Raw genomic sequence first — 71,309 nt, 5'->3', positions numbered from 1 at the left:
CCTGTGACAATATTTTGTGTATATTTTTTCTTTTCTTTTAGTTTATTAATTCTTAAAATCAATTCATCAAGTCCGAGCGAACGACAACTCTATTTACCACTATATAAAATTTGATCACTCATCACCTCTTCTAGCCTTCCTCCGCCTTGTCTGGTTTTTAGCTGCCTGATCTCAGCCATCATCTCATCACGCAGCTCTTCCATTGCGCGATGATGTCCCACGTTCTCATACTCAGTTGAGCGTTTTCTTCTTCGATCCTCACTGTCGTAATAATCTAAGCCTTCGGCGGCATAATCCGGATCAGATGCACTGCTTCCCCTAGCGGCGTTTGCTAGGATGATTCTTCGGTCTCGATTAGGTTCTGGTGCCTTTGAATTTGCTTCATCAAGTTGTTGGATGGTCTTCGTGCTTTGGGCAATCCGGTCTTTTAAGTCTTGATTTTCTCTGGCCAGCAGAGCTACGGCATCTGCGTAGACCTGCTGGCTCTTCTTCAATTCTTCGAGCTCAGCCATCAGTCGATGGGACTGGTTAGACCCCTGATTGGGAGTTCCTGCTTGTACCCCTACGGCCATAGTGCCTCCTTCATCTACTGTGTGTATTAAGGGTGGTAGAGGATCAGCTTCGATTGTTGGTATCTCCAAGTTTGGTCCCGCGGGTTGAGTATCCACCCGCAGTGTTAGAGCCGCTGGTATAGTTTGATTCTGATCGTACGTTGACGGCATTCCGAAGGCTGGCGGGTGTGCGGGCTGATGTGTCATAGATTTTGCCACCCTTTCTCTTTGTTTATGGACTTGGTTCGTAGCCAAAGTTTTGTTAGCTTCTGTAGCCTTGAGGGCCGCAGCAGCCGTACTGCTCTTTGCTGCTGCTGCTTCGAGAGTCGCGGCTGCAATGGAGTTAGTGTTCATAGGTGAGGTGATTTCCGCAGTATCCTGCCTCTGATTAGCTGTCTTAGCTTTGTCTCCTTTCTGCTTACTTCGGGTCATGACCGGGGTAGTCCTCGGTGTTTCCTTTGATGAGGCTTTGGTTTTTCCTACCTCTTGTGTCTTTTCCATCTTGGGTCCTCCGCATAGGGGAATTTCAAACAAAGAGAACCAGATATATCCGCGTGGATCGGGTTAATGTTATTCGTGTTCATAAAATGTATGGAATAAAAAATGTTTACTTTAAGAAAGAAGAGAGTTGCCCGAGGGCCACAATAAAATAAAAAATTCAACGGTCTTGTTTTCGAAGTACGGATCCTTTAATAAACGATCATGGATCTATATCCGTAGTGAAGATAAAAATAGGAAATCTATTGAAAATGCAGATCCGTAGTGAATACCCGTGGATCTGATTATTAAGTCTTTTAACCAGTTTAAAATACACCGAACGTGCAGATCTGTGATAGGTAGTCGTGGATTTGTCTGTTTTGAAATGGTGTCCTTGAAGATAAAGACGGTAAATCCAGAATAAAAAAGGTTTTGAAAGCACGCTGAAGCCTTAGTATTAATTGGCCAATAAACAGATAAGTGCTGCTAAAAGTAATAAAGCAAAGCCATAGTGCGCGTTTAAGGTGAAATCACAGGATAAGATAAATCTTTTACCGGGACAAAGTCCCTGTTTCTAGCGCCAGATTGTGAACACATAAATCACGAGGGAATCCACGTGTTCACAAACAATGTTCGCACACACAAAAACTCTTGAATTAAATGACACATGCATAGAAAGGATGATATTATCGATTCATCGACTCAAAGCCTTCGGGATCATCACTGCCTAGCCGAGTAATATCAGGAATTGATCGTATAAGGAGTAAGAACATAAATACGAACATAAATACGAAACATAAGGGATATACGATGAATGTAAAAGTGCTGAAATGTAAATAAGATGGAGATTTACGTGGTTCGGCACTAAGGCTTACATCCACGGGGGTTGGTGTTTCACTATGTATTGAATGTTTACAAAGATAGTCGAATGATTTTTGAGTATACATTAGTCTGCGGAAGCAGGGGATTTACTTACTCTTCCTATTTCTCTCTTTTATGTTCTCCTCTAAGGATTGTGGATTGGTCGACCTCCTTCTCTCTTAGTGGAGAGGGGTATTTATAGGGTTGAAACGTGGGTCCTACTTCTGAGAAACCGTTGCAACCTTATCTTCTTGTGCTTTGTGTCCATCACGCAGAGGTCTTCGTTCGATCCTGCGATCTAAGCTTGAATACGAAGAGCTATCCTCGCTCGTTCCACGAGCTGATTGACGCATGTATATCTCTTGGTATTTAATGCGGGCAGTTGGACGTCCGCTCGTGTCAGACAAGTGTCTCTTAGTCTGGTCACATCCGTGTCAGTCAATCTCTCTCTCAGCCGTTGATCTTGGATCTTCCTCGGGATAGGATGTACTAAAACCCGAGGGGTATTATCTGGTGCTCCTCTTTGCCATCATACCTCGGTGCTCCTCAGTCCTTGACCGTCAGATCTGCTGACCGGTGGCATTTTCTGATGAGATGCTCCCCTAGGTTATGACTGCGTGTTATCATGTTTTGATGTCTCGCTTTGCATGCTTTCCACGTATCTCTTCCTGTACACGTGGCGGACGATGAAATGTGTACATACAAATGTCAACAGTGATGGTCATCAGAATAGTTGTAGTAAGCTTCATTTGAACATATTAAAGGACAAGGTAAAGCAAGTGTGGATCAAAGGGGAGACTTTTGATGTTCAAATTAAGGACGAGCCAGGTTTACCACCAAATCGCCTCACTTGTTACTCCATGATTGCTGCTGCTGCCCATCCACGTTTATTGACTTTGTATGATCAGGTAATGTTGTATTGGTTTGATGGGGAATGGTTTGCATTCTACAATTTGCAAACGAAGCATCTCGAGGTAGTATATGGCACCTACTCTCATCGCAGACATTTTCAAACTAAGAATGAATCCCTTGCAGCCCGCGATGTTCGTCGCTGTAGCGGAGAACATGCTTTCTATGACAACCTTCATTCCTGAAGGAGAAGTGAGTAAAACCAATTCTTTTGATGAATTCAAACAGCTTGTAAGGGACAAATCACCCGTGGGATGGATGGATAGCTACCGGAAAAACGTCACAGAACTTTTATGCTTTATTTGGTTGTGTTCTGTTATCTGACTTCAGTCATGTTTAACGGATGACCAAGTCCTGGGATGGTATCTCAGACTATCACATGGGTTCAAGTTCTGAGTCTTTCTTGCTTTTCTTACACGGGATAGAGATGGACACTGGTAATGGAGAACGGTCCAGAAACCTACCATTTTATATTGACAGATCACAGGAGATGCATCGTCATTGTTTTTTTCATGAACCACCCCACACCTAATAATGAATGAAGGAAAAAAAAAAGATAAGTCTTAACCGGGCTTTAACTATAACTTGTGATGTCATCCAAGAACAGAATGAGGAAGCTTCCATTGCATATATATACATGGTATACAACAAGATGGTTAAACATGTAACTGTAAGTGGTAACAAGCTCTGTCTTTTCACATTTTATAAAAGATCAAGCGAGTGTAAAACAATACAAATATAGAACAGCTTGCACATGTTTTTTCCTTTGGACTTGCATCTTAGCAGTTGTTTTCACAAAAACTTGATCCCTACATTGCCATTGTGACAGGGAAGAGCCTATCCAAGAAAGTGTAAATGCCTCCTCCCAACAGGAGTGCACCACTGCAAAACAGTTAGCTTAAACCGTGTTAGACTACCATCAACTTCAAAAAGCCACCATTATTTTAGGATCTAAATTTTTTCCTACCATGTGTGGAGAAAAAACAACTGCCAGTTTATGGACAATTTTGGTTTCCCAGTCGTTTTCACCAATAATATGGTGATATGCATAAGTGGGTTAGCAAAATCAGACTAAAAAGAAAGCAGTGGATCAAGAAAACTGGAGTCATAAATATAATGGTTAAGGTCAAGGCGTCATAGAGTGATGGATAAGGAATACATCTTTTTCCTGGTAACTGAATGCGCACAACTGGTACGGAATTGGTCTTGGTTTTTATCATCAATAATGAATAAAATACCCACCAATCACATGATGTGCCTCCTGTGAGTCTGTGACCCATGTTTAACGTTAACCGTGGAACCAAGCAAACACTTGAATTTTGAATGGAAGGCAGTTATAAAGTTGGGTGTGAAATATCCAAAACACAAATTTAACAAAGAATTACCTTGTAGGGTTAATCCATGCCGAGAATTTACGAAATGACAACAAGCTCCGCACATCAAATAAGACATGCATTTCAATGAATTGATTTAAATTATCCTTGTTGCTTTGATTAGATAGTGAAGAAAGAAAGAAAAAATCATCCAAGTAAAGTAAATGACGATATCCAGATAATGATATCACTAAGTTCTCTCAGATAGTTCTTTCTGGTTTATCAAAGTTGAGCAAAACTATACCTGCAACGCACCCGCAAAAGAAGCAGCAAGAAGAAGTGGAGCCACATAGCCGGTAGTGTATGTCAGCAGCAAGGTACCTCCTATAATGGGGTCCTGTTACATAATAAACCACAATCACTATTATGCTGGAGACGTGGCCCCAAGGAAATCTCAAAGCAAATTCTAGACCAGCACATACTACTACTAATGCTGGTCAAATGATGCTAAAATATTGTGTGAACGAAATGTAATCAGTCCCCTCATTATTCTTTTTGATAAAAGTAAATATGAAACAATCTGGTGGGTTTCAAATACAGATGAATTCAGTTGAATAACCACATCCTAGATTTTGCTGTGAGGAAGAAATCCTAAAGATAGCAAGGAATTCACGTAAAAAATTGCAGCAAATACCTTGGATGTTGCTACATATCCGAGCAGAGTGGCTAGCACAGGTGTACTGCAAGGTGAGGCAGCCAGCGCAAATGTAAGCCCAGCCAAATATGCTTGTACACCTAAAAAATCAAGCTTTTCAGGAATTCAGGGTATTACAGGTTGAGAACAGAGTGCTATCAGTCAGCTTTCGCTTAACTGATTATACTCGAGAAAGTGTTGAAAGTGGGCTAAGACAGATACTTGAAGGGAAATTAGCAGCCGCAGCACGTGGGTCGAAGTTGTCGAAAAATGAGGGGAGTCGCAACTCAATAACCTATAAGAAAGTAAATAAAAGATCAGTGTGATGGTAAGAACAAGGTCATACCGTGACATACATAAATAGACATTCCTCAAAAGATCAGAAAGATGGCGATAGCATGAGAAATGTCATAGACACTAGTATATTACGTGATTTAGCAACTGCTAAAAGTTATACGTCTAATTATTCGAGACTGGTTGCATTAAACATAATAACATTTTGACGAGAAAATTTGATCCTCTTAACTTTTCATGTATAGGTAACTAAGACAAACTGGTAGAAGGGGAGTTGTAGGAAAAGCCTTTGGAACAGCAGATAGAAAATCTCACCCGGTTAAATTAAGTCTTGCCTGGGGAAATCATATCCTCTAACAATTTCCAAATTCACTAAAGTCACAAATGGGTCTTTCAACATTTTTCAACCTTTACTTAAAAAAAAAAAAAAAAAAATCAATCTCTAAGAATGTGTTTATTTGGCGCAATATGATTCTATAGATAAGGGGATACGACATGCTATTTTTTCCATTCATTCCCTTTCAGGATCAGTCGTGGAGGGGATGCTTCAAAGGTTTCTTCTAGAATTCAAACTTTTCTTCTCCTATAGGATTAAACACGAGATGTCACACTGACAAAAGCACATGTGGGCCTAAAACTTTCATACAACAGTTAGACACCTTGAATAAGGGACACCTCCATTTGCGCACCTTGAGCAAATTTTTAAACATTGTACTAGTTAGTAGTGTCTAATCCAACGACTATGAACAGGGCGGAGCCACAAATTTGCCTATGGGGAGGCAAAAATAGTTGAGGGTAGGCAAAAGGCGAAAAATAGGCTTGGGATACGGAAAAAATGTCTTAGGACAGGCAAAGTCAGGCTTAGGAGCCAGCCTGGCAGGGTAGGCAACTGCCTACCCTTGCCATGGGTTGGCTCCGCCCCTTACACCATACATTTGCAGATAGGGAAACCAAATATAAAGAAATCAAAGTATTAATTTACAACGCCTAAGGTTTCATGATTTATTGTTTGTAGATTAGTTTGTTCACTGGAAAAGGTTTCTCAGTCCATAGTGTATTAGTTTTTTTCATGTTATACCCAGAAAACCCACATACGGCCATGTTCTTCCTTAACCATCGCTTCTACATAAAAAACAGAAGCACTCAGCCATGGCATCAAGTTTGATATTGTGATAAGTTACCTCCAACAGATTTAAACCCATAACCACAGCCAAGCCAGAAGCAAACACTGGTAGCCCCTGCCCTACTTGTCCGTAAGCCTTCCCAGCAACAGAGGCAGCCACACCTAGGATTGCTAATGTTGTTGCTAGTCCCAATGAGAAAGCAACTGAATCCCCCAGAATATAACCAGAAAAGAAAGACTGAGAAAAAAATTAAAAAGAAGAAAGTATAGCTCAAATTTCAAACAATGCAAGAGAAACGGGGGAACTGAAAAACAACGAGAGCTCATTTTTCAAGCATCATTACCTGTCCTCTGCTTTTCCCGGATCCAAATGCCCCTGATTGCCCAAACAAGTGCCGATCAGCACCAAACATGAAAACTTATGCAATCACCAGAGGATTACCAAAATATATAAAAAGTTGATACCAAGAGTTAAACGATGTTCTTGCTCACCAATGTAACCAAGAGTCAGTGGAAGGACACTAAGTGTACAAGGGGATAAGCTAGTTACAAGCCCTGCCCCAAAAATAACTGCTAAACTGGAACAAAGAAGAACTTGTCAAGGACAGACACAAAAAATGCTGAATAAAGCTGAACCAATTGTAAGTAAGCAGCTCAAAACCTAGTAAAACTCAGAGCTGCTAACTGGTCCTGAACTGCTTCATTAGCGTTCTGCCCAGCTGAAAATAATACGCCTCCAAACCAATCACCGAAGCCTATATCTGCCAAAGGAGGGATGTATGATGCTCCTTCCTGACTAGTACGAAAACAAGAGCAGATAATGAGATCACACAAGTAACTTCGGCAACTAAAAACTGTAAGGAGGTCAGAAACACGATTTGGCATTAACGGCAATACTAAGTACTGGTACATGCTACAAGGCCATCTCTTCCCCCAAAAAGATTTTTAGCATTTATGCCAATTGTTTTATTAGGTATGACGAACTAATAACTTATTCTGCCCTGGCTTAGAAGTTTGCATCGGGACACTGAATACTTATATTGCGAAGCTAGATCTGCTGACAAACTGAACGGATGAGGTGAGTGTACAAAAACTTACAATGCCACAAATCCAGATAATATGGAAACTGGGAATAAGTGAGTAAGATAAATCCATTAAGTTTTCTATTGCAAGATAGGTTTCCAAACTTTCCATATTATCATTAGCGAGAAATATGTTTGATACGGCTATTCTTTTGACATTGACATAGTTCGCATATTGAACCCCCAAGCGCACAACACAAAAAAATCCTACCAACACGAGTGCAAAGGTTTTTACCATAAGTCTTCCAGAGTCAAAGCCGTTGCTGGATCTATTGCAAACAAATTTGCAGCTGAAATCATTGCAGAAAATGATGAGTATTAAGGTTACATTAAAATAAAATAGCAGAAACTATTAAAGTAAAACCAAAAAGAAACACGTCAGGTCGCAAATGTGCAAATACAACATAGCAAGTTCATAGTATCCCCAACTCCAATCTAAAGAGAATTTCTAGTACTAAACAGTAATGTTAGGAGAACCTATGAAGAAAAATTTCTACCAAAACCTGTTATTGGGGAAAGAATAAATGATTATACTTGAAAAAAAAAATGAAGGATGACTTTGACAAACCTGCAACAGCAGTGACCAAAGCATTGACATGCAAGCTACTACTTCCACTGATGTCGGATGTGACAATAGCTCGTCCAGTATCATCATCATCTACGGAAGCTCTGACGAGCATCTTGGTCGTTGTTTTACATTGCCCTAATTAAGGAATTCAATCATGTAAGCAGAATTGAATATAAAACATTTAGAAAATCCGAGTATATGAAAGATTGAGAGTTTAATTACCAGATATATTTCTTTTCTGAAATTTATAGCTCGAGATTCTGGATGAATTGAGATTCAGACAACCACTAAGAACCAAACTCATCTGAAATAACAACCAAATATCAGAAATTTAAGATTAACAGGATAAAAACTGTGATACTGAAAAGATTTTTTTGAGTTCGAACTTTTTCTTAGATTTTTCTTGTCGTGAGAGAGTTCTCAAGTTCCTTCCTCCTTGAGACTGCAGTTCAACGTGCAACGATGATGATCAAGCGGGAGATTTTACACATTTCCTTGTCTAATATCTTCCGTGTAAATCTTGACTATGGAATTTAGTAGGTCCCACTTACAATCGATGGGCTCCAAAACCCGAAGCTGCTACATATCTACCGGATTCATACACGGCATAGATACACCCCTATGTGGCAGCGATTTCCACCGTTCATTACTTCCCCACCCAACCCCACCAGGAAAAACAGGGGTCCTTTTAAGGAATGGACCAACCAAAATTTGACACGTAAGCGGGATATAGTTTTGGTGTATAGTTTTGGTGTATAAGTAGCATTTTCGTCCAAAACCTAACGGTTCATCAAGTTGATATCTGAACCTGGAGGCCCTCGAGCTAGAGGCTCCAAGTAGATAAGGAGTTTACTCACCCTTCTTTTCTAGAACTACTAGTTCTTGATGGGTGTTATCTTGAACAAGTTATGATCAAGCTTGGATTTTCTTCAAAAGGTACAGTTTGATTCTTAAATGTATAAGTTCTTCTAAGGTACAGCTTGGATTTAGATATACACCAAAAATTAAGCAAACTTATTAATATTGACTGAATTGAGAAAGTTCTACAAGAAAGTATATATAACTTACCTATTTCCAGAAGTACCAGGATGTAAATAGGCAACAACTCCTACTCAAAAAACTAAAAGAAACATTATTGAAATATAGAAGTTAACAGAAACGTGAATAAATAAAGTAGTACTTTATTATTATTATATTATTATTATGATTGTTTTAGGGTTATTTATTTTTGCATGTGAACTATATCAGGAGGTGTTTCACTAACTCGTGTCCATGAGGTATATATATTCATATAATTGATAATCTTTTTTTTTTTCTTTTAGTATCCGTATTTGACCATTTTGATGATTGATAATGATATTCTTCTTTGTATCTCTACTGTTTTGCAGCGACCCAGAGAGTTATTACGTTGAAGATCCTGATTCCTGGTGTGACTCATTGGTCAAAAAATTTGATTCCAAGTGTTCTAAAAATGTATGTATCCTAATTTTATCATCTTATTAAGATTGAATGTTGTTGGTAACAGTGTAATTGGTATTCTTAACTAATATATTTTCTAACTGGTGCAACATCTCTACAAGATAGAAGACCCTCAATCCTACAATCGGACCCTAGAGAAGGAGATTAAAATCATAATTTGTGTTTGTTTTGTTAAGAAATATATGAATAACCTTGTTTAATATTATTGTACGGCCGGCCAAGAAGATTCTCATCCCATAGTGTACGCAACTTTATAATGGTTCGAGGAAGTTTGTTAGTGTTTATGACGTGTTTTGCGGCCTGTGAAAACTTACGTTCATGTTTTTTTGAGTTATCTTTTATTTTTAATTTTTGAAAAACTCGTGTTTGTGTTTTTTAAGTTATGTTTTGTTAAGCTTAGTAATCTAAGTAATTGTTTGCATTATGAAATGTTTGACCAATTAACATCTTTCTCGAGATCTATATATCCAGATCTTTCATCTTGTAGGATGCTTTTAGAATTTTTATAAGTGCATTATTAGTAATTCTGATATATATCACACCTTGATAATTCTATTATTTAGCATGTAAAACTGAAACCCTGTTTAGAATCTCATTTATCTTCTTAGGTGATCCTGCATGTAAGGTGTTTGATTAATGCTTACTCATTTTCCAACTCTTGTAGCTTTATTCACTTCTTTTTCATGCTATCTAATCATTCCTATGATCTTCTGTTTATGTGTTCTTTGAATGGGCATCATCCCCAGGCCAATAAACCTGTCAAGTCTCTTATTGATAGAGATGTTCTAATTTTTGATGTTAAACAATAATGCATGCTACTGGGATTGTATGTATTTTCCCTCATATTTTTGGTTACTTGCTTTGCCAAATATACTTAATCTAATAGAGCATATTAATCTTATATGTTTGGGTGTGTCTTCTATACTTTTTGTAGGCGAGATCTCAAACCAAACGCCTCATACGTGACGACAACATTGATCGGGTTTGAAAGAAATGTGATTTGGATTCGTTTATGATTATGATTATTCGAGGTAACATTGAATATCATAATAGTTATGGGTCATATTTATTTGTTAATGTTGCTGGATACTATAAGAAAAATGGAACTGGCAGTTGTGACCTTGGCATTGGGGTTCTAATTCGCAATTGGCAAGGTGCACCCATTGCTGCACATTCTTATTTCAATGCTAATGAAAGGCAAGATGTTTCAACATTTTATCAAGAGATGAGGGCATCAAGTAAATGTATAGATGTGGCCATTGGGTATGGGATTAAGTATATTAAATTGATTTGCACATTTGTCGATGTTTTTGTTACTTTTATAATTGTGATCATGGAAGACCTTGTGAAGATGAAGATAACATGGTTTACCAATTGTCTTGTAAAATCATGTGCAAGCTCTAAAAACGAAGAATAGCTTTTCAGAAAGATGATGAAAAATCGAAAGAAAAAACCTTTTTACTTTCCAAATTTTGCAGGTGGAAAAATGAATAATACTTCTGCGAAGTATCTTGCAAGACTCAAGAAAACTGTGGATATGAGTTCGGAAGAGCTAAGTAAGGATGATGCTTTATTGGATGTTATCTATAAAGATACAAAGGGCTTGTCTGGAGTAAATTTATTCTGGAGGGGAAATTGAGTTTATATGTTTGTTTGTTATTTGTCTTAAATTTTAAGTTTAAAACAATATCTTATCAATTCATGTGACCAATGTTTTTGTTATTTTTCTTAGATTCTAAGTTCCAAATAATATATTATTATTCCAAACAACAGTGTCCAAAGCATTGACATGTGGAATAGAGCCCTATTTAAGATTCCTTTTATCTTCTTAGGTGATCCTGCAAAGTGTTTGACTAGTTCTTACTCATTGTACAACTCTTTTTTATAAAATCTCTAGACCTCGTTTTGTATTTATTTATTTTTTATGACTTTTGTTGATGATAGAGCATGTTAATCTTATCTGTTTAGGGTATCTCTTGCACAAAGTAGTTAATATCATGTATTGAACTTGTATCGATGATGAGTGATACACCTGTACAAAAGATTATATCGGATATCATCGAGGTACACAACTAACCTTGTAATCTTATAAGTTACAGTTAATTATATTCTATTATTCAAAAAAATTAATATATGGTGTTTTGGATGAAAAAAATATACCAATCAAACAAGAGCATGTGTTATATATTATTGTCTTTTAAATACATGTATCTCTTATCGTTCGAAAGAAACAAATAAACTTAATATTTCAAAACAAAACAAGAAATTTGACTTCAAAGTTAGCAATATAAACATGTGACAAATTTTCAAACCAGCTAACTTCATAGGTTAATAGTCCTAAACATGGGGCTTATATAGAAAAGAAAAATAAAAATCGCATTTTCCTATTACTATAACAATTAAAAACTTTAAGAACATATTTTTATTTTATTATTGTTACAATAATATCCTTACCGATTTTATCGGCCGATACGACAATCGATATATTGGTCTAAAACGACCGGTACAATCGATATAATAGGTACATTCTTGTGCGGTAGATATTTCATGTATCGTCTCGATACAACCAATATTAACTATATTCTTGTATACGGATTTATGAGAGGTTCAGGGTAAGAATCGGAATTGAACCTTCAGCTGCCGTTTGGTTTCCCAAATGGAGTTTGAAAATGTTGACTATGACATTCTTTTTTGGCAAATATATAATGAATAAGTATAGTAAGTTGATATAATTTGTTTGTTCACAGTTCTTACTCATATACTTGCTTCTAGACTCAAGAAGAGCTTTCAGATAGTATGTGGCTCCTTACTTTCTTCCAAATATCATGTTTCAATATGTTATTCATGTTTTATGCAATTTTTCTCTTTTCTTTTCCTTTTATCTATGAATTTCTTGTATCATAATGTATAATTAGCATATTGGCATCACAAGGGTGGGTATCCATCCATGTACTATTGGAAGTTGATTTAGTGGCATCATTGGTTTAACTATCTTCTTTCACTTGTAGATATGAATATTCACCTGAGTTTAGTGATATGATGGATGATAATAACTTGTTTAATGTTGACGTTTTGGGAAGTAATTTTACTTGGGATAATGGGCAATTTGGAGTTCGTAGAATCATTAGCAAGTTGGATCGTTCTATAATAAATATTAATGTTTGGTTATATAAGTTTGATAATTACAGGCGTAAAGCTCTTATTGGTTAGTCTTTATGCTGTCAGGTTTACTCAAACGCTTAAAATGCTTGTTCAACTCCTAACCCGTTACCGGATTGCGGTGACAACTTTGTTCACTACCTTCTTCTTCTTATGGTACTATTATGAAGCATTTTTGAGTCTTACAACGATGTCCCGGTTTGTATTACTCATTGCATTTGTAGCATAGACCTTTAGAGCATCTTTGGTTCGGTTATTCTTGAGTAAGATGTAGATGAGTGGTATATAATTAAGTAGTTCTTGGTGAAGAAATTGAAGATGTGATGAAACTAGGATATTGTAATAAAGTGGAAGTAGGTGTAGGTGTAGTGGGTTTGATAAAAAAAAACGGGTGTTCGATTTAAGAATATATGAGGAGGTTGTTGGATTTATAGAAATATGAGGTTTTGATGGTGTTTGTTGATATGTTAGGGCATTTTCTTGTAGTCTTACTAAGAAAAATACTTGATAAAGAGTAGTGGATTTACGCAGTTCATCATTAAAGCCACTAATAAAACTTAGAATAAAATACTCCTCAGTTAGATGATGAAATCTACTGAGCATCAAAGCTTTTAGTTGTTAAAAATGTTCAAAACATTCCTCCGTCGTAGTGATTTGAGATAGTTTTTTGAAACATCCCACATAATTATCATTAGCAAGATTTTCAAAACGATTGCATATAGATTCAATAAAATCTGACCAAGAAATAGACGATTACCAGTGTAATATTCCAAATACCATGAGCCTGCTTTGACATCCTGGTGCATAGAAGAAAAAACTATCTTTTGTTGTTCATCAACATTATGGATCTGAAAGTATGCATCACATTTCTGAATCTAGCTACGAGTATTTTCACTGTCAAATTTAGAAAAATCTAGTTTTGTAGGGTTAACATGGGTGTTTTAAGAACCACCAAAATAATAGGTTGAGTATGAAGAGAATGTTTGAGTTGAAGAAGGAGGTGTAGAAATAGAAGGTGGTTGTGGGTTTAGTGTAGATTTAGATATATCTCGATAAACTTATCAAACTTGGATCTATTTTCTTCTGATATAGAAACAAGTTTCGTCAAGAGAGTACCATGTGCATTCTCATCGACAATACGAGCAACAACATCACATGAGTAATTTCCAGAGAGATTTTTGATTAACTGGCATTGTAGCATTAACATCCTTAATGTAAGGACCTATTTTCATGACAAAATATGCACAAGAACTAATGGATGATACCAAATGTCATGGACAATACTTGATGTAGTGAAGAAGATTATAAGAACTTTATACTCCAAGAGTACATCCAGATTCATTTTTTTAGTGACAGACCCTAATCTCAATTGCCACTCTACAGTAGGAGCATCCACGCTCTTTATATTAACGACTACTTATCAAATAAACTTAAAAATTAATTGTATTAATTCAAAATTAACTAACTTAACTACTTTTCAGTGCTCACCCACTTACTCTACTCTGGGCTACCTTTGGGTACATGAAAAAAAATCATGGTCATATATTAACGAGATACAAAACGAATACAACTTGAAATCGAAACTGACAATTACGTGGTCTTACTTAAACTACTGATTAATGTGACTCACTAATATTTACCAATAATTCTACAACTGTTGGTTCTTAAGAAAAGTAAGAGAAAGAAGAATAGTAATAAGAACAAGGTGGTGGTTGCTAATGATGATGGAAGTTGTGGTTTACTGCTCGTGGTGATCGGTGTAAGAAGGACGGAGTGGAGAAGAGAAATTCAATTTTTTAGCGTTAGGGTAAAAAGCTTAGTCATATATAGGATAAATGGATGACTAGAATCTAATTAAATCTAAGGCTCATATTAAGTCGGTTTCGGTCAGCTTTGTCGGTCCAGTCGATTTCATTTGCAACCCTAACAATTCCTCATTTATATTGTTGGTATTAATTGTAACTTCAATGAAATTATCCGGAACTGGTTACGAGGATTTTTTGAATCCAAAAAGTTTTAAGGATTTTTTTGAGCTTTGCTAAACAAAAAAGTCACATACAAAGGTATGGCTGAGTGCAGCTTGTGCAACCATGAGGGAGATATGATCCTAGAAGAATAAAAAAATACTTGAGAATTTAAGGCCTTGTATAAGAAAGTTTCATGCTAGAATTGTTCACTTAGTTTATGAAATTTCATGTTTTATTTGGTTGTCGCCGAGCTTCTTTTGAGAACCCGGATGTTGTTGGGTATGGAATCATTGCTAGAGATCAATTATATCAGATTTTGAGAGTGATTTTCTGGTGACGCGGATACTACAATAAATTATATAACTAAAGTTTTGCTTGTTATTAATGTTATTGAGTGGTGATTTTGATATAAGCATTTGTTTTGATCAAAAGGGTGTGATTGATGACTTTAACAGAGTGAATACGTAATGGTCTTTTTATGTTAGATAAAAAATTGTTATTCGAAGAATTGAAGATATTGTGTTCCCATTGCTACAAATAAATTAATATTTCTGCAAACTTGTTTACGAAACGCAGTATACGTTTATATGTTGATGGCGGGGAACTCAATTTTCTTTCTTTTTTCTAAAAAGGGGATTTTATTGACAGATGATATTACATTGTAGAGTTAAAGAAGTGAGAGAAATTTCCAAACCATTCTTCCGTGGTTCTAGACCTTCTACAAAATTTAGCTTTTATCAGCCATAGATGTGTAATTCCTATTCAAGAAATCAAATTTGACAAAATTAAAACTAGACGGGGAACTCCATCTTGGAAGACATGTTTTTTTTTAGTATAATACAGATGCATGATGCTTCATATTCTAGATTTAACGTGTAATTTGTCGTTTTTTTAGTTGTAATGCATGATAATTTTTTGTATTGTTGTAATTTGTCGTTTTTTTAGTTGTAATGCATGATAATTTTTTGTGTTGTTTCCAGAGAATGTCTTTGAATATGACAAGCAGAAATCAGTCCCAAAAATTAGAAACAAAGAAAATTTTACTTTTTAACTTCTAAAAATCAATTTCAAATTATACTGATAGTCTAACTTCTGACTTGATCGCTTCTAGAAGTCAACAATAAATTTTGTAAAATGAATACGTTATGATTTTTTTGGCTTCTACAAGTTGGAACAAACTCCCAAAGTGCATCAGAATGGGTCCAACCGCGGTCGGGCCAGATTTTGCCATCTCTACTTGACGAGACCTAGTCGTCTTCTGACAACACACGTAACCCCTCCATCCTTTTCCTCTTCTTCTTCGCTGCAATTTCATCATTACTTTCAAACGTAGTTAATATCTTTCTCACATTGACATCAAAACTTTTTCCAGGGTTTCCTTTTAGATCTACACCCCAATTCAGTAAGCTTTGTTATTCCAAAAATTCGATACATTTTTTTTCTATTCGATTTGGTCTTCAATCTAGTTAATTAGGGCAATCAAAAGAGATTATCTCTAATGGATGTAAAGCTATGGAATGACAAGAGAGAACGAGAGATGTATGATAATTTTGCTGATCTGTATGCAATTATTAAAGCTACAGAAAAGCTTGAAAAAGCTTATGTACGTGATTTAATCACATCATCGGTGTATGAACCCGAGTGTTTAAAATTGATTGCTCAATTCAAAACCCTAACTTCATCTCTTGTTGGTGCACTTCCTAGTATTGAGCGTTTTGCTGAAATCTATAAAATGGATTGTCCTGCTGCTCTTAATCGTTTAGTTTCTTCTGGGATTCCTGCCACATATGAGCATCGAGCTTCTGCTGCTGCATCTACTACTGGTTCAGCTGCAATTGTAGCAGAATGTGTGCAGCATTTCATTACAGCTATGGATACTTTGAAACTCAACATGGTTGCTGTTGATCAGGTATTTCCTTTTAAGACCTCTTTTTTACCTTTTATTAGTTCAATTTACATCATATGTATTCCACCACTAAAGCATCCACAGTTATTCCACTGTAAATTGATTCATAATGGACCAGTTATACCAAATTTAAGAGGTCTTGCCAGTTTCAAAAGAAACGGAGGTAAACCCTTTTTTGGCATCATAAGAACATCTAGAATTTATAGTCATGCCAAACTCATCAGCTCTTTCCAATACAATGAATAACTCGAAGTTTCAGAATTACCAAGTACCAAACAGCACTCCAAGTAATGCCTCATAACAGCAAATACATCCCCTTTTGTTCGAGGTCGTAGACTCTGCCTTTGGGCAACCTTTACATCCGTTTCGTCATGTTTTGCAGAACATGTGGAAAGTTGGTTAGGCCTAGATGTGGCTGTTGTATTCCCGTGATGGTCTGTATTTGTATTTATTTCCATTCAACGATGAAGAGAAAATGAAGTAATGTAAAACGCGTTTTAACTTGCTACTATGGAGTGTGGATGCTCTAAGGGAAATAGACCACATTCACCTAACCCTCCCTTTTAGTTAGTGCATCCTAAATGTTCCAACTACCAACCAGCAACTGCTTTTCACTTTTCATTTTATGCTTAGTACTACTGCAGTGTTTTGAAAGAGATTTTGATTCCATAAACCATGTTTGGTTTTTGTTCGTTTTTGGAAGTTATACCATAACAATGCCGTAGCATAATTAGACCTGTTAGAGTATAGGAGACGTAATCCAGTATGTAAGTCATAAGTATCTGGGGTCTAACTTGGTTAGCTGCATTCTTCAAACAGCTACACCCGATACTATATGACCTATCAGGGTCCCTCAACAAGCTCGGTATACTGCCACCTGATTTTGAGGGGAAAGTGAAAATGAAGGAGTGGATTTCAAGATTGGCAAACATGGGTGCTTCTGACGAACTGACTGAACAGCAATCTAGACAACTTCATTTTGACCTTGAATCATCCTACAACTTATTCATGGCTGCTCTACCCAATTCTGGCGCCTGATTCATTACTGTAAGATCCTGATTTTGTTCCCCTTTTTTTTCCTTCATCATAAATACTCTTCCCTTTGATTTGTTCATCCAAAAATATAAGCTTGTACTTTGGAGAAAAACCAGAGTTATTCAATACTTTTAATTTTTCTTTGAAAACCACTTGTATTTTACTAGAGAAAAAACTTGGTTACTTTTTGTAAAGATACAGATATATGAATTCCACAATACCAAGCATCTTCTAACATATGGAGAACTTTGAGATTTGCAATAAAGGGATAGTAGAAAGATGTGCTGTTTATTAAGCTTTCTGTTTGCAGTAAATGTTCTATTTGGAACGTGGCCTTATCCATGATCCTTGTAATATCATTTGTTTTGCGAAATTGAGTAGTCTGTGAGCAGGTTCCTATTTTTTCTGTTTGCAGTTTATGTGAAAACCCTGTAATTAGTAAATTTGACTACAAAGTTGTTCGCCAAAAAGTTTTGGAGCTAAATATCCAGATTAGATAGCATTTGAATTTTTGTGTTTGAATTGTGATTAGTGAGAAAATAAGTTTACCCAACTCTTTAGGGTCTGAGCAAATAATCCGGGCAGGAAAAGGTAAAGGTATATGAAAAAGAAGAAGAAATGGAAAGAGGGAAAATGAATCTTATTTTGACCTTGTGTTCTTTTAGAGGTGAAGATTGGTGACAAATGTCATTTTGACCTGAAGTTCCATTAGAAGTAGACAGTTCAACCAAAGCATTTTGAAGCGGTGTGAATAGGATCTATCCATGTTGATGTAGACTGTGATCTTGAGCCAGCGGAATGTGTCAAAAAAAAAAAAAAAAAAACTGTGATCTTGAGTATTATCAAACCCTGTTGGTGTACATGTGAGATGGAACATAATATTTGTTCATTCTAAAGCATGGGTCTAATAGATAGGACTTTCTTGAGCTCTTTTGATACTCTCGTGCTCCTTGAAGTTGTTCAGTCCCTCTTCTAACAAATGAACTACTACGTGTAACAACACTATGTTGTTGAGTTTTTGCCGTTGAGTTTCTACCTTTGAAGCCGTCTAGGAACACTTGATGTAGCTCAATCAGATTCTTCTCAATTTTCCTTTATATCATGTCCCTTGGTCTCAAATTGCTTTTTTGTAAGAAGTTCTAGCAGTCTCCACTTGAAACCAAGTTCTCGGTCAACTTCATCTAGTTTCTCTCCTGTTATTGTAAACATACCTTCTCCACAGTCTCTTTATATTCGGGATTTATCTTCCCTCCAAAAGTCTGGAAATCGTCCATCAAGTTCTTTCCCCATCCCGCTAAATCGAGTGTGATCAGCAGAATAACCTGGTCCAGAACCATGAAGGTTGGTCGGAATTTAGCTTAGCTTGTATTGATTCGCAGAATAAGCTGTGATAACATAAATCATACATGATCCCATGCAAGTTGGGTTTGGCCCATGAAGGTATGACCATGAAAGAGGCAAAATGTCCTCTTAGCTCTTACGCCGAGTACTTTCTTTTCTTCTCTACAACTCCTCAAGAGTCCCTGCCTTCAAGGATCATTCAGTTTTCACACCCTTTAGTAGAAGAAACTTCTGGACTAAGCAACAAGGCAATGCAGATGCATCTATGGAATTGCAAAACAACAATCAATCGGAGTTGTGTCCATGTGGTTGATTACTATTCCTTTTTGGATATCCAAACTTGAGTCGCCCAAAGTTGTAAGCTACAAACCTCTATCAACAGCCACATAATTCCTACATATTTAGGCTGCAAAGTATAGGTTTCGTTAACGCCTTTTATAGGCCACTCGTGAAAGTTGTATGTAGGTTCATGAATCATGAATTATATATCTTCACTTTGTTTATAGATATTGGATAAAATAAAAAAACGAAGACAGAAATCAAAAAAGAAGAAGGATTTGCACATTAAATACTACTAATTAAATGTCTAGGGATCCTTTCAGTCCGGCTTCCATGACCTCTACAAAGAGCACACAATCCACACATTTAGTTATAGAGATCGACTGACATTCAGAAATTAATGCTTGCTTCCGCCGTTGAACATGCGTGGACCTCATTATCAATCCATAAATTTGTGTGATCCAAGTATCCTTTTGAGAGGCGTATATGTCTTGGTATTCCGATTCAAGACCTTTGATGTGGTATTTGTGGGGTTTGCTTGTTTGCATTTTGGGTGTCAAGCCACTCCTTTTTGTTTATTTTTTTCCTTCTTACACGTATATCAGCTAAAGTACAGGACAAAGGCATGTCTTTCTTCGAGCATTAATTCATTTATATTTGTTGACCGAAACCGAAAACTATATAAAACTCTTTGTTCTCTTTTGTAGCCTTATACTTGTTTTAAGGGACGGGGGGGGGGGGGGGGTTTGAGTACTAATTCTAAGTTTGTGTGGCTTGCACTAATTGTGCTTTCTGTATGGGCACGTGGGGAGCGTAATTATTAATGCACATGCACCAAGAGTACATTAGTTGTTTTCTACTAAAAGCTCCAAATGATCCACTGCTGAACTTTTTATAAACTTACTGGCCGGTCAAGATGAATGAATTATCTCTTCTTAATTTTGGTTTCTTTGACCTTTAATTTCTGAATTAAATAAAAGCTTAAAATCAAGAGGAACATTCTGTGAATATTGGCAGGCACACCACTATGCGGCACTATCTTTAGTCAGACAACAGGAAGATGCTAATAAATGCCTGTAACAACAAGTTAAGGACCCATTAATGGAATCATAGCAAACCCATCTTAATACTAATAATTCAATCTCGCTTGTACCTCAATCCTCAGCCAAATAAGGAGAAAGAAAACAAAACAAGAAGAAGTTCCAAAAACGTTAAGTTGGATATTGCTTGCCGGTTGTTATTTTGTTGGCTTATCCAACAAATGTACTCTCTTTTCATCTTTAATGTCGTGTCCCTCCCACGTTACCACTGTCATTTTTTTTTGGTAAGGTCTGATTTCTTTTATTGATCTCCATTTTTGTAGTTAAATGTCCTATGTACCCTTTCCCTCTTTATTTCTTTGAAGAAAATATTTGAAAAAAGACAGAGATGGAGCGGATATATGAAAATGACGTTTAAACCGTCACAAATTTTAAAATTTAAAGGGTAACGAGTAACGACTAGTGATGAATAAATTTTCAAACCTTAACGGATATTTTTTTAATCAATAAAGTTTTGAAGTAGCACTAGTCTTCTTACCTAACTTCAGCCTCCCCCACCTTAAGTCAAAAGAGCCAAACCAAAAGTCAAATAAAAACCTTGAAACGAATTAGGGTCCTTAAGAGCAACTGCAGTGGTGCGAGTATAACCAAAGACCAAAGAGGAAAAAAAAGATCAAATTTTGGGTTTAATCTGGTGTGTTACCCTACGGTGGAAAAACTAAATTTGGTCAGACGGACATTATACCAACGCCTGGTGTGGGGCGTAGAATATATCAACGCCTGGTGTGGGGCGTAGAGTATACGTTCGCCCGAAGGAGAAAAAAAAAATAAAAAGAAAAAAGAAAAAAAGTGGGGCGGAGGTATTATGCCCGCCCCATGAATTTGAATTTTGTAAAGAGTGGGGCGGAGGTATTAAGCCCGCCCCACACAAAAGATTAAAAAAAAAAAAAGACGGGCGGACATTATACCAACGCCTGGTGTGGGGCGTAGAATATATCAACGCCTGGTGTGGGACGTAGAGTATACGTCCGTCTGGTTATGGGGCGTGGACTATATAAACGCCCGACTATATTTGGGTTTGGTCTTGGTCGCAGACCAAATTTGGTCTGGATTTTAGTCTTTGATCAAATTTTGATCGATGGTCCGTCCCACTACGCCTATCAACTGGACACTATATTTGGGTTTAGTCGTCCATTGTGGACGCTCTAATAACGGGAAATGAAAAGTGAAAAATGTCTCGATTTTCATTTTTACGGCAATGCCTCATGTGTCAGTCTTGGTTCCAAGATTTACTTAAAAGGATATGAAACTTGACTCTTTGTTTTTTTCCGTTTTCTGGATCTTGATGCTTAGATTTCTAAGACATTTCCACAATAAATATATTTATACATACGTGCAAAATCTAGAGAGGGAAAACGGAAAAAACGAATAAAACTGAATTTAATATAAATTACTTTTTATTTGGACATTACGTGACTCCAATTTTTTAGTTCCAGAATAAATTGCGTGACTTCGATCACGGTTACTTGTTTCTTTCGCTCTTTTCTACTTGCTTCTTGGTCAGTGGCCACCATCATTCCACATAGATCTAGACTTAGGAGCACGTAGACGTCTTGATTTTGCTCACTAAAATCTTGATATTTGAAGTTTAAGTCTTTCTAAATAAGGTTCATACACTTTTTTATCTGTTGTAGGAATACTATTTGTTGTTCAACAACCTCTACAGTTATCAACCGGCACCGAGAGTGGATTGGACGGTCCTGATGTGTCTCTCAACATTGGGATATGGAGTGGGCCCCACTCTCTCTCTCACAGGGTGCTCAGCTCGGTTGAATCTTTTTGGTGCATCCATCATTTTCAATCTTTTTTTTGTATTGCACTTGTGTGCTCAAGATCCCTTGAGTGCAAATCTTCGAATTGTACATACATCAATTGTTTGTGTACATGTGAATTACACCAGCGACAGATCGAGGATCCTCTATTGGGTAGGACCACTGTATAAAGTAATGTTTGCTCGCGACAATTTTTTTAAAAGGCCGTCAACTGTTTGTAGTGTGCAGATTATATGTAAAAAATATTGCATATGGGGTTTAAGAGAATAATCAAACATCCTCATTCAAATATGAATTAAAAAAAAAAAAAAAGATAAATTTTGTTTATTGTTAGTTAGTCCACATATACAGGACCGTGTACCAGTGACCTATACATATATGGAATGCACATGAACTCGAGTGCACATGAACTCGTAAATCATGCGATGAATCATACATTCAGTAAATGTATATGTATTTGTTAATCATAAGACGAATTATTCATACAATACATTGTGTTATATATACCTGTTAATTACGCATAAATTGAATATATATGAGATTATGTTTTTATTTTTATTTTTTGTATGCCACATACAACAAAAACAAAACTCAGTTGAGTTTTGAGAAAAAATCGCAATCCTACAAATTGATAATGTCTAACGAGAGATTTTTCCTTTATATAAGAGAAAATTTAAGACTAAAGAGGTAGGGAATACCCTGAAATCCTTATTTATGTTTACAATTATTATTATTACTAATACTACCCTCCTTATTTTTTATTTTCAAATTATTTGTTTTCGAGAAGTATCTTAATCCCGACTTAGACTTCCGATCAGGAAACTATTTCCCCTCTTTTTGATCGGACTCAAAATTTTGTATGAATTTTACATCGACATGTTAGATTTTTAAGGGAATGAATTGTTCCCTTATTGAACATGACCTTACAACTAAAGTATCTAGAAAAGAGGAGAATCATCCCTAACATTAAACTAGCAATAATTGATTCTAGCAAAATCTGTTTTACGGTTAGTTAGTCCATAAATTAAAAAAATATCACTATAGTAAAAAAAGGTAGGATTTATTGACATTGTAACAGTGATATTATTTTACAATTTCAACACTAAATTGTCTGTGGAGATCAATTGAAAACATATGCAGATGCTAGTTTTTTCTAGTATATTATTCTTTTCATTGAATATTGCACTTCAATAAAAAATGATTGCATTTCGCAATAGCAAAGGGTTATATATATATATATATATATCTCACAAGGAAATATGGTACGAGGATGAAGGGCACGTGTATAATCATACTCGTAATCTGCAGGTTCTAAAAACTTTTGAGATCAGTGGTATTCAGGCTAAAAGTACTGATAAAGGGGTGTTTTTGCTAATTTTAAGTCAAGTTTTGATTTGTTGTGAAGGGGCTCACGAAGAAAATTCTGGATGTGATGGTTTTGGTTTTATTGGTAGATATAGTATTGTTAACTGTTTCGTGCCACCTCTGGTGGTTTGGGTATGTCCACTAATTACTTGGCTGGGTAATTGATTTTATTATTGCAGGCAAATGGGCTATCAAACAAAATTTTCATGATGTTTATTTTAGTCTTGCTTTAAAAGCAATCGTAACTACTTTTAATTCTGACAGAATTCCTTGGTATGTTGAATCTCGTTTAGTAAGGATGGAGAGGAGATCAATATTATTTCCTTTAAGCATTGTTTTAAGGAGATTAACTTCTCAGCTGACAAGCTTGCCAAAAAGGGAAGCAATCTCAAGAGATGAGAAACCGTGAATTATGACCGTAAGTTGTCCTTTTTAGGTGCAATAGGGTCTGAATATGCAGCTTACTTTAGATTTTGTTCTTGAGTGTTTTTTTATAAATTTGGAAAGTGTATAGGTCTTTGTTGTCAAGCTTTATTTAGCTTTTGTTTCGGTTTTTTCTTAATTTGGTTTGTCCTTGTATTGTCTTGATTGAGATTTTGTTGTAATTTTGAGTTGTTGATGGAATTAAATTATGATTAAGCAAGAAATGTTACTCACTAATGCATGCTCATCTATACATGCTTATTATTCGAGTTTGAGAAGACGACTTAGTTTCCTTTGGTGTTAAGGTCGGGCACGGTTCCAAGTTGATTTGATGTGGTATGTGTGGTCTTGATGATTTGAATATGCGTGATGTTTCTAAAAGAAAAATTCGATACTGGAGAAAAATTATTATAATCTCAGAGGTACTAAAATTCCATAGTCCAATAATCTTATTATTTGACAATTGTGGGGAAATAATATTGTTCAATGGTTGATGCACCTTCCAGATGAAGTTTTGGTGGTCTTTTGTATTGTCATTTCTTTGATAGTAACTTTGAGTGGATGTTCATTGGTGTCGATGCCCCTTACAATTGAAAGTTTTTTTAGAAAGAGTTGGAAGAAGCTAATTAAGGCCTTAGGCAACTTTCTTGGGTGATTGGAAGTGAATCAAATGATATTTGTTTCTCCCATGAAATATATAATGATGTTGATTACCTTATTTCTACGGCTGGAATGTTCAGATTTAACAGGTTTATCTTTTCATATGAGCTTATTGGTTTTCCTCTTACTGGTGCAATTTAATTGCACTTGAAATAATAACCAAGTTAATAATATAAGAAGCCGAAGTGATAGGTTCCTCGTTTTTCTGAACGAGAGGTTTGATCACTGATTATTGGATTATTGCTTTGATGTGTGATGGAGTTTTCAAACGTTTCGTCCCCTTATTTTTTGAGGTATACTGGTTATTACCTCTCTTCTTTCATTCTCTTTACAACTTTGATTTTCTTTCCTTTTTTCTGGTAGTGCAGGTTTTATATTTAGTAAAAGTTTGCATATGTTGAAACAAAATCTAAGGATTTGGGGTAAAGAGGAGTATGGATATATTGATATGGAGCTAGAAGAGTTGAAAGATAAGTTTGTTCGGTTGGATTTATTTGAGGATAATGTATGTTCAAAGGATTAGTGCAAGACAAGATTTTTGTAAGTTGATTATTCTTCAAGACGAAAAGTGGATAAATAAAACAAATATTCAATCTTTCAAAAGCAACAACAACAATACTACATACTTTCACATGTTTACTACATACAAAATAAAAAAAGAATTATATTCGCAAGATAAAATTTAACTGGCCAATAACCAAAATTTTTACTGAAATTAAAGAAGGTATGATTAACTTTTCTCAAACAGATTTTTTAAGAGAATACAATTAGAGGCCAACGATGGATGACATGAACTTTAATACTATTTATGTTGATATTTGTTTTTGGATTGAAAGACCTTCCAATGAAGAGGAAGTCTTTCAAAGTTTATGAATAAACTCAATTCCATCGTATTTTGAATGGTTTTCATGCTGCTACTGCGTGTATTATATACATCACTCACAATTTGCAAATGATATATTAATCTTCTTAGATGTTAATGAGGAGCAAATTACGTTTTAAGGTTTTCACTATTATATCTTGAGTTAAATTTGGCCTTCAAATTAATTTTAAAAATTGACATATCTGTGGTGTTGGTGACGCGGGTGATATCAATGCTTTTTCATATTTACTAAGTTGTTATTACGGTATTCTTTCTTATAATCACTTAGGTCTTCCCTTAGGTTTTAAATATAAAAATGTAGTTAAATAGAAACCATTACTTTATAAAGGGTAGTTAAGCGATTGATAGTCTAATAAAAAACTTGCAGGATAGTAGAAACCATTACTTTCTAGGGTGGGCAACATCATTCTCATTAACATTGTACGTTCCCGTCTTCTGTTTTATTATATGTCCCATTTTGAGATGATTTTTTTCTGTCGCTAATAAGTTAGAAAGGCTTATGAGAATGTTTATGGAATGATAATAACAATAGCCAAAAGTTGCATTTGGTAAAGTGAAAGATTATTTGTAGGGAAAAAAGGACAACGACCTTGGTGTTAAGAAGCTTACAAATGATTGATCGGCAACTAAGTGCTTTGGATGTATGCTCAAGAAAACAATGTTATGTGGAAATCAATCGCAAAAGAGAAACATGAATAATATGTCAACTCATGGATCCCAAAAAATCTTCTTGGATCGTACGATAAGTTAGCGTGGAAAGCATAATGCAATAAAAAAAAATTTATTAATAATATTTGTTTCAAAGGTGAGTAATGGGCTCTCGGTTCGCTTTAGGCACAAGAGATGGATTCATAATGAACCTAATCGTGAGATGTCTCCCACTTTTTATATTATAACTAGATCAACAAATAATTAAGTTATCGATATTATTATTGATAATGTCAATTCTAATCTACAAAATATTTTGTTTCCGAGGAGATTAAGTGTTGTAATATTTGCTTACTGTTGTACTTGTTACTTTAGGAAGTGCTAACAACCCAACAACTATTAATTGGTTCTGCTCAATCAAGAAAAATTTGGAACTTTTTTGTCGTTGAGAATTATAAGGCTCTGACTCATTTGATAGATATGATGAAGTATATTGTTTTTATGGGCATTGGCGTTTGAGGATTTTGTGGATATTTATCATCATCAATCTAGTAATAAACCGGAAATTTTTGTACTTTATGCCTCATTGATCTTTAGGTTGCAGTTTTTTCCTTTGCTATGAAAAATATTTTTTACTTTTTTACTTTACATTTCACCTAAGATGGTATTCTTTTTGTATCCCTTTCATTTTTTTATATATTGCATTTGAAAATATATGCTATAAAAATGATGCATCTAACTGAAAACCATCTTTCTCTCTCTTCCTATTTCTCCTTTAAAATGCGTGATTTCAGGCGAGAGAGAAGCAAATTTCCGTTCATCGTTTAACTGCTTAGATATCCACGGATCTAAGTAGATACGAGCAGTATGATAGTTATATATGTTATTTCCTTTGTGTTTAGTTAAGTTCTATTATTCCTAGCTAAGGTTTTGACGTTGTTTTAGGGTTTTAAGATGTTTCATTCTCCATGTTTTGCGGCATGGTTTTGTGCTTTAACGATGTTGTTGTCTGCATCTTTATGACGTATCTGCATGACTTTGATAACAATTCATCATTGGATTAAAAAAGGTTTAAGTACACTGGAGAGATTTTCGGCCACCGGTTTCTTCACCGACATCAATAATTTTGGTAAAGTACTTCACTCTGATGGAGTTTATCTTTCTCTAGAAGAAAAATATAAAAATGGTTGGACTATGATCCAAAAAATAATTTTTCTTCAATTTATCAGTACTTTTATGGTCATGTTTCCTGTGTACCGCTATTCCTCTTGTTGGAATACTAGATTTTGTATTAAGATAAACTCCAATGGGAAGGTCAAAATGAGCTCATTTGCTCATTCCCGTCCCACGATGGAACATGAAATGAACAAAATAGATGGGAAAAGGCTCAAATATGAGAGTTTTCCCATCCCATATCAATTTGAGTCGATCGAATTAAACTGAGATGAGTCAAACAGATCCGTTCATCCAGGGGAAGGTCGAGGCTCAACACTGGTTGAGATAACCATCGTCTAAAATTGAGCCGTTGGCCTTATCTGAGCCGATAACTGTTAAATCATCCAACAGACCTAATTTTATTCCTTACAAATTCAACTATTTTAAACTTTAAAATCACACATTCTACACCCTATATCTCTTATAATTTCACTTTCACCGTAAACTTTCAATCCCTAAATCAGAAGATTTTTTTTTCTCCAAAAAATGGCCCGTTCATCACAAATATAAAATAATTCCACAAAAAATATTCATCAACAAAAGTTCACGGTCCAAAGTATAATTTGGATGAAGATAAGGCTATTCGCGTAACTTATGCATCATTTACCCTTGATTCTGTCAATGGTGCCCAACAACAACATAATACTCTTTGGGGAAATATTCATGCACTTTTTAGTCGGTAAAGTGAGAATATTCAAAATGTGATGTTGTTGGGTTTTCATCTTGTTTTGATACAATCGAGAAAGACATGAACCTATGGGTAGCTTTGGTGATCCAAACGAATAGGCAAATAACAAGCAACGATTGTGAAGTCGATGTAGCAAGTTGCATTTTAAGTGGTTTAATTGATTTGTAAAACATGTTATGTTTGTTGTATTAAATAATTTATAAACTTTCAAACTGCAACAACAAAAATCTAAAGAGAAATCACAAAGAAAAGAATCACCTAAATATCAAGTATCAAAAGAATCACCTAATGACTGTAATACCCCGATTTCGACAGTGGTTCGCCGAGTGGAATATATGTAATGATTTGTCATTTTCTAACACCGAGGCCTTTTCAGTATAATTAGCTCTAGAGTTGGCAGAAAACTATGTAGTTAAGCGTGCTCGCGCGGAAGTAATCCAGGGATGTGTGACCTCTTGGGAAGCTGCTACTGGATGGCCATAGCGGTACCCGTTTAAGACCCCACACTGTCGGATATCCGTTGTAGCTAAGTGGGGACAGTATCGGTGGGGGGTCGGGTCATTACAAATGATATCAGAGCCGATGGTGAGAAGGTACGCTGGACGGGGTTGGTCCAAGTGCTTGTCTCATGAAGGGTCAGGGAACGTCGGAGATCTGGGGTTGCAAATATATTCCGGAGTCGAGGACGGCTCCAATTTAAGGTGGTGCTATTGTAATACCCCGATTTCGGCAGTGGTTCGCCGAATGGAATATAGGTAATGGTTTGTCCATTCCTAACACTGAGGCCTGGTGGATACACTTGATTGAGTTGTGGGAAAAACTTATCAGATGGGTGACCTCTCGGGAAGCTGCTACTGGATGACCGCAGATATTTCCGTTAAAAACTCCACATTGCCGGATAACCGCAGTGGCTAAGTGGGGGACGATATTGGTGGAGGGTTGGGTCATTACAATGACTGCAAATGTTTCTCACCAACATGGGTCTCCTTATTCCTCACCAGAAACTAACTGAAACCCTTATCCCAACACTGGCGGATCCCACATGGTAATTCTAATCTTAATGTTAGTGGAAATAGAGAAAGTTATGATGGACCGGGTGTTAAAATAGCAAAAAGAAACAGAAAGGCGGCTCAAGATGCCTCACAATCACCAACTTCATAATTCAACCTTCAAGAATTTTTTGAAAACAATAAAAAACCAATATTATTAACATAGTATAGCCTAAGAAACTAGTTGCAAAAATGAGGAAAGTTTGTCAGGCGGTTGAACAAAATTTGTTTGATGCGCACATGAGAGGAATACTAGGAATGGACACGCCAAGGATGAATGATGCACAATTACGAGTCTGGCAATATGAATTTGAAGAAATTCAAGCACAGAAGGCACGACAACTCCCAACAGCAGTTGACACTGATTCTGATGAAGGGGACTTTGATGAGAATGAAACTAATTCCATTACATTTTTTTCGTTTTAGTTTTAAATTCAATCTAATCCTTAGTTCTAAATTCAATGTAACCTTTAGTTTCAGTTTCAATGTTTGTTTCATTTAAACTACATAATTCAAATTAAAAAAATCAAATTACATTAATATAAATAAAATAGTATAAATTTAAATGACAACTACAAAGTAAAAATAAACTAAATTTTTGAGGGTTTTTTTCTCCCGGTTTCAGTCCAATTGTGCGCAGTGAGGTCCTCCCTTAGTCTGAAATATAAACCTATTTTTTATTTTTCTCTTCTACCATTACTTTCTTGCAGGCACACCACTAAAGGGTTGAACTTCTTTCTTCAAATATTTATCTGAATAACTTGTCCAACTGGTTCATGTTGGGTCTCCTCGATTACCATATTATGCAAAATGATGCAGGTGAAACATATCCATGATCATTTATATTGGTTTAAACAAACGATATGGTCTATAAATTGTACGAAACTTCCTCTTTAAAATTCCAAATGCTTTCAACATCCTTCATACACCCCATATGCTTCTTGTTAAAATACCTTATGTCACGGTTCGACTTGTTTTCGGGTACCTGAGCCTAAGCTTGAACCAAAGTTGACCATACTAGATAAATTTCATCCGCCAGAAACCATGTTATAGTTGTTGTCGTTGACATTAAACTTTGAAGCTGGAGCATTTCCATACCTCGGTTCTTCAAACAAATACAATTTATGAAAAATATTGATATCGTTATTTGAACCTGGGAATTCAAAAAAAAATGCTATATCCAACAATCATAATAAGCCGCCACTTCCAGAACAACAATTGGTTTTTAGTAGTGGCTCTTATACTGACCTTTCCAAGCATAAGAACATCCATGCCCCACACAATGCATGCAATCAAGGCTGCCTAACATTCTGGGAAAGCCTCTCTTTGCATTTTCTACTAGTATTCTGTGGACATCATCTTGCATTGGTTGTCGTAAAAAATATGGACCAAAATGGTTGGTTACAACTTTCCAAAATATACTGAGATTTTCGTATGATGTTGTTGTTTCCGTACGAATGTACTCATCACAGGAATCTGCTGGGATAACATAACCTATAGTCCTTAGGTCTACACTAACCTTTTATTCTGGACTATATATGTCCTCGTACATTTCGTGCATCAAATTGATAGCTGAATTTAGGGTTTGCCCGGCAAAGCTCTCCAAGCCTAATAACCAAGTGTTGCGGCATATGTAAGCGACGTTAAAAATATTCATCAGACATTTCTTCTCAATCATAAAGTCTAAACCAAGCATTTCGTGAACCTAATTGTTAACAAGAGTACTTGGACGATCCCAAAAATCAATATCCAAGATCAATCTAGTCATATCCAAATAATCCAATCAGAATTCTGCCAAGTATGAAACCTGTTATCTATCTTTCAAGATACGAATTCTACAAGAACGAATCTCATAATCGGTCACAATTAATATGGACATATCTACTAAGATTGAATACGACTACTTGTGTAAATCCAATTATAAAGATAAACAATATAATGCGAAAAGGAAAAAACACAAGACACTAGAAGTTTTGTTAACGAGGAAACCGCAATAGGAGAAAAACCATGGGACCTCGTCCACATCTGAAAACCAAACTATATTAAGCCACTACAGAAGCCTATTATCAGACTTAAGATTGGAATGTAGTTGAGACCGAATCCACCCTCTAAACGACTCAGTTACAGTCGCGCTCCTTATGTCTCTTGAACCTCGCAAGGATCTAGGCAATTGATTCCCTTAGATAACGTACTTTGCATCCTAAGAGTTGCTTCAACCTAAGTGAAGATTTTTGATACCAATCTGCCTCTAACAAATAATCTTATCTGATATCCCTTTAGATCAATGATCAAGACTTGGAAATCTGTTTGTAATAGACAAAGCTACCAAACCTTATAAATCCGGAACACTTAGACTTACTTAGATGAGAATCCCAGATTCTTTACCACCTCTCAAGAAAAATCTTTAACTTATTAATTAAGAATGGTTTTCAGATATCTACCTTGAGGAATCACAAAGTCTGAGACCTCCCGAAAGGGATTACGAGAACCTCGATAATAGAAAAGCAAGATCAAAATATAAGAATCATCAAGGTAAAAGATAGTCGAACCTGGATTCACAAGTCCCCAAAGCGAAGACTTTTAGTCGTAGACCAATTTATGTTTTTCAGAGGAAAATAAAAGATGACTTTAGCTATCAATTAGGACACGAAGTGTCAAGGATAAAATTTTCCAGTTAAAAGAGCATATTTATTTATAGATGTTCAATACTGAGGGTTGCTTAGAATTCAAGCTAAGATAACCCGAGATTCAGGCAAACACTTTCTCTGTTTATATGAAACTCTAATTAGGGTTTTAAGTAAACATGCGAGAATAAGTCTTGAAATCACATAAAAGAATATCCACAGTGGTCTAGTTACGGAACAATGTATAATGAATGTTCTGGCAAATATGCCTTATGAATTGTAGAGCAATTTGAACACTTAGAATTTAATTATGATACACATACACAAGTGTTATAGTGATCAATGATGTATTAGAGGTGTTTATGAGCGTCATAGCAACGCTAAACATATTTAAAAAATAAGTCTTTAAGCATATGCAAAACTTTTAATGGGACTATTGCTGAAACGATTCGTGAACTGTATGGGAAATTCACGAGTCAGGGTGCAATAGTTCGTGAACCGGTTCGCCAACCCTACTCAGCTCGTAAAATCAGATGGACATGGTTCGTGAACCGCGTTCCCAACTGTTAGCCTTTTCCACCAACATAAAAACTTCAGATCACCACGGTTCGTGAACAGTCCCCTTCCGAACTGGTTCGCCAACCTTCATGTATTCCAGAAACTCAGATATCTATGGTTGGCGAGATGGTTCGCCAACCTACCATGAGTTCAAATAACATAAGTTTTGAATTTTTCTCTTTTGATGTTTGAAACATTCCCAAACGATAAAGTCATTGCTTTAGATATTTTAAATGATCCACAAATTAATTCTTGAATAATAAATTGTTTCGAAATTATATTATTAAGGACCTTTGAATATTCAATGCTTGAATTACATTTCGAGATGTTTAACAAGACAAGTTTGACTTGAAATTTCTTGTTTGCAATAAATATACTAGAAGTCACACAACATATTTTCATAAGATAGAATGGTAAGATAGCGAGTAAAATAGATCCAGTCTTCACATACTTTGTTGATGAAGTTGTCCAAATGTCTTCGTAAATCTTCATTCTTCGATGGTGATGTCTGATGCTCAACTACCAAATTCTAACCTAGTTTAAGACTTTACTTCGTAGACTAGAAATCAAGATATAGTTTTATTCAACTAACATTGACAACAAGTTTGAGATTGCAAAACAACTGAGCATTGCGCTAACAAGATGAATATATAGTCATTGTAAAACAACTAAAAATGTAGCTATTATCACCAAAGATTGAGACAATCAACTCTAGTTAATTCGACGCTCTATTTATGTCGCACTGAGGCTTGACTCAACCTGGGACGATCGTCTCAACTAAGGCCGATCGACTCCAATATCGCCTATATTCTCTTTTCCTACCGTGAGAAAATGAGTTTGTCATCCAAGTGAACAATCAAATATATTATTTTGCCAAGTCCTATTGGACTTGCTCTAATGTGTTTTTTTATAGCATCCCTAAACTACTTCCTAAATCCTTTATTTAAGAATTTTTAGGCAATTACAAGGTCTGAACGCCAACCTCCCCTATGGAAAGGAGCATGAGAACCATCAAACCGCTTGATGATTATTCTTGCTCCAATACTAATATATTATTTTTTTTCCCTTGATAATATGCTTAACCTACTGTATTTTGATGAAAACTAATAGAAATAGAGTTTATAAAAAAATAAAAAAAATTGTCTTTCAAGTTCAACAATACAGATGCACTTTCAAATAACAACATCACTCTTTAGAGATTTTCTCTCTCTTCTCTGAGGATCGGTCTCCTCTTATGAGTTAACTCATTTTCATTCTATTTTCATTCTTCGTCATTATGATCATCAACTAAACTCGATATTTTGATTTCTACTTTCCCTGACCTTCTTTTCTTATTATGTTTTTATATACGTTAATCTGTGTTTAAACTCTCTTCTTCCCTTTCCTCCATTTATTTACTTTTCTCAAGGTTTTGAATTTTTTAATTATGATGTCTAACTAACTTACTTCTTCTCTAATATGTGTTTACAGATCGAGTTATCTCTTATGGCGTTTGCCTTTGTTTGTGTTGTGATTATGACATTTGCTGAGCTTGTCATCTATCGTTTGGTTAAACAGGAATTCTGCGTGGGAATCATTTGTTCGTGGTGTTTGAAGAACAACGACCGTTTCGACTCGACGAGTTTTAATATTAATGACGCCCGCGTCTGCCTCAGTTCAAAATTTTTGAATTTAAAAAAAAACTTTTTCATGCTGAAAATTAGTTGCCTAATTTTACTCTAGTCAATAGACAACTGCTTTACTTACCATGAAAAACAGAATAATCCTTTAACAATTTTCATTGATTATAGCCAAAGATTACGGTATAATATCTGTCAAAATTATCTTCAAAACACTAATCCCCTACCGCATATAATCAACCCTTGCAGTCAGTTAAGCTACATCACTATCAAACATACAATATTCTTAGAGATGGAAGAAGACAACTCTAAACAAGTTGGCGATCTAGTCAATAAGTTCAAACATGTTGTTCTAGAATTGGGAGATACTTCTGATATTGTGGATTTTTCTTAAGCAGATGATAAGGAAGGAGAGGAAGATACAACTTGGGAAGCGAGTGCAATTGGAAAGATTATAACAGAAGGAATAATGAAAGCTGAAATAGTGGAAAAGTCATGACTCCTGAAGATCTAATAATTGTGGAGGCGGACAAAAACATAATGATTTTTCAAGTTTAGTAACTGGACTTTGTTGAACAGAGTCATAAATGAGCGCCCTTGGAGTATCAATAAGAAGCTTCTGGTGGTTCATGATTATATCCCTGACATGGTTTACACAGAAAAGCACTGGGGATTTCAGCAGTTTTGGATTCATCTATTGTCTCTATTACCTGAACACATGAATGTTGCTGCAGTCACAAAAATAGGAGAAATCATGGGAGAGGTTACCGCCATTGAACCTAAAGATGCCATCCCAGTCGGTAAGAATCCTGTTAAAGTTTGTGTTAATATTGATCTTACTAACCCACTGAGAAGAGGAGTTAAAGTTGTCTCTAATGCTGGAGTCTCTCGATGGATCAGATTCTTTTATGAGAGATAACCAAGTGGAATTTGCACTGAATGTTATGTAATCAAGCACTGTAAGATTGCTTGCAAACATGCTAAAATTTATCTGGATAAGGCCCATGAGAAACCATATTACTTTGGAAAGGTTTCTAACATAAGGAAGAATATCGTCCTCAACTCAATAAGCAATGCCCCTGCACTTAAGAAGACTAACAAAGCTTCAGTAAAGACTGTCGTCTTTGTTCCTATCAAAGATGGCGTTGCCATTAATCTGGACTTCTTATTGAAGAAATCTAATAGCATGGAAGATGAAGAGAACAACAGGCTTGGAAAAAGACATCGAATTGCTGAAGATTGTCCTGCAATTACAAATAATGTTGAGACTACAACCACCACTTCAAATAATGTTTCCCACATTGAACTCCAGACAGCTCAAAGGGTCACCACCAGAGATAACCGAAATGCAAACACGAAAAAAGAGAATCAGGTAAACTTGAAACTCATAATTTTTCACTTTTTAATTTATCTTAAAACCTTTCTTTTCATCTGTGTTTTGTGTTTTTATTTGCTTTCTCTCAAAAAATATACTGGTATTTACCTTTTGTTACTTCTCTTGTTCACTTTAAATATGAAGGTTCTCTCTTTGAACGTCCAAGGATTCAAAAATGCTACCACTAGAAATCATCTAAGTGATCTCATAAGAACCCAAAACCCAGACATTATCTTTCTATGTGAAACTAAGATAAATCAAAACAAATACAAATCTCTTTTAAAACAGTTTCATTATCCAAATAGTGTTTTCATTGATCCAGTAGGACTATCTAGAGGTTTAGTTTTTCTTTGGAAACAGGGTTTTACATGTGACATAGTGGATACCTATTGCAATATGTTTAATGTTGTGGTTCAATATGATCCTAGTAGCCAGAGTTCCTTTTAACATGTATGTATGGTTATTCTAATCATGCTAGGAAAAAAGAACAGTGGAATTTCATTCATAGGATTAATAAAGCTAATTCCAATCCTTGGATTGTTTTGGGAGATTTAAACTTCCATATTATAGATAAAGATGTTGGCACTTCTTCTCTAATGTCTGGGTTAACAATATTATTTCTGATTGTGGTTTACAAGATATATGTTTCATAGGAAAAGACTATACTTGGTGTAACAATAACATGGGTACTGACACTATAAAATCAAGGATAGATATGGCTTTAGGGAATGGGAATTGGTCCTTAAATTTTCCAAACTCTAGGTTGTTACACCTAGCTCATCTAGGTAGTGACCATAGCCCGATGATGTTAGATACTGACACTACTTTGCCACATTGTTGGAAACCTTTTAAATTTTTCTTGAATTGGTTAAATGATGCCTCTTGTTCAGTTTCTCAATAGACTACATGTTACAAGAAGGATATTATCATTATGGAACAAAAAACACTTTGGCAATATCAATCAAAAAGTGGATAATCTTCAACTGGAGTTACATAAAATTCAAGAACAACCTTCATCTTCAAGCATCAACAATGAGATTATCAACATCACCAAGGAACTCAGCAAGTGGCACAAATCAAAACTGAGTTTTATCAACAAAAGTCCCGAGATCACTTCATTAAGGATATGGATACAAATAACAAGTACTTCCACACTAAAGTCAACAGAAGGAAAACAAGAAACAAGAAACAACATAGACTCAATACAAGATTCTGACAACAACTGGTTACAGTCAAGGGATCAAATATCTTAACATCTCAGTCAGCACTTCAAAAATATCAGCACAACCAGCAATCCAGTCATAGAAGAGGGTTTGTATAGCATTCTGCCAACACTAATCTCAGAGGAAGACAATATATCTCTTACTAGAATTCCCACAGATAATGAGATACACTCTACTCTCAAAGGCATGGAGAATTGGAGTGCATCAGGTCCAGAGGGCTTTCAAGCTGGGTTATACAAAAGTCAGTGGAGCATAGATGGTGAATATGTTTGTCTTATGGTTAAAAAGTTTTTTGAAACTAAGCACATTCTTAAGAAGATAAATAAAACTTATATCTCTTTGATTCCAAAGAAGAAGAAGTGCACTAGTGCAGCTGATCACAGACCAATTGGTATGTGTAATACTTCATATAAGATTATTTCTAAGGTAATTGTAAACAGAATGAAGCCTCTTATGGATAAGATAATATCTCCTTTCCAAGCAACATATGTTTCAGGAAGATTGATCAGTGACAACACAGTAATAACTCAAGAAATTATTCACTCTATGAAGAAGAAAAGAGGAAAAACAGGTTGGCTGGCTCTAAAGTTAGACATGTCAAAAGCTTTTGACAGGTTAGAATGGTCTTTCTTGATTAAAGTTCTTTCTTATTTTGGATTCAGTGAAGACTTCTGTGACTTAATCTACCAATGCATCAGTACTACAACTTTATCAGTTATGCTCAATGGTTCACCATGTGATGATTTCTCACCATCTAGAGGTATCAGACAAGGTGATCCACTATCACCTTATTTATTCATTCTTGCCATGGAGTTTCTCTCAAGACAACTATCAGCTGCACAAATGGATAAAACTATAAAAGGTATTAAAGTGGCTGCAATATCACCAACCATTAATCATTTGCTTTTTGAAAATGACTGTTTGATCTTTACTCAAGCAAATCTCTCCTCAGTTAACAACTTACTTGAGCTACTGCAAAATTTTAGCGCATAGTCAGGACAAGTTATAAACTTTGAGAAAAGTTCAGTTCACTTCAGCAAGAAAACTAAGCCTGAAGTAGCAGAGACTCTCAAACAGATCCTTGGAGTTAAATCTATGAACTCAAAGGAAAAGTACTTGGGATCACCACTTATTCTTGGACACTCCAAACAAGAAGCTTTCAAAGATATAAAGGAGAACTTTGAAAACAGGTTTTCTACATGGTCTTCCATATCTCTTTCTCAAGCAGGTAGAGGCACAACGATAAAGCATGTGCTTAATTTTATTCCAATTATCAGATGAGAACTTTTAAACTTTCAGCCAATCTTCTTCAACAAATGACAAACATTGAAAGAAAATTCTTCTGGGGATACAACAACAACAGAGGCCACAACCCAACTGCCTGGTCAAATGTATGCAGACCTACTGAGATGGGGGGATAGCATTCAGAGATCTTGAGAAGCTCAACCTAGCATTACTTACTAAACTTGCATGGAGAATATGCAATGAACCAGATAATTTGATGTCTAAAGTTCTGGAAAGTAAATACTTTAAAACAGGTGACATTATTCATCAAAAAATATCATCTAAGAACTGCTCATATACATGGAATGGCCTTACTCAAAGCCTTCTAATCGTTCAACAAAATTACTTCATGGAAATAAACAATGGAAGAAAAACAAAAATATGGAAGGACAGATGGATCCCTGGTATGAATCATCCTCCCATTCCCATAAGTGAGCATTTTCGATTTTATGACAATATTGCAGAACTATTTCTTCCTGACTCAGCACAATGGAATGTTAGTTTACTAGCTGGTTTGTTTGATGTTGATACTGTAACCAAGATTCAAAATCTATTTACTTATAACAACAAGGATGATATAATGATTTGGATGCCATCCAAGGATGGCAAATTCTCAGTGAAGAGTACTTACAAGATGTTGGCTTACAATGATAGAGAAACGCAGGTTAATAGGATTGCTGTACACAAGAGAGTGTGGAAAGCTCTATGGAGCTGTAAGGTTGCACACCATATCAAACTTTTTGCTTGGAAATGCATAAGAGATATCCACACTACCAAGTGTAGTAGGTCTAGGTTCGATGATGATCTGGACACTGGATGTGATATTTGTGGAGTTGCTGACGAGAGAATTTAACACATTTTATGCGAATGTAGGCACACTAGATCTGTATGGCGAGGTATCAACATCAATATAGATGCTGTTAGAGCAAACTGTAACTCAGTTTCTGAATGGGTTATTAGCTGGTTCTCTGATATGAACTCTACTGAAGATGAAAAATGGTTGTATTCCCTTATGATAAGAGTCTGGGTAATATGGAAGGATAGATGCGACGCTGTTTTCCAGGGAGTCTCTCTAAACCCTCTCAAAATAATATGCATAAAATTTATTATCACCTTGCTTCACATATGCATGCTAATGATAACTGTTTTTTCCCTGAATCCAATAGTAGAATTGTGTCTAGATAGAAACCACCTTTAGAAGGTTTCATCAAGATTAATATTGATGGTTCTTTTATCCAGTGTACTAACCAGTTTAGAATTGGCATTGTAATGCGTGATTATGCAGGAAGCTGCCTTGGTGTCAAAAGAACTCATGGAAGTGGAGCACTAAACCCAGAAGTTGTACAGTGCATGGCTGTTCGTGAACCGCTGCAATGGGCCAAAAAAATGAAGTTCAAAAAGATTCAGGTAAAGGCGGATGCTAAATCGGTCATACAAACTATCAACAATGTTCACTCTTAGTACAGTGGGAGAATAGGAATCTAATAAAAGAAATCAAACATTTGATCTCTAATTTTATTTCATATACTTTTGATTTTGTCAGTCGGGATGATAACCAAGTTGCTGATGCTTTAGCTAAATCGGCCAGGGAATCAGGTCTATCTTTTAAGAGTTTTAACAACTATGAAACTACAATCTGTGGTCTCCTTGTAGGAGACCAAAATTTCACTTAATAATATTTTTTCAGTTATCAAAAAAAAGAAAAAAAAAAGAAAGAAAAGAAAACAAAAAAGAAAAAGAAAATGATACTTATGTCGAGTAAAAAACATCCTCAAAATTACTTTAATTAAAGGCCTGATTAAATGTGCACGGACGGCCATAACCACCGGCGTATAGAGCAAATGTTGTAGTCTTCGTTACACATATTTTCACAAATGAAAAACAAGTATTTGCGGTCGGATTTTAAAATCCGGAAAAATCAAATGTCTTCGTACTCGTGATAATGCTATTCTCCTTTGCGTTACAAATGATTTTTGTTTGTACAACGAATGACATAAAAATTCCCCCACAATAGTACACAAAAAAAAATTAATCATCCACTCTAACCAAAACAAAGACACACAACTGACAAGAAACAAAGCATCCCTTTCAAGAAAAAGAAAGCATCAAGCTAATCCTTTCACTCTTATGTTCATCTCCAATGGGATCTAACAAACTAGCTCAACCAACTGCCAATTTTGATAGTTTGTTGATCAATTTAACATGTCTAGCTACGTGATATGTTTGTTTGTGTTACTCTTCCCCCCGTCATTTACTACGTTATTATGAATCTGACAATTTGTTGAACCCCATTGAAAATGTCCGTACGAGAAGACTTTAATCCGCGAACCGATAAGAAAACGTATTTCATTTGGTTATTCTGCTGCACAAAACTGTCTGACCAAAATGGTAACTCATGCAAAGCTTACTACTCAAGAATCAAGATTGTAAGTACTACTTACCTAACTATCTTGTAATTAAGATTTGTCCAAAATTAGACTAATACTATGATGATAATGACCACTAAGGTCATAAACGTAATTTCCTAAAATTTTCAAAAAAATATCGGGTACAAATGTAAATATCATCAAATATAAAATATTAATTAATAAATTAATAAAAATCTAATATTTTCGACATTGTCCCGTTCCGTTCAGATTAACATTATCAAATCATCATCATGAGTTTAGTTTCAGAACCCAAACCCAAGTGTTACACACCTGTGACTTGTTCATTGTCAGGTCAGGTTTTGTTTTTTTAACCTTCTTTCTACATGGTTAATTTTCTGTTTTCAGATCTATATTTCAAAAATGAAGACGAAGAATTGAAAAAAAAAAGTAATTATTTCTAGGGCTGGGGCCTATACTTTGAATTTCTGACAAAGAAAAATAAAGGAGACAAGTTTTGAATTTCTTTTAATGGAACCTCAAAAGCTTCAATGGCGGAAGAAATGTTTTTTCATTTCATTATCAATCTATCTCAGAGGTTAGGGATTAGGGGTTAGGTTGTTGTCTTTTTTCTTGTTCAGGTCGAATTCGGTTTCTGAGTAACTGAATTCTACGAGGAAGAACGAGATTCCGAAAAAACAAAAGTATTTTTTTTTTTTTTTGGTTCTCGGGTTATGTGGTTTTAGAGAGATTGGTTTTGATAATTGGATTTGAAGATAGTTAGGGTTTTTGTTTGAAGATACAAAATGTTATCACCAGAATTAACTGCGAGTACTGCTCGTAGTTCATTAGAAGAAATGTTGGATTCATTGAGGAAAAGAGATGAGAAACCAAAAGATACGCCACCTGCATTACCTGTTCGTCCAACATCAAAAGCGAGATTACCATCTGCAAGAAGATCATTACCAATTAATTTCAAAATTGGTAATGGAGAAGCAGTTCCAGAGTATTTACCATTACCTAATGGTAATGGTTCATCTACTTCTTCTGTACAGAAGAAAAATGGTGGTAATATTGATAATAATAAATCTGATCATGGAAATGGTTATATTAAAAAGGAAGAAATAAGAGAATCTGTTGGATTTAAACATATTACTTTTGGGAGTAGCAAGAAATTGTCTAGAAAAGATACAGCAGAATCCGATGATTCTCCATATGCTAGGAAAAAAGAAACAGAAGAATTGAATTTCGATGATAATGAGAGGATGTTGAAAGAAAATGGAGATTCTGAACCTGCTTCTGCACCTTCTTCATTAGCAGTACCAACTGTAGACTTTGACTGTGGTGATAACATTGGTTATGTTCTTAAGAAGGTAAGCTTCTTTTTTTCACTGTTCATTGAAGATCACTGAATTTGATACACACAAATATTAATGAGTTTCTTTGGTTTCAGAAACTTCGGGTATGGTGTTTGCTCTCTGATGGACGATGGGAGCTAGGCAGTGTTCAATCAAATTCTGGGGATGATGCTATTGTTTTGCTTCCAGATGACAGTGTGAGTTTCTGACTTTTCTATGCTCTGGGTACAAACTTCCAATATGTATGTTGAGTTTCTTAGATTATATAAGACTTACTTTGTATAATACTTTTTTCAGATTGTAACAGTTTCTCTGGGGAATTTGTTACCTGCAAACCCAGATATCATTGAGGGTGTCAATGATCTTATACAACTTAGTTACTTGAATGAGCCATCAGTTCTCCATAATCTTCAGTACAGATATTCTAATAATATGATTTACGTAAATATATATCTCACTGCTTATTACTTGGAAATGCCTCTCCCGGTTAATACTCTGATTGCTGATTTTAGTTACTCCGTCACTGTAGACTAAAGCAGGGCCTGTTTTGGTTGCTGTCAATCCCTTTAAAGCTGTTCCGATATTTGGAAACGAATTTGTCTCAGCTTATAGGAAGAAAGCTTTAGAAGACCCTCATGTCTATGCTATTGCGGACACTGCATTCACAGGGATGATGAGAGGTGAAAGCAAGCATACTTATTTTGTGACAATTTGATTCTTTGGTAGACTAATTATTACCTGTAAGGAGTAAGCAGCCTTTACTTCTGAACCAAATGAATATGAATTTTTCCCTTTGATTTTGCAGATGAAGTAAATCAATCCATCATTATTAGGTAAGTGACCAGATGCAACCCCAGATTATATATTCATCTCAGCTATAGAACATTAACGAATCAACTTTCAATCTTTACTACTATAGTGGGGAGAGTGGAGCTGGGAAAACTGAAACAGCAAAGATAGCTATGCAGTACTTGTCTACACTTGGAGGTGCTGATGGAATAGAACATGAAATCCTTCAGACGAATTGTATACTGGAAGCATTTGGGAATGCAAAAACCTCCAGGAATGATAACTCTAGTCGATTTGTAAGTCTTTTTTATATATCTTCAAGATACAGGTAGTCTAATTGCTCAAGTTTGGAGTTTGAAGGGCCTTAATTTGTGAATCAGAAACACAAGTAGCACTATTAATAAACCTTTGTTGCTAGCATATTGTTTCCCATGATTAAAGTTTTACTGTCCGTTTAGAAATAGAATTTCATGCTCCTCTATGTTACAGGGGAAGCTGATTGAGATTCATTTTAGTGCTACTGGGAAAATCTGTGGCGCGAAGATTCAAACCTGTAAGCATTCTTATTGCAGTTCAGTTGTTTTTCCCTCATCTAGGTGCCTGTTCTGGTTTCATGACTAACTTTACTCGCTATTATGTGGTACGCCTTTAAATTTCAACTCAACTATGGACATTGGAAATAGTTCTTCTTGAGAAGGTAATGTGCAATCTGCTTTGAACTATTGTTTGTATCTATTTATTGGTTTATAGAAAGTCTAAAGGATGCAATATCTTTTGTGACAGTCAAGAGTTGTTCAGTTAGCTAAGGGAGAACGAACGTACCATATCTTTTATCAGCTTTGTGCTGGTGCTCCATCAGATCTTAAAGGTTTCTTCGTCTCGCTGATAAATTTTTATGACTTTTCGACTTATTTGTTATTCATTGCTGGGGCATCACACTTAGAGCAAATACTTTCATTGCGAGGCAGAAAAATTGAATCTGAAAATGGCCAGCGAGTATAACAATCTAAGGCAGAGTGATTGCTTGACAATAGATGATGTTGACGATGCTGGACGGTTCCATATTCTGATGGTAACTTAAAATCAAAGATTGTACTTTTCCTTGAAGTGCAAGGATATCACGTGCCATTTCTTTTGTGTTTTCCTACTGGTGCTCTGATTTTGAAATTGTATCTTTTCTACGAACAGGAAGCTTTGGACATTGTTCAAATTTGCAAAGATGATCAGGAAAACATATTCACTGTGCTTGCTGCACTGTTATGGCTAGGGAACATTTCATTTCAAGTGATTGACAATGAAAATCATGTTGAAGTTGTGGAAGATGAAGGTATTTTCTATGTATATGTTATGCGTGTCGATTTTCCTTGGATAGAATTTAGGGTGGAATGTACATTGGGAAACCAGGATATGCATGGTTTGATAATTGTCAATATGTCCGTGAAACACACTACAACTTCATTCAAATTATACTAAACAGTAGTTTGTATTAGAAGTGCTGGGGCACCGGAGACCCAAGAATAGTAGCTAAGAACATTGTTTGCAGAAGAGAACAAATTCCCAAGATCAAGACTAATTGGTCAACCTAGGTTGTGTGAACCCAAGAATGATTTTTATGCAAATAAACCTCCACTTCGGCAAAAAGTCATAACTTTTGCTTACTACTACTGATAGTGGAGTCCTATTGGCCTTTATATAATTGAACAAGTAACAAATGTAGAAGTTTCTTAGTAAAACTGTCACTGGAGCAATAATGAAGAGGGCTGGCATATAGGGTTCGCAAATGCTTAGGGTCCTTAGGCTCAATGTGCCCATCAGTGCACAGAAGCAATAGTTACATTTCTCTAATTTGTATTTTATATTGATTTTGACTTACACTGTCATTTTATTTGTCTTTTCTTTGGAACTTCCTTAGTAGTGGGTTATACCTATTTCATTTTGTCGACTATGACTATCATTAAAAAATAACATAAATTTCTTATTTTCTATTTTCTCAAATTTCAAAGTTCAAAACTGAATTTTCTTCTTGATTATTCTGTTAGGTGTTTTACTATTCATACACAATATATTGATTCGTGAAGTTACCTGTTTAAATTCTTGTGCTGGTAACTTGCTACAGAAAAAGAGGAAACCAGGTCATTGCTTTCTTAAAGCTTTTTAACTAAGTTGAGTAAATATTGCAGCTGTTACCAGTGTTGCCAGCTTGATGGGTTGTGATGCTCAGGATCTGCGGTTAGCGTTATCTACTCGCCAAATTCAAGCCGGGAAAGACACGATTGTGCAGAAGCTAACGTCACCACAGGTCTGAAAAGTGCTCATTCCCTCGGTTTTCTGTTATATGAAAGTTTAGCAGGAAAGATTATTTTTCTACTTCACCAGATCTATATTCCCTTGTCCGTGAATAGGAATGAACTTGACTTTCTTGTGAACCCCAGGCAATTGACACGAGGGATGCATTGGCCAAGTCCATCTATGCATGCTTGTTTGATTGGCTTGTACAACAAATTAACAAGTCCCTTGGAGTAGGCAAAAGTTGCACAGGGAGATCCATTAGTATCTTAGATATATATGGATTTGAATCGTTTAAGGTATGCCTTTGATGCTGATGTTCATCTATATGTGTTTCTAGTTGTTTTTTGTTTGATTGGTTTGAATATGTCCTTCCGTTGAGAAATTCCCCTACACTATTTTGGGACACTTAAAATGTTAACTAATTAATTTTTCACATTTTTCAGAAGAACAGCTTTGAACAATTTTGCATAAACTATGCAAATGAGAGGTTGCAACAACATTTCAACAGACATTTATTCAAACTCGAACAGGAGGTGAGCTCCCAAATCTAGTAATCAGAAAATGTAGCTGTCTTCTTAACTTGATTTCAAAGCCAGAACTGGAGGTTATTTGTGTACGACTTAATAGTGATTAATTGTTACAATCTTGTTAACTGAGTAGTAATGTTCTAGTGTATGGATATCAATTTCAGGAGTATACACAAGATGGGATTGATTGGACAAAAGTTGATTTTGAGGACAACCAAGATTGTTTAAATCTCTTTGAGAAGGTTTGTCATGATACTATTTCTCTATTTAAGGCTACCATGTATGGTTGTAATGCTCTGGACTCTGTTTTCTGCAGAAACCATTAGGGCTACTGTCTCTATTGGACGAGGAATCAAATTTTCCCAGAGCGACAGATTTGACGTTTGCCAATAAGCTTAAGCAGCACTTAAACAACAATCCATGTTTCAAAGGGGAGAGGGGTGGCGCTTTCAGTGTTTGCCATTATGCTGGAGAGGTGAGTTTTGGTTATTTAATTGGATAATAGCAAGCTGTGAACGTTGTGATATAAATAGCCCAATATGAAAACAAGAAGCAAAAAACAATAATAAGTAGCGTTGACCTGGAAATCTGGACTTGACTCATTACAGACCGCACGAAAAGCAGAGCTCACATGGAATGTACTGCTAGGCTGCCCTATATGAGCGATTGAGCGTACTTCACTATTATGAAGTAGTTTGAATCTTGACATATTTTCAGTTGATTGTTGTCTGAGCAAACTTGGTTTAATGCAAATTCGAAAATTCCATTAAACGTATGATTTTTTTCTTTATTCTGGGACTGAAATGAGGACTTCAATCAGGTATTATATCAGACAAATGGCTTCTTGGAGAAGAATAGGGATCCCCTGCACTCTGGTTCCATTCATCTTCTGTCATCATGTAGTTGTCAGTTACTTCATTTATTTGCCTCCAGCATGCAAAATCCATCACCAGTGAAGCCAGTGACTCCTTTGAGGCGGCTAAGTGCCTCTGACTCCCAGAAACAAAGTGTTGGGACAAAATTCAAGGTGGGTTACTGTTTAGTATTTCTGTTTATGTATGATGTAACTCAGGTTTTATGTAGGAAATGTTTAGCTGCACGATTCACAAACGTGTTTGCATCATTACCCAGCTACCACTTACCTGCCCACCAGCACTACACATACCACCAAACTTCTGTTGATGTTCTTGTTACCACCCACCACTACAGCTCAAGAAATAGTTATGGACTATTAAGAATGCCAAGAGACAAAAGCCAGGCCACAATCTTTGTCCAGCTTTGTGTGTGTGCGTGCGTTGGGGGGGGGGGGGGGGGGGGGGGGGGGGGGGAGGGGACTCAAGTAGATAAACTCTGAGATATTCACGGGGCAATAGTTCCCGTTGTTTCCTTCTTTGCTTGTTTCCCTGGGTTCAGCAAGCAATGATATCATGTAAGAGATTTTGAATAGTTCTTTGCTATGCTGTAGGGGCAACTTTTCAAACTGATGCAGCGGTTGGAAGACACAACACCTCACTTTATTCGTTGCATTAAGCCTAACAGTAGGCAACTTCCTGGAATGTACGAAAAGGATCTTGTGTTACAGCAGCTCAGGTGCTGCGGAGTCTTGGAGGTTGTCAGAATATCAAGATCTGGGTATCCAACTCGTATGACACACCAGCAGTTCGCAAGAAGGTTGTTAACGTAACCCAGTTTAGTTTCCTTTTATATATTCTGCTAAGATCAATAATCAGTAGTGAACCTCACAAAGTATCATTTTTTTTTCAGGTACGGCTTTCTTCTCGTGGAGAATGTTGCGTCACAAGATCCATTAAGTATATCTGTCTCCATTCTTCAGCAGTTTAACGTCCATCCAGAAATGTATCAAGTTGGTTATACAAAGCTATTCTTCAGAACAGGACAGGTATTTCTTTTCCATAAAGTTACTATATTGCAATGTGAAGTCGCTTATAATCTTCATGAGCAGTAACTCTAGGGTAGTGTACAAAATATAGTCAATAAATTTAATTTTGGACCCTGTGATGTCCTGTTTATGGGAGAGGAAGGAACGTGAAGATTTGAAATGTTAACTTTTAGGATTTTGCAACCTCAGTACAACGAAAATACTGCGTCTCCTTAAAGTTGGTCACAAAACAAAATAAATTAGAGAGTAGAATGCTTGGATTTGTTTTTGTTGATCGAAATGAATCAAAAGAAGATTTTGGCGCATAGTAAGCAAACACTAGAATCAGCTCAAAACTGCTATGCTAACAATATGAATAACTGTAACAATTTTTGCTTCTCTTTTTCTTTTCTTGTAGTATGCATTTACTTCTTTGGCTTAGAATCTTTTTCGTGCCTTTGTTGCAAGATATGAGCATCTCAACTGCTTAGTTAGGACAGTGAAACTCTTGAAATAGTATGCGGGTTTTAAATAAATAATATGGATGTAATCCTTCTTTCTTGGTAGTAAAAACAGAACAAGCATCTCCCAGATAACAATCAGATTTGTTATATGTTTAATCAATTGGTTGCGCTTAGCCTGACTTTCTAGTTGTTGCTATGTTGGGTTGTTTATAGATTGCTGTAATGGAAGATGCAAAAAAAAGAGTGCTGCAAGGTGCACTTATGCTTCAAAAGTGCTTCCGTCGGTACCAAGCTCTCCGTCAATTCCAAGAAACAAAGAGAGGATTAATAACACTGCAATCATGTATGCACATGTTTACTTGTTTATTGTTTACTTTAGGAGGACCAGTTTCAAGTTGGTCCAAGTCATTTGCACATTAAGAAGTTGGATTTTATATTGACACAGATGTTCGCGGTGCAAACATAAGAAAGCAGTATAGGCTATTGATAAAGCAGGAGCAAGCGGCTCTTATTATTCAGAAGCTTTGGAAGCGGAAGATTGCTAGAAAAATGTTCCTTCAAAGGCAGAGGGCAGTTATCTGCTTGCAGTCTGGTAAGTTTCTTTTTTCCTACTATTTAAGAAAATTTTCCCTGTGTACATAGCCTACACCTAATTTTTTTTTTCTGGTTCCTTTCTAAATTTCTCTGCAGCAACCCGTGGTTGGCTGGTCAGAAGGTATTTAGACCAGATGAAGAATCTTGAAACATCAAATGCTGACAGCTCTCAAGCCGAAGAACTAGATGGGGAATTCTCAGAGCCACAGCTGGATGAGGATGTATCAGAGCAAGAGGTACTCATTTCTAGAGTTTCTCGTATTTGTATGGAAGAGTCTTAATTGGGAATAAGATAAGTTGCAGTAGGTTCATTCGTAAATTGCATTCATACTGCTGATTTAGGAAAAAGGAACAGCTATGTGGTGTATGGTTCCTGCATTTATAATTGGAGTTTTAAGAAAAAGGAAAATAATTCAGCTTGCAAGCAGAAAACAGTAACATATTTTAAAGAAAAATTATTGTTGCCAGATTGGCTTGCATTAGTTGCATTCACAGTGCTGATTTAGGAAAAGGAACAGCTATTATGGTGTATGGTTCCTGCATTTATAACTGGCGTTTTAAGAAAAAGAAAATAATATATAAATTTTTTTGGGCAGGACTTGGAGCATAGTCATGCTCAGGTCGATTCTTCAGTATTGGCAGAGCTTGAAAGTCGTGTGCTGAAGGCCGAAGCGGCCTTGGCTCGAAAAGAAGAAGAAATTGCTCAGGTCGATGCTTCAGTTTTGGCAGAGCTTGAAAGTCGTGCGCTGAAGGCAGAAGCGGCATTGGCTCGAAAAGAAGAAGAAAATGCCATTTTGCAGCAGCATCTAACTAAACTTGAATCACGGTGGTCTGAATATGAGATAAAGATGAAATCCATGGAGGAAACCTGGCAAAGACAAATGACATCTCTTCAGGTAATTACTATCTTGCTTGCTTTTACTTTTCTGAGAAGCATCTAATTTTTCCACCACCCATGAAGCAAGAAGCTGCAGAAAGTATTTCCACTCTCTTCCAATTGACATTCACTTTTCTTTAGAAATGTCAAAAAGAGCTGGTAATCTTTTAGCCTAACTAATATAAAACAGTGGTCTTATAAGATTCTTTTCTGGGAAGCTATAGAAAGTTGGAAACTAACCTGACCGAAACTGCTTCCAGTTAATGATAAGCTTTCAACTAGTAGTTCCAGTGTTTTGGTTAAGCTGAAATTTTAGCATTTTTCCTTGGATTCCTAGCTAATCCTCATTCTTTGCTTTCGAATTTACGTAAAAGGTCTATCCCCACTCTTTCCCTGCATCAAACTGCAGTGGACCTAAGATTTTGTGGGTGGTGATGATATCTGCAGGTAAATTTAGCTGCAGCTAAGCGACGATTGGAAGCCGAAGACAGAACACCTCAAAATGGAAGATTTGATATTTCCCTTTCCCCTTCCCCATCTCCCTATTATGATTCTGATGATACACCAGGGACCCGAACTCCCGAAGGAAGCACTCCAGTAAAATTTCTTAATCACAATCCTGATGCAGAGCCAACACAAGAGTTTAATAATGTTATTAATACTGCAGTCAGCCCTCTGGAAAAAGAGTTTGAGCAGAGGAAGCAAGTTTTTGAAGATGATGCACAGTTCATTGTTGAGGTCAAAACGGGTCAAGTAGTTTCCTCTGTAAATCCTGTGGAAGAACTTCGCAAACTTAAACTCAGGTTCCAGACATGGAAAAAAGAATATAAAGTTAGGTTACGGGAAACAAAGGCAACTCTTCATAAGTTGGGAAGTTCAGAAGTAGATAGAAAAGGTAAGAAATGGTGGGGAAAGAGGAGTATGCGACTGACTTAAAGATACTGGGGTTCTGCAATTTTGGTTTAAGTCTCTTTATTGGCCAGTATATCTCTGGTCTGACCCCATCTGTACATTCACTAGAAAGCCAGACCAGAAACCTTCCTGGATGGAGAGAAATGGGTCAAATTATGGGGTGAGGTTCCAGAACGCGCATCTCCTTTTCGGTGCTTTACCAAGGTACCTGAGACACCACTGAGACTGAATTTCTGTCTCGTTATTGGTTAGTTGGCGAGGGACTGAGCTTGTCGCTTATGTAGACACATTTTTGTTTAGCTAAATGAGTGCGGCAGAAGAGTTGTTTCCTCACTGTTGTTTATAGCCAAAGAGGAATCTCAAGAGAGAAACATGTTAGTTTCTTTTCTTTTCCATTCCGAATATTGGGATTTATGTATGTATATAGGTTTGTGGTCATTGAATGTAATTCCCAAGTATAGTGTTCAGTCGAGGATACACCACCTCTCTTGCAAGTTAATGGTGTAAAATGTATATTGTAATCGCTTCATCCATCAGTTGTTGGATCCATTTTAGATAATTTCGCGTACGCAACTCTGCCTTTTTCCGAGTCTTTTTTTTTTCTTTTTTTTTTTTTTGCGTGCACTAGGTACTTATTTATACTGCGAAAGTTGGCCAAAAATAATTGGAGTCTAGCCAGGGTTTCGTACCAGCCTCAGCCATTAACACAGTTCAGGTATTCTTTTTCAATCTCCTAAAGAGTTTTCCAGGGTTTTTTCGTTCTAGGTTTAACCCAATGTATATATCAATGATAAAAAAAAGAAAGCTACCGGATAGAATCAGCATGTTACCGGATGAACTAATTCATTACATCCTGTCTTTCGTTGATACAAAATATGCAGTTCAAGCTTGTATTTTGTCAAAAAGATGGATTCATATTTGGAAATCTCTACCGTTTCTGAACTTCGATATTAGTGCTTACGCGGATGATCAACCATACAAATACAGAGTCAGAAACGTTGTACCGTTTTGTCGATAGAGTATTTCATCTGCGAGATGACTTCAGTCACGTTCAAAAGTTTACAGTGTCTTGGCATATATATTCCGACGACTTTGAGTGGATAAAAAGTCTCAACAGATGGATTGATGCTGCGGTTGAGCATCATCCGGAAGAAGTACATATAGATGTGCGTCAATATGAGCGTTTCACATATGAAATTTCACCTAGACTATTTAACTGTAAATCATTGAAAAAGTTGACACTGAGAGCTGGCTGCTATGGCTCATCTGGATATGCAGAAGTTGTTCTTCCCAACAAAATGAGTTTACCACAGCTTAAATTCATGTGTCTTAAAGGATTTCGAGTTTCCAGTGTAAATTCAACTAAGAGGCTCTTTTTAAGCTGCCCACTTCTTGAAACGTTGGATATAGATAATTGTGATATACAAACCGATAATCAAAGGAATTTGTTGGTAGAGTCTCTGTGCCTTAGCAGTTTGCATATACCCAATTATATTATGGTTGGGGAAATCCTATTCAGCCTACATTTATCAAGTTATCTGCTCCCAATCTCAACAGCTTCATCTTTAAAGCTGACTCGATACATGATTTTAATCTACAAAACTGCTCTGATCAACTATCACAAGTAATTCTTCACATATCATATAAACCACAACAACTAGAGAAAAAAGAAGATTGTGCTAGACGGATGGTGAAACATCTGGTATCAGTTGAGAAGGCCAAACGACTCGATTTATCACCTGGATTCCTTATGGTACGTACGTTTTAATTATGGTCAAAACATGTCATGTATATATGCCTTAGCTTCAATGTTTTTAATCAGAATTGTCTACTGTTTCTCAAGGTTCTCTCGGGAGCTACCAACTTGGTAAACTGTCAACTCCCTTGCTTATGTAATCTTCAATCTTTGAGGTTGGAAATGTGGTGGACTAGAGATAGCTTGCGCGGGATGGCCTACTTACTCACAACCTGTCCGAAAATAAAGACTCTGATCATTAAACCAATCAATAAGGTATGGTTTAACTAAGCTCCCTGTATTGTAATTCAGTAAGTTATGTCTTTTGAGCGGTCTAGGACAACGTCAATGGTAAACCAACATAAATTATGCATGGGGTGCAGCTAGTAGATCTTCTAGATGTTATGAAATATTATAAAAACGAGCAAAATAATTGAACTCATTAATTTTGTCGTTTTTTGTTTTGATATAGTCGAATTTAGAAGATATCGAAGGTGATTCGGAAGAAAGATTCTTATTGCCAGGCATGGTGTCTCATCTCAGCGCTTATCGGATTGAAAATGCAGAGCTAAAATTTCTGGACTTTTTGTTGAAAAATGCAAAGTGTTTGGAAGAAGTTGCTCTATACCCTTGTCCTACTGTTGAATCCCTTCCCGGCTTGAGAGATAAATATAAGGATAAGCTAAGAGCATATCCTCGCATCACAATGAGGTGGGGATTAAAAAGAATAATCTGCAGATAGCAAAACTAATAATAACAACAGTACTTTTTTACTCCAACGATGAAAATTCAAGACTTCCCTTGAGAAATCAAGTAGTGTTATTGCTATATCTTGCGTAGCGTCCAGTTCTTTGTTAGTAGTTTCCTGATCACAAGTTACAAGCAAGTATTGGTCTCTCTAGTCTCTACTGTCTTTCTCAATTTCAAGCACTGTGAGTGTTTGGAACTGCATTGGTTTTGCTTCTTCCGAGTACCAACTTTTACTACAGCATTAGCGTGCGTTACTGGCAATGGCCTTTGTTGTTGTTAAACCTGCGACCACGGTTGCAGTGGCGGATTTTAGTAATCACAGGTGTTATTACACCTTCACCACCAGGGAAAAATCACACAACAGTCATTGTTGTATGTGCTTCATTAGGAGGAGCTTTCTTGCTATTCCTTGCCCTTGGTGCTTTCTGTTTCGTCAAGAAGAAGAGACTTGCGGCAGAACACCACGGACGAGGAGCAGCAGCGGCTGCTGGCGGATATGGTGCTGCCCATGGTGGTGCTGGTGGTGGATATGGAGCTCATTAATAAATATAACTGATGAGTACTTGAGTTAGGGTGCTGGTTGTTGTTTATGTTATGATTCTACCAAATTCTTGTGAAGTTCATTTCTAGATTTTTTGTTACGTCCTGTTTGTTCATCATGTAAGATTGTCAGTGTTATTTATTGCAAGGAAAATTTTCAAAGACAACAAAAGTGGAAAAAATAACGTATAATTTTACCAGGCTAAATTGTAAATTGGGGCCTATGCCACTTAATTGGGCATATAATTACATGACAAAATAGGGTCATTAGGAAGTAATTTGTAGAAATCCCTTATCCACTATTTATGTTAATGTCTAATATGCCCTTATTAAATTAGTGATGATTAATTAAGTTAGTATTAATTAAATTAATTAGTGTTTGAGTTTGATTATAGTGTTAGGACTAGAGTAGTTCATTTCCTCTTTTAAGGTTCGGAGGGAAAGAAGAAGTAGAGGGGAAAAAAGAAAAAATTAGGGGTTGTGATTTTCTTAGCAAAAATGAAACTTTATAGTGATGATGAAGATTCTAGTAGTGATGAAGAAGTGGGTGCATCAGATTATCATGATTTCGATCCTACCGAATTGGATAATTTATTGAAAGAAGAAGAGGATGTTAACCAAAGAATGCTTGAGGATATTATTCAAGCACAAGAACAATTTCGTCGGGAAGAAGATGATAATGCTCTTAATAAACAGGTATGAGTTGTAACGATCTAGAAACATGTCCCAATCGCCCAAAAAGGGAAATTTTTTCAAAACTTTAACCCGGAATCGATTTATTCGATAACACTACATAAACCGATTCTGGGTAAAATCCCCAAATTGGGTACAAAAATCGGTCTTTGTTCATCACCATATGAACCGATTGTAGTAAAATTTTGGCGCGATGGGTACGTGACCAGAATCGGTTTTTGTTGGTGATATTCATAACCCGATTTCTTCACTTGAATAATCACATAAGTCGACAATCGGTTTATTTTCGTGTATATGTATCCGATTTTAAAGTTCCAGGAGAAATGTGAACAAAGATCGGATTATATGACACGAGACGTGAACCAATCGTGTACTTTGAAATTTTTTAGACAAATCTTAAATCGGTCTTTATATTTGCACATATATACCGATTGTGAGGAATCGGTTTAATCGACTGTAACATATAAACCGATTTTGGATCATCAACTTGTTGATATTTGTTGTAGATTGTTGTGGCATTTGATGAAGATCAATCCAAAGTTGTATCTCTGCTAGGTCCTGATACCTCTTCCCACTATTTCACCGATTTGGAATGGCAAGATAGAAACGGTGCAAAGCAATGGTTTATAGACAAGGGAATAGAGATCAAATGTGCCTTAGTTTTAGGCCGTCATTCAAGTCAAGATCGCTTGGAAATTGTTTGTGAGAGAGGTGGAAAGCAAGAAAGTCACTGGGCAAAGGAAAGACTGGACGTGAAGAAGACGACAATGAAATACATTACTAAATCAAAGAAGTATGGTTGCCCGTTTAAGATTATAGTTAATAGACCCAAGAGACCCGATGGTAGTAAGGTATACAAGTTCTCTAAAGTGATGAATGGTTGTCACAATCATGATGATCCGGAATCTCTTGTTGGACACGCGGCCGTTTGTGGGTTGAAACCACATCAATTGGAAACGGTGAGGTCGATGAAAGCCGTGTAAACCAAGTGACATCCTTAGGAAGATTGAGGAGGATGATAAGGATAACTTGTCCACTTTGAGGAAAATTCACACGGCAAGAGCAGCCTTTAGGAGGAGGTCATGGGATGGTAGAGCGGTTATGGAACAATCTCAATGGTTAGCCGATCAACACGGATACACAATGAGGAAGCAAGTATTGGAAGGCAAAGTGACTCGTATTTTCTTGGCGCATCCGGAGATGATTAATTTGGCACAATGCTTCTATCAAGTTTTGTTAATAGATTGTACATATAAGACCAACAAGTACAATATGTCGTTGTTAAAAATTGCTTGCCATACTTCCGACAAGCAAACTTTCACGGTAGCATGGGGGTTTATGAATCGGGAGAATGATGTGAGTTTTATTTGGATGCTAGAGACCTTGAAGGAGATATACCGTGGCGATCAAGCTCCGAGGATCATAGTAACGGATAAGGACCAAGCACTAATGAATGCCATTGGAGTGGTTTTTCCGGACGCTAAGCATTTTCTTTGCACATGGCACATACAATGAAATATTAGAAGTAATTGTAGGGGTCATATCCAAAATCCAAAGCCACAAAAAGGTACCGCTCGTGAAAAGGCCGAAGATGAGCATCTTCAAAAACTAACTCCGGAACAAAGAGAGAAGGACAAGAAGAAAAGGAAACCAGAGTATGAAGCGAATGGGTTACTATGGAAGGATTTTCAACATCATTGGGATTTAGTGGTACACTCAATGTACGTGGCCGAGTTCGAATCCTACTTGGAGAGTTTTATTGGGCTATGAAAGAAAGATTACGAGAAGTGTGTGGTTTATTGCTTGAAGGAATTGTTGGATCCGTACAAGGAAAAATTTGTGTATGCTTACACGTACCAACACATGCATTACAAGAATGAGGCGACAAGTATCGCGGAAGGATCTCATGGACGTTTGAAAAGCTTGCTCCGAGGGAGCCAAAACACCGTGGTTACATTACAAGAAACCATCCATGAATACACCATGGCCGATATCATCAAGATAACCGCTCGAATGGAAGAGAGTAGGATGAAAATCATCACAAGCTACAAGGAACACCATCGGTTGATTAAAAATTTAAATTATAGGGTGTCTCACTGGGCAATCATTTCTGTGATGAAGGGATGATTACAAATATTATGTGGATAAGGAGATGGGGAGAAGAATAATTGAATGCTCATGTATGACGATGATGGCCTTCGGATTTCCGTGTCGTCACATGATCGCGAAGTACCAACAAGGAATTCCTTTTGAAATCATTGATCCTTTTTGGAAGCAACTTACTTTCAAACCACCCCCAACCGAAGAACCACTTGAATCCTTTGTGGACACGGATATTGGAAGGGAAATCATCGAGAAATTCGCAAAAAAGGATGGCTTGGGAAGAAAAGTTTTGATGTACGACTTAAAACTAGCCGCGAACCCCCATATGGTACCGGTCTAAGAACCAACGGTGCTACCGCCGACGGGAAGACCACCTACCAACATGGAATGGAAGGAAGAAAGGAAAGAGTTTAAGGTTGCAATGAGTACCGACAAAAACCCGTTATTGAGTCATAAAAGAATCTTTTGTCAACATGAGCGTGAAGACGCTAAATATGAAGAGGCGAAGGTTCCAAAGAAAATGGGCCGACCAAAGAAGGGGGAAAGCGGGACAAGTAGCGCACAAGCCAAGACAAATGTTTCAAACGTTCCTTCACAAATTGAGAATGAAAGGCACCGGCTAAGAGGAAAAGGGGTCGACCAAAGAAGGGAGAAAGTGGGACAAGTAGCGCTCCTTCACAACATGTGGATCCAATCGATCCTTCTCAACAGAGTCAAGCGCCAAAAAATCTATTCGTTCCTTCTCAAAAGAGTCAAGCGAGTACAGCACGAGTATCAAAGTTACGTGCATGGAAGGGAGAAGCAAGACAAAAGGGTTTTATGGTGACTCTAAGGCCCGCTCTTGGTGATGGAAGCACTCCTAGGGATGAACGAGGTAGACCCTATCGAACTTGTTACACCATATTCGAGGAGTATTACTCGAAACTTCCTGAAATAATTAAGCCCTATGTGTTCTCCACCGACGACGTGGATGCGGATGGGAATTGTGGTTATCACGTTTCATCGGAACAAATAGGTCATATAAGTTTGGCGGGCGATGAGAACCTAACCCAATATCAATATTTTAGAAAGATGATGGCCTTGCGCTTACAAGAAGACAAGGAATTATACATATCGATGATGAAGGAAGGAAAAACAAGATAAGAGAAAGAAGTGATTTTTGAAAAAATGGTTGTTAGAGTATAAGTGCCAAAGGGGAATGGACCAATTACCCGAGAGCATTGGATGCAAATGCCTCTATGTGGTCATCTTTTGGAGGAAACGTGGAGTTGCGTTGTTCATCTATTAGGTAAGGGATCATGTTATACATACGCACCAAAATACACCATTTGGGATGAATCGCTTAAGGATCGGAGAATGTTTTATTCAACCATAACAACATACATTATATCTGTCTTAGAGTACGTGATGATTGTCCATTACCACCGGTAGATAAGTTAAATGAGGTCACGGAGGTCACCAAGAAGTGGCTAAAGAAATACGATCCCAACATGAGGCGATGGGAGGAATTGATCGAGCCGGATCAATTCAATGGTCTCCTTTCGTTGGAATGAGTATTTTCCTTATGTTAAAAACTTGATCTATCAGATGCTTATATTTTGTCGCTTTCTGTATTTTGCAAACTTGAACCAAGCTTAATGAATGAAAGTGGTTTTCTTTTTTTGGGTAACTTGGGCTCATTTATAGAAATTTGTAACAAAATCGGACTTCTTATTCATTTATAGAGTCCGATTCTGGAGTTAGTTTGTTGCAGCTTTTTCAGAATCGGTTTATATGGAGGATAATATAATCCGATTATTGGAAGAAAAGGGTACAGAGATTTTTAACTAAACAATCGGATTACATATGTCCAAAATGATCCGAACATGAATCCTGAATCGGTTTATATATGTATTAATGTAATCCGATTATAGTTGATGTTCATCACATCAACCCAGAATCGGTTTATGTAGGTTCACATTAAAATCCGATTAAGATTACTATCGGAATACTGTGCTGAACATATAAACCGATTCTGAGTGGATTTTCAGAAAACTTGATGAGTGAATTTTTAAGATTTAGAGGTAAATTATTGTAAAGTATCTCTTAGAAGGAATGGTGTAAAGGGATTTAACTCAATCACTTGAATTGTCTGTTTTTGGGTTTTCTTTTTACAAACAACAAAAGAAGATTTTAATTGTTGTTTGTGATTGATTAAGATTTAGTTTTGGTTTTAATGGAAATTGAAAAATAAATTGAGTTTTGATTAATGATTTTTGTATTTGTTAATTAAGTTATGATTTTGTATTTGTATTTGTGTTAGAATAATTAAGGTTTCTTTAAGGGTTAGTTTACAATATTTTAGACACCCCTTAACATTCTCTATTGGGTGGATGAAGAAATTCATAGGCCCCAATTAAGTGGCATGAGCCTCAATTTAGCCAGGTAATTTTAATTGGGCTTCCCAAATTGTAATGTGGTAAGAATAAAAGTATTTGGATATTTTCTTAAAGGTCATTTTTCTGTTCTCAAATTATTAGCCTCTAGTGACCCAAAATTTATTGATGGCAAATGCAGTGACGGGATCGAGTCCCAGCAGTGTGAGAATAATTCCAATAAATTAAAATTAAAGGTCAGCATTAAGATGAGATTGAGAACCACAATTGCATAAAAATAAAATCCTAGCTATGAAAAATAATTCTCTGTTTTTGCATCGGTTTGGGAATGGTTTCAACAGGATAGCAATGCTTCAAAAAATAAAAACAAAAAAATAATAATAAAAGAGAACAGGATAGCGTGAAAGGGAAGCACTTCTTCGCCCTTGCAAAAATGAGAGCCAGCTCCTAAAACATCAAATGGAACAACCACCACGCGTAAGAGGCTAAGAACTGCTAAAGTCGGGTATTTCAATTTCTACTGGGCCTATCCACAGTGAGCCATAAGCATAAATTTAGATGGATAAAACAAGAACCATTTTTTATGGGGACTACTCAAAAATGGTGGGAGACTACTTTGCGACAGGAATATCTACCCTATACTTATAAGGGTGTCCTAAAGTATGGAAATGACTAATCTATCCTTCACCTATATATAATCACTTCCTCCCAACACCACCGTCACCTATATATATAACCACCTCTACCCATCACCGCCGCTCACCACCAGCAACCACCACCTACCACCACCACCACCGACCACCTCAAATCACCACCACTGCCACCTCTATATATAGCTTAATTTAAAACATTAACAAAACAAAATCAAAATCAAAATTATAACAAACCCATTACTTTTCATTCGTTTTCCTTTAAAAAAATGAGAAGTTATCATCAAAATGAGTTGAAAATGGAAGTTGCAGATAAAAGTTCGGCTAGGAATTATCTGAAAAACTTTGTCGAACTAGCCGAACTCAATTTTAATGGAGGTTTTTTCTTTCAGAGAAAAGTTCGGTTACGTCGCGATTTTTTTTCCTAATCGAACTTTTAGTTCGGTAAAGTTGCAATTTTTTTCTCCTAACCGAACTTTTCTCTGAAAACCTATATATTGAGTTCGGTTACGTCACAAATTTTTTCATTTTATTTTCCCAACCGAACTTTTAGTTCGGTTACGTCGCAATTTTTTTCTCCTAACCGAACTTTTCTCTGAAAACCTATATATTGAATTCGGTTACGTCGCAAATTTTTTCATTTTATTTTCCCAACCGAACTTTTATTTCGGTTACGTCGCAATTTTTTTCTCCTAACCGAACTTTTCTCTGAAAGAAAAAACTCCATTAAAGTTGAGTTCGGCTACCTGTGTTTTTAGAAACATTATCGAACTACACTTGCAGAATGAGTTCGGCTACCTGTTCTTCAGATGTTGTAACCGAACTTTGTTAACGAAGCCGAAATCAATTTGTAAATTGTTCATTTTTAGGAATGTTTTGGCCAATTCAAGCACCATTAACTAAATTTGAAATATCCGTGAGTACCCAAAACATCATACTCTTGTTGTGCCTCTTAAAGAAAAAGATCTAAAAAAATTTCTTGCAAAACCCTCATCGTCATTATCATCTTCATCCTCTTCTTCTCCCTCTTTATAATTCTTTTTTTGAAAAAAATCAAATTATTAATTTAATCTCACTCATCATTAATTAACTCACTAATCATTACACTAATTTAATTATCAAGGGCAAGTTTGGTATTAGAAGAAAAGTTAGATAAGGGGTGACTCATTATTACTTCTAATATCCACCCAAAAAAATGGAGAGTAGTCCCCCACCATTTTTGAGTAGTCCCCAAAAAACCGTTCTAAAACAAGCCAAGCTGCAGGTGCTAGCTTGTGAATAGTGTAGTGTACCCCTCCCTAATGGAGTGGTTGATACGGATGTACCAGAAGTAAAGAAAAAAGGTGGTGTTTTTGCTACTGGTCGAGGAAAAAAACATGTTACTCCTAGTCCTATATCGGTTTCTTATTCCAAGAAATTCAAAAAGACAGATTCAGTTTTTCACTTTCACTCTTCCTATTGTGTTGGGCCGCAATGGAAAAAACACAGTTATCAGCAAAAGATGGAAAGTTTTGAACATTTTACAATATATGTTATGATCCCAACAAATTTCTGCAAACAAACTTTAGGCAGAAATCGAGCCATCAAGTGTCTGTGCTGTGATGATGAAGATGATAACAGATCAGCATTGAATTTCAATTGGAGACTATTCAGTTACATTGTGCTCTCTATTGGTATTCATTAGGGGATGATTTTTATACCAAAGACTGTGTTTTGTCTTCTCCCCCTCGTGTAGCTCTGAAGATAATAAAGCAATAGCTTAAATTTAGTTTGACACTACACAGCGTCCACCGGAGGTACCTTCATGAAGAGATGCTGCATTGGGGAAAAATTATGTTGTTAGTCCTATTTTTTTTAGGAACAAGTAATCATGGTTTAAGAAAGATTTTTATTCAGTTTCGAATTTAGCACAAATACCTCAAAGGACTTTCCAGATCTTTCAAACTCCAGCATGCTGAGCGCAACTTCACAGCTTTGAGAAACAAGAGGTTCAGGATCCTTCACAAACTTTTCCAGAAGCTCTACACTTCGATTATCTAAAGAGAAAGTGGATGTGGGAAACAACAAACAGGAAAAGAAATGAGAATCAGAGATTTAGCCAATAAGAACACATTAACAGTACAACCAACAGATAAGGTATCTACAACGACGAGAAAAGTAGAGATCCATGTAACAAAGAAATTGTATATACCACATACAACAAGCCCCGAATTAATATCCTCTTATTAAATTTTCTTAAGCTTTTCAGGTTTTACCTGCAATGGAACCAAGTGCTTCAGCAGCTTCATGTCTGACCATCGGGTGCTCATTAACATCCTTAAGTATTTCAGCAAGAGCATCACAAGCGGCTTTATTTTGAAGTTGACCTAATACATATGCAACCTGCAATCGGTATGTATGTTAATTTTTCAGAGTGACTAAAAATTTGGAAATAAACATCACGCCTGTGACCCTTAAGGTTCCAATTACATCCACAAAAACTACAGTTCACTTGTATAGAGTATGCTATAATTGGAGCAAAATGCATCACTCAACAATATCTTAAGGTGTACCATCTCACAACTTTTTGTTTTCTGCATATTTGTAAATTCAACGGTATGGGGAAGCTTAAGGACAAAAACAATTCTGGTAAGAATCTGACAGTAAATAAATAAATAAAGCAGACACATGGTTTATACCATGTAGTACCGTATAGAACAATCGGCCATGAGTTCAGAAAATTTAAATACCTCATGCCGCAGGAGAGCACTCCCAGCACCCAAAGAATCAATTATAGCAGTGACGGCTCCTTCTCCTCCATGGTTCCGAAGTGCAAAAAGAGCTGCATATCTCTCGTACATGCTTTTCTCTTCATCAAGAAGAACTTCCCTTAAATTAAAAACACACACCATTTAATGAACTAATACAAAAATATATACAAAGAAAAATAGATGTCAGTGTTTTAGTTGTATAAACCTTAGTTGATCTACAGATGAACTAGATGAAGCCGGTGCTGCAGGGTCAACTGACAGAAAAGGTGATGCTGGTTCACCAGATGTTTTGTCATTCAGATTAGTATGCTTCTGTTCCTCAATTCGGCTAAGAGCCAGTTCACATGTTTCTCGCACTTCAGGAGCAGGATCTGACCTCAAGCTCTTTTCCAGAAGCGGTAAACTAGCATCTAGCCCAATTGCTCCAAGTGCTTCTGCCGCCTAGTAAAAAGGGGGAAAACAGGAAAGAGATACATAATCAGCAATAACCCAAATATTTCACATAACCGACCTACGAATCAAAAAATAAGAAGAAAAAAGTACCTCGTGGCGAACTATGGGATGCAAAGAAAAATCCTCAAGAACCTCCTTTAAAGCAGGAACTGCTTCCGCATCTTGAATTTGGCCTAGTGCAAATGCTGCTTCATGAGCAAGCAAATTTGAAGAATCTCTCGTAGCTGTAAAACCAGCATAAAAAATTCAATCAAAATCAAAATACCATGCTACATCTAGCCTCTTACCAAATTTCTCAGACATGTATTTTGAGATTAGCATTCCAGCAAAAACTAACAATCTACACCCAATTTATATCTGTTGAAAAAGAGATTTAAACAAAACGCACACTATTATAATCTTAGTCGATCAGCTGGGAAAAGGATCATCACCTCCATCTTATAAATCTCCTCAACAAAGCAAGAAAAACAGGACAACTAGGGAAGGGAAACCAATGCAGTCACCATGGGTCATTTAACTCTAACAATATCCAAACTTGCAAAAAACAACTACGGTTCTGGTGAATTTCAGTCATAATAATGAAATTGTAAAACTGCAAAAATGTGGCCGTTATTTTGACACAAATAAGCTGTTAAAGAAACTAAGCAAACCTGCAACACTAAACGGCACAAATATAGCACGAGCATTGGGGCTTTTTTCATCATCCCATACTTCAGAGAAGCCCGGGGTGCAACATGCAGTTAACATTGGAAATGAAACAAATCTACAAAGCTTGACGTATGACCAAAGGGAAATTATTATATTCTCTGAACAAACTAAAACACATTTATTTAATGAACTAAATAAATGTGTATTTAACATCAATAAAATATAAATGAAACAGAAAAAAAGGAAATCTATCAAGATACTTGAAGCTCAGTGGAAGGAGAAGTCGTTTTGTTAAAGGCTCACGGCAAAGACTTTTTAGGTCTTTCCCACTGCCCTATACACACTCCCGGTGCTTCAACTCATCATCGCATCAATATCAAGATTGATTCTTTTTTCACAATACCTATAAAATATATATCTGATTGAATGACGAGAAACAAGTAGCATCGAGTGAACAAAGCTTGAAAATTGAAACCAAACTGAAAGGATAAACAATAAAATGCCTCAGCTAGATCCAATGATGTCATTTAAAACATAGCTTCGCCAAGGGGTTCTCCTTGTAAACAGGGTCTCAGGCTTCACAACTAATAGAAGATGTGACATTATCAGTCTGTATTCAGTGAAAATATGCCATACATAGAAAGCAAAATACAAAGAAAATTAGGCTCAGATATATTTCAGCTCTCTCTATCAAGAATTTTCTGAAGCAGAACTGGCATAAAGCTGTGTATAAGTCATCAACAAAACTCCACGAATAAGATTCAATTACACAATGTCTTCATAATGCTAGATGAACGAATCTCTTGTTCACTAAAAAGCATGACAGGCAATGGTTTCCAATCTACAACAGAGTAGTAACTCACCAAATGTTCACAAATCCACAATACCTATAAATTATCCTAGGTTCTGCCAATGGAATTGATATAATACTACATAAGTAAACAAAAAGCAAAAAAGCTAATTCCCCTAAGGCCTAAAGAAACATAGCTAACTTGGGCAATATACCTGTGTCTTCATTGTGATCTATATCAAATGTATATGCAATTCTCAGATTAAAAATAGGAACTACAATAGATAGACTCGTGAGCGAATCCAAATGTTGTTTGCAATCAAGAGAGACGACTACAGCCTGATGCAATTGATGGATTAGAATCCAAATGTTGATTTCACTGATCATTTGCTTCTCTGGTATAAAAGAATTCAGAATCCTAATAGTAGTTACCTAAATGGCAGAATTTCAGTTGCTTACCTAAGTACCGCTGCATCTTACATGTGCATCACAAAGAAACAAAGAGATATGCATTCAGGTTAAATCGCAAAGTGAATTGCAGCACATAAAGATTGCAACCTTTAATGGACTTCATATCAAATGCATAGTTAAAGACTTTTTGTGTATAAATGGACTTCGTATCCAGTCATCTGTATGAGAATTTTATGTCTTAATGACAGGAAACTGACCATCATTTGCTTGACTTTGATTACAAACAGAAAAGAAAAAACCAGCTTAGGAAACTAGCTTACGTACAACAACACAAGTGTTATCTCTCTCTTTGTTTCAGGACTTCTTCATTGTAAATTAAATTAGATATTCAATAAAGAGCTCGTGTCCTCCAAAGTCCAAATTCTGTCCTTACACCATTTCCTTAGTTCTCGCTTACTTTCTAGTACACATACAAAATCCCACCCACCCCTCAATAATAACCAGAAGGAACCAAAGCTTAACCCCCTAAAATCAAGGTTACACTCTAACAGACCCACTAAAAAAGCCCTAAATACTAGACAGACTAATTTCTGCACCACTCATGGTAGACTAAAACTACAGCCGATTATACACATTTTAAGTGATATGTGCTTCTACACGAATCATAGAACCTAACAAAGAACTCAGGCGCAGTATTGTAGTAGCATAACCGCATTGCGTCTCTCAAAACTTAGAATTTTTAGAATTGACATTTGGCCATTTGGGTTGGTCTTGTTGTGAGTGACCAAACTCAGCTACTTATTCAAGAGTAACCATGGTTTATTCAAGTGTATAAGAACGGAAATTAGCTAGCTAGATTGCCCGTGGAGAAATATCATTGTTTGTTTAGCAAAGTTCCTGCACTATTTCCAATATCCTTAAAACTATTGAGCTTTCCTAAAACTTGAAAAACCTCCTCATTATATAGCATACTACATGTATAGAAATTGAGGGAGAATCAAACATTCTGCAGAAAAAAGTTTTTCGAATGTGTGTCTTTATATTGGATACTTGATCATATATCAAGAAGATTGGGAACTAGATTATATGGCACTTAAAAAATGTCATGAGCCATGACCATCCATGGCAGGGTTTGAACCAGTGAGGGCGAGGCCCAACATAATTCACTGTCTCCTTAACCACTTGGAGATATGACCTTATGCAACAGTAAAGCTAATTAAGGGTAACAATCACAACATCCTAATTATACTCTGAAATATAACCAGCAGACTTAACTTTTAAAGGTTCCTCAATAAGCACTCAAGCATAGTTGACGGAAATTACCAAAAACATTTTATCGTATTACGGCCATTGAATATGAAATACAAGAATCAGGTCTCGAATGATTCAATGTAAACCAGTATATCTCATCTTTTGTGCGTAGATAATAATGTGTTTTTCAACTGATGCAACTAAAAGTTCTATATTCACATCCAGCTTGCTTCAGGTTTGAGCATCAAAAGTTATTGCAATTGGTAAAACTGCATAAAACACAGTGGTCCAGAACTCAATGGGTTGTCTGAAAGAAGAATTACCCATCAAATACCCGGCTAGTGCCAGCTGAAGCATGGCAAAGAGTATGGGATCCGGTCATCGAACAAATTGAACAGTGCAGGAAGGGAAGTACAGATAAATTCATCTTATGGTGGCAGGTTAATATCCATTAAAAGCGCACTGAGCCCCCTTTTGATGGACATTATTTTATCTCATTAAGTAAGCCATCAGCTGTTACTAAACAACTTATATTAGGTTAAGATATAAGAAATTTATAGCCTTCAAATGGGAACATTGTACAGAAGTTTTGTAACTAAGCTTTCATTCTTTCATGCTAAAAATAAATCACCTACTCAAAGCAATACACAAATACAACAATCGGTGATTAATCAATAATCAAGTTCACAATTTGATGAAATTTTTACCTAGAACAAGTGCTTGACGAGGTCCAGGGCCACGGAGATTGCGAAGAGAGAAGAGAGCTCTAAATCGCTCAGAAATTGGTTGGTTTTGATCTAACAATCGTTCACATAGAAACTTCTCAGTTTCCGGAGATGATTCAAACGCCATGGATTTGCTTGACCTAGGATTTATGAAATCTCCCCGAATTTTTTCTCGCTGTTAAAGGAAATCTAAAGGGAGAAAGAAAGATAACTCTAGGAAGCAAAAGGCGAAATAAAAAGGGTTGGCGCGAATATATTCCATGGAGTGTTTGGGAAATTTAAGAAATTTTTTTAACAAATTTACCATTTTTAAGAGCGTCCACAATGGACCAAATCTAAATATGGTCGATAGTTCAATCAGAGTGGACAGGAATAAAATTATATTTGGTCGGTTTTTCTAGGGTTGAGAGTAAATTTGGTCGAAAAATTGGAATAAAGCTAAATATAGGCAGATGGAAATTAATAATGCGTCCCACTCTTTTAATAGGAAAAAAATTTCAATAATAAGATTTAATGTTAAAGACTACATTCAGTTTTTCTCTCATTAGAGATTTTAACCGAAACGAGAGTTCTGAAACCAACTTTGATCTATCTGTTTGTACCCAGAAATATTTCCAGGCACTAAACACAATAATTTTGATGATGATGATCAGATCTAGGGTTTTACACAAAACAAACACCAATATGAGAGACCCGAATTTAACGTGGTTCGGCAAGTTTTGCCTACATTCACAGACGAATCCCCGTAGGGGGTTATTGATGTTAGGGTTACAATGGATTTTGATCCCTTTTAGGGTATGCTGGTGTATTTTTCTCTATCAGGGCGTGTCCCTTTAGGGTTATAATTACCCTATTATTATACAGTTGAATATCTGGGTTAAACCCTAATTTCAAGATAAACTTCCTCTGCAAGTAACTTGGCCAGCAAGTCATCCAGAATCTTCTTCCAGGGTCTTTGCACCATATCGGTGGAAACGGGCCAAATTGACTTGGGCTTGCGGATTTGACCAACGACCTTGACTTTGACTGACAGGGTTGACTTTTGTCGTTGACCGCGACTATCGATCTTTGAATGGCAGACTGCCTTGACTGGAAACATGGCTGGAGACTGGATGGAGGCTGGATGACAGCATGACCGGCAATTTGGCTGGAAACTGATTGACAATGAGGCTGGCAACTTGGCTGAAACTGGTTGGCAGTGCGACTGGCAACTTGGATGGAGGACTCCGCCTGTGAACTTGGCCGCGGGACATGGCCGCGTGACATGGTCCGGGAGCATTTACAGGGAGCATGGCCGGGGGACATGGTCGGGGAGCATGGCCGGAGAGCTGAGTCTTGACCGCTTGATGTTGATTCGACCGTTGACCGATAGTTGACTTTGACCGATGTGAGTGGGAGGTGGCATCACATTGATACTATTCTGGTGAATGGGGGTAGCTTCACGACGACCTCATGTTGAAGAAGATTGATCGAACTCCTTTGCTCTGTAGTAGCGGCTATGTCTGGTGCAGTTGGCTTAGCGTCTCGGTTTTGTGATGGCGACTTATGGTGCGCGTCATGGATTCACATAGGAACTGGACTTGTCTGTGGAAGTTGAGTGCACTAGTTGAATCAGAACTGGATTGCAGATAGTTGCCGTGGAGTTCGACTACAACAGCCGCGATCAACTGGAATGTAACAGTTATGAGTAAAACTGAGTTGTAGGAATTGCGATCAACTGGACTGCAGTAGTTATGCGAAAAAGAACTACAACAGTCCGATCAACTGGACTGCAGCTATTGCTGAGAAACTGGACAACAACAGTTTGATCAACTGGACTGTAGCAGTTATGCAGAAAATGGTTGTAGTAGTTCGATCAACTGGACTGCAACATTGCCGAGGAACTGGACTGCAACTGTTCGATCAACTGGACTGTAGCAGTTTTGCGGACAAGGACTGCAATAGTGCGATCCACTGGACTGCAGTTGTTGCTGATAAACTGGACTACAACAGTTCGATCAAATGGATTGTAGTAGTTTTGCGGAAAAGGACTGCAGTTGTTGCTGAGAAACTGGACTACAACAGTTCGATCAAATGGACTATAGTAGTTTTGCGGAAAAGGACTGCAACATTTCGATCAACTAGACTGCAGTTGTTGCTGAGAAACTGGACTACAATAGTTCGATCAAATGGACTGTAGCAGTTTTGCAGACAAGGACTGCAGCAGTTCGATCAACTGGACTGCAGTTGTTGCTGAGAAACTGGACTACAACAGTTCGAATAACTGGATTGTAGTAGTTATGTGGAAAAGGACTGCAGCAGTTCGATCAACTGGACTGGACTAGAGTAGTTCGATCAACTGGACTGTAGCAGTTTAAACTAGCAGCGAACATGAGCGTGTTGAGGTGTATGAATCGAACCAACACTTACGAACTTTGCGCACGGGTATGATGTGACTAAATGCGTCCTTTTTCGATGTCGCTTCTCCAAACTCAAAAATAATTTTTCTTCAAACGTCGAAATTATACCTCAATGATGTTGGAAATTGACATACGATCGCGACGAGCCAAAATCACTCGATTCGGACGCACGACGAAGAAGTTATCGAACAAACAAAATTGCATGTGGAGTGAGTCTGGGTGGATGGACTGTTGGCGGGGCAGGAGTGGTGCAACATCTACTTCATGATGTAGGATATTGAAATAGGATCGCAACGAGCCAAAAATCATCCAATTCGGACGCCATATGAAGGAGATATCAAAAAAACAAGATCGATTACCAAGCTCAAGCCCAATTTCTGGGCAGAAATATCTGAAGGTGTTTGTATTTGGGGTTTAAAAATCCATGCACATATGGCTTGGCTCACCTGCACGGCTCGCGGCTTGGCTTGGCTTGGAGGCTCAGATGGGTGGAAATATCTCCAGTGAGGGACAAACGGGGAGTAAATATCTACAGTCGGGGATTGGCCGCCGGACTTGGCCGCCGGGAGATGTCGCCGATCACGGTCGTCGTGCGAGGCCACCGGTCACGATCGCCTGGAGAATCTGCCGGTCACAGTCGCCGGATGAAGCCTCCGATCATGGTCGTCGGGCAAGTTGTTGGGATGTTGTTGATGTTACTGGTGAAGAAATCCACGCCGGAGAAGACGACATGTGACGTAATGCTGACGTCAATCACCTAAGGATGTTAACTTCATGATGAAACATTGACGTATGGTTGCTGACTAGATTCTTTGCTGACCTGTTGCTAGTGACAGTGCCACTCCGTTAACTTGTCATTGCTGACTGGAGTTTTTCGTTTACGTGGCACTGATGACTGGGCCAAGTTGGTGACACGACAGCTGACGTGACAGAAAATAAGGGGTGAGGCGCTGACGTGGCAAAAAATGGATGGACCAGGTTTGATGACGTGGCCCGAAGCTGAGATGATGTGTCAGCTGATCGCCGGGCATGGTCGCCGGCTTTCTTTGCTTAGGATTTCAGCAACTGCTTAGTTGTTTTAGTCTTTCTACAACTATATCTGTTCTAGACTTTTAGCAACTGCTAGTGGTTTTTGGTAGGACTTGAAAGAGTACCTACGACTATGTCTAACTGCAAGTGCACAGTGTCATAACGTAACACAGGGCAAGCACAGGTCGATCCTCAGGGACAAGGTGGGTGTAAAGCTGAAACTATGGTCTCACTTAAACTGATTCTAAACAAGAAAGAGTAACCAAAATGGGGGTTGTTTTGATGTGTCGATACGACAAGGTGTTGGTGAGGATTACAACAGAAAATAAATAAAAGTAAAAGATGCAAATAACACAGGGAGTAAACACTGAGAATGAAGGTATTAGGATTGTCGAATCCACCATTAACTCATACTATGTATTCAACTGATTATGATACTCTTGTCCTTTTAAAAGATAAGGTAGAGGTGTCAAGTCTATTACTTACCTAAGGTGTTTCACCAATGGATGATTCAATCACAACTAAAATATCAATCCGGAGCACTAATTGTCTAATTAAGCACAACTAGTCAAGGGATTAACAATAGTCTCTAAAGCATGAGCTGCAGCATAATCAACACAGTTTTATCCTGACTACAATGGATACATGGCATACACGGTGAAAGCAAAGCATTGACGTACTAAGATTGAAACTATCCTAGCAGTTTAAGCATTCAAGAGCAACAAAATTAGTATGAATAACACAGCAGAAAGCTAAGGTTTCATCTAAACCCTAGTTATTGAATTAGAACATAATAACACTACTGAAAACAAACATAAATTACTACAACTTGGTGCACCGGCTAATCCGGGCATGAATCCTACTCACACCCACACACTCAATTTATAGTTACAATGAGTTCTAAAAAAAATCCCTAATTTCCAAAACTAGGGTTTTGAAAATTACCTAACCAATTCGTACCACACATGCTAGATAACTGCTCTATCCCTTCGACCCATGCTTTTTCTGCTCTCCCCCTGCTCCAATTGACGTCTATGATGCTCTAATTGTTCCCTAACTCGAGTTGTTTTATTCACCCCAAACCTAGGGTTCAGTGGTTGTGAGATGAGTAAAAGAACTAGGCTAGGGAGATGGTGGAGATGTTTGGAATGATTTGATGGAGATGGTGGCAGTGAACATCGGGGTCTGGTGGTGGAAGGATATGGTGGTGAAGGAGTTGCATGTGATGGAAGAGAGGAATTTGGGGAGAAGAGGAGAAGAACCCGATGGAGAATGGGTTAGGGAGTGTTTGGGTATAGGTGTTAGGTGTTGTAGTGTTGAGCGGTTGTAGCAAATTCGATGTCCAACGAAGATGATACGTTGGATGATCACATCTGGATTGAATCGAACGGCTAAGATGGAACAAGCTTGCAGCGACCATTGGATGCGTGATACAACAATTCTGACGGCTTAGATTGGAGTTAGGTACTATGATGTTTGACAGGAGCTTCAAGATTTGATGCTCGGTGATGAGGCGAACGTTGGATGATGTGATGGATCCAATCTGACGGCTCTCATGGAAATGGGTATGGATATTGGAAATGAATTTGGGTAAGGGTTTTGGGCCTTGGGTATGCCAAGCCCATATCTTCTTTAAGGACAATTCTTCCTCTTCAAGCCCACTTCTAGTTGATCCGGCTCTTGCAAACATCATTCTTCGCTGCCTTTCTGCGGGAGTCTTTGTCGTTTCTTTGCTCTTTTCGCTCCGTGAGTTAACCAGGCTTTATTTAGTACCTAAAAATGCAAAATTAATTGAGAAAAGTATTTATTCTTGAAAACAACGAAAACACAGAATATGGGATAAAATGGAGCGTTAGTGCACAAATGATGAGTTAAATGCCAATAAAAAAGTGCAAATATATACAATATTTGGCACTCATCAAATACCCCCAAACCTGAATTTTACTTGTCCTCAAGTAAAACAAAACTAAGGAAATCTTACCTATACCACTGTCGCTGGTCTCTCGATTGCATTTAGCGAATGCAATAAGCCTTTTAAACCACTAAGTGTCCCTAGTGGACGAGTTGAAGTCTCGTGAAGGTTTGATTAGAACGTACCTACAAAGTTCTAGGACAAAATATAAGCTCATATTCCATGAAATGTGACATGTGCAAGACAGTAGATGCTCACAGCAAAATGGAGATGTCAATCTAGCTATCAAAGGCACAATCCTAGCACTGATAACAAATAAAGACATGTGATAATAGTGTAAAGTGTATCTACACATGTGTAAAGAAAGATCGGATGTTATGACTACTAATCACCAAGAGATAGTTTCTCAGGCTAAGAACCGAGGTCGAAATCTAGCTAGCTGTCCGGACTTTACGAGAATTGTGAATGAGTTGGAGGTATTTCACAATTACTCGCGTTGTACATCAATGGCATACA

General features: G+C 36.8%; 4 protein-coding genes, 3 non-coding genes and 1 pseudogene across 9 annotated transcripts; 2 read left to right on the top strand and 6 right to left on the bottom strand.

Moving 5' to 3' along the window:
• Positions 1-3,391: 3,391 nt before the first annotated feature.
• Positions 3,392-8,377, bottom strand: LOC113319744 (cytochrome c-type biogenesis ccda-like chloroplastic protein 2). Of its 2 annotated transcripts, none has more exons than XR_003345778.1 (12): positions 8,259-8,377; positions 8,095-8,176; positions 7,873-8,007; positions 7,540-7,594; positions 6,884-7,018; positions 6,715-6,800; positions 6,567-6,598; positions 6,281-6,460; positions 5,028-5,100; positions 4,806-4,906; positions 4,184-4,508; positions 3,392-3,680 (listed from the first exon to the last, which is right to left on the bottom strand). XR_003345778.1 is itself a non-coding variant. In XM_026567990.1 (12 exons), the coding sequence occupies exons 2-12, from the start codon at positions 8,174-8,176 to the stop codon at positions 3,636-3,638; spliced, it is 1,017 nt and encodes a 338-aa protein (XP_026423775.1). In that variant the 5' UTR covers positions 8,259-8,377; the 3' UTR covers positions 3,392-3,635. The 2 variants fall into 2 exon arrangements, 1 of the variants encoding a protein (XP_026423775.1); XM_026567990.1 differs by having other exon boundaries at positions 4,416-4,508.
• Positions 8,378-15,740: 7,363 nt separating this feature from the next.
• LOC113319615 (vacuolar protein sorting-associated protein 28 homolog 1-like) lies at positions 15,741-17,940 on the top strand. The gene is made up of 2 exons (XM_026567858.1): positions 15,741-16,386; positions 17,203-17,940. The coding sequence occupies exons 1-2, from the start codon at positions 15,976-15,978 to the stop codon at positions 17,419-17,421; spliced, it is 630 nt and encodes a 209-aa protein (XP_026423643.1). The 5' UTR covers positions 15,741-15,975; the 3' UTR covers positions 17,422-17,940.
• Positions 17,941-40,162: 22,222 nt separating this feature from the next.
• Positions 40,163-50,168, top strand: LOC113317536 (myosin-1-like). Of its 2 annotated transcripts, XM_026565671.1 has the most exons (24): positions 40,163-41,263; positions 41,344-41,445; positions 41,546-41,689; positions 41,778-41,928; positions 42,054-42,081; positions 42,168-42,333; positions 42,527-42,590; positions 42,721-42,734; positions 42,821-42,905; positions 43,006-43,109; positions 43,226-43,364; positions 44,218-44,336; positions 44,470-44,622; positions 44,770-44,859; positions 45,018-45,095; positions 45,170-45,328; positions 45,674-45,880; positions 46,319-46,524; positions 46,618-46,753; positions 47,410-47,539; positions 47,642-47,788; positions 47,887-48,026; positions 48,387-48,686; positions 49,115-50,168. In XM_026565671.1, exons 1-24 carry the CDS (start codon positions 40,697-40,699, stop codon positions 49,601-49,603), a joined length of 3,918 nt encoding a protein of 1,305 aa, XP_026421456.1. In that variant the 5' UTR covers positions 40,163-40,696; the 3' UTR covers positions 49,604-50,168. The 2 variants fall into 2 exon arrangements, with proteins under 2 accessions (XP_026421456.1, XP_026421457.1); XM_026565672.1 differs by lacking the exon at positions 41,546-41,689.
• A 9,731-nt stretch (positions 50,169-59,899) lies between these two features.
• LOC113319457 (deoxyhypusine hydroxylase-like) lies at positions 59,900-65,794 on the bottom strand. Its single transcript, XM_026567707.1, has 7 exons — positions 65,436-65,794; positions 61,719-61,852; positions 61,381-61,616; positions 61,155-61,293; positions 60,681-60,807; positions 60,343-60,461; positions 59,900-60,240 (listed from the first exon to the last, which is right to left on the bottom strand). Exons 1-7 carry the CDS (start codon positions 65,578-65,580, stop codon positions 60,202-60,204), a joined length of 939 nt encoding a protein of 312 aa, XP_026423492.1. The 5' UTR covers positions 65,581-65,794; the 3' UTR covers positions 59,900-60,201.
• LOC113319818 lies at positions 61,989-62,065 on the bottom strand (annotated as a pseudogene).
• On the bottom strand, positions 62,227-62,368 carry LOC113319901. The gene has a single exon (XR_003345873.1). It is a non-coding gene; the product is annotated as a small nucleolar RNA snoR134 (small nucleolar RNA).
• On the bottom strand, positions 62,539-62,648 carry LOC113319845. Its single transcript, XR_003345825.1, has one exon. It is a non-coding gene; the product is annotated as a small nucleolar RNA Z152/R70/R12 (small nucleolar RNA).
• On the bottom strand, positions 62,936-63,023 carry LOC113319812. Its single transcript, XR_003345798.1, has one exon. It is a non-coding gene; the product is annotated as a small nucleolar RNA Z223 (small nucleolar RNA).
• Positions 65,795-71,309: the final 5,515 nt, after the last annotated feature.

This window comes from Papaver somniferum, chromosome 10, assembly GCF_003573695.1.
Source record: "Papaver somniferum cultivar HN1 chromosome 10, ASM357369v1, whole genome shotgun sequence".
NCBI lineage: Eukaryota > Viridiplantae > Streptophyta > Magnoliopsida > Ranunculales > Papaveraceae > Papaver > Papaver somniferum.
Note: the sequence above shows the minus strand (reverse complement) of the source record. Positions and strands in the feature narration are given on the sequence as shown.

What these genes read in the sequence shown, in the direction of transcription:
- LOC113319744 (XM_026567990.1), bottom strand. Translation starts at nt 8,176, where the DNA reads ATGAGTTTGGTTCTTAGTGGTTGTCTGAATCTCAATTCATCCAGAATC. An exon ending in TTGACTCTGGAAGACTTATG is followed by an intron (nt 7,019 to 7,539) that starts GTAAAAACCTTT and finishes TTTTCGTACTAG; the next exon opens with TCAGGAAGGAGCATCATACA. An exon ending in GATATGTAGCAACATCCAAG is followed by an intron (nt 4,509 to 4,805) that starts GTATTTGCTGCA and finishes ATTATGTAACAG; the next exon opens with GACCCCATTATAGGAGGTAC.
- LOC113319615 (XM_026567858.1), top strand. Translation starts at nt 15,976, where the DNA reads ATGGATGTAAAGCTATGGAATGACAAGAGAGAACGAGAGATGTATGAT. An exon ending in ACATGGTTGCTGTTGATCAG is followed by an intron (nt 16,387 to 17,202) that starts GTATTTCCTTTT and finishes TTCTTCAAACAG; the next exon opens with CTACACCCGATACTATATGA.
- LOC113317536 (XM_026565671.1), top strand. Translation starts at nt 40,697, where the DNA reads ATGTTATCACCAGAATTAACTGCGAGTACTGCTCGTAGTTCATTAGAA. An exon ending in AGAAGCTAACGTCACCACAG is followed by an intron (nt 44,337 to 44,469) that starts GTCTGAAAAGTG and finishes TGTGAACCCCAG; the next exon opens with GCAATTGACACGAGGGATGC. An exon ending in TTTGCCATTATGCTGGAGAG is followed by an intron (nt 45,329 to 45,673) that starts GTGAGTTTTGGT and finishes GACTTCAATCAG; the next exon opens with GTATTATATCAGACAAATGG.
- LOC113319457 (XM_026567707.1), bottom strand. Translation starts at nt 65,580, where the DNA reads ATGGCGTTTGAATCATCTCCGGAAACTGAGAAGTTTCTATGTGAACGA. An exon ending in TCATCTGTAGATCAACTAAG is followed by an intron (nt 61,294 to 61,380) that starts GTTTATACAACT and finishes TTTTAATTTAAG; the next exon opens with GGAAGTTCTTCTTGATGAAG. An exon ending in AGCACTTGGTTCCATTGCAG is followed by an intron (nt 60,462 to 60,680) that starts GTAAAACCTGAA and finishes CTTTCTCTTTAG; the next exon opens with ATAATCGAAGTGTAGAGCTT.